General features: G+C 41.2%; 1 protein-coding gene across 2 annotated transcripts; it reads left to right on the top strand.

Moving 5' to 3' along the window:
* Window positions 1-13,035: 13,035 nt before the first annotated feature.
* olfm2a (olfactomedin 2a) lies at window positions 13,036-54,577 on the top strand (the record flags this gene model as incomplete). Of its 2 annotated transcripts, none has more annotated exons than XM_083896411.1 (6): window positions 13,036-13,173; window positions 30,360-30,509; window positions 40,613-40,768; window positions 45,485-45,704; window positions 46,599-46,705; window positions 53,903-54,577. In XM_083896411.1, the coding sequence occupies 6 exons, from the start codon at window positions 13,036-13,038 to the stop codon at window positions 54,575-54,577; spliced, it is 1,446 nt and encodes a 481-aa protein (XP_083752537.1). The 2 variants fall into 2 exon arrangements, with proteins under 2 accessions (XP_083752537.1, XP_083752536.1); XM_083896410.1 differs by having other exon boundaries at window positions 13,036-13,179.
* Between the last annotated feature and the right edge of the window lie 17,512 nt (window positions 54,578-72,089).

The raw sequence follows: 72,089 nt of genomic DNA, 5'->3' as shown, positions 1-72,089 counted from the left end.
GGAGTTGGGCGTGTGGGTAATTCTGCTGGGCACATTTACCAGAGGAAGTGCTGTGCTGAGACATATTCAGTGCTGTTGGCAGGAGTCAGTGCTGAACAGTGGATGGAGCCATGCTGGGCTGCAGAATGCATGGCAGCTGATTGCTGCATGTAGTTCTTGTGTATTGCATTGATAAAGGCTTTTTTTCCCCTCAGCAATCCTCAAAGATAAGTGGACGCCCTGCCTGTCCCAGATTGAGCGCTCTGATATTCTACTATTCATGTCTCATTCATAAAAAGAAAAAGGATAAAAAATACAAATAATAATGGACTTTTGATATTGATATCAAGGGAGCAATCAGAAGCAATCAATTCTTCTAGGAATACAATTTTCATGAAGCTTCTGAGAATAAGAAATGGACTGAACTTGGAAGTATTCGGTGCATATGGGTGCACCTTTAAAATGGCAGTTTAAGTGAAATTACTGTAAAGACCTCTGCAATTTTTAATGAAGAAGTGTTTGCTGGCTGGTACAAATCAACACACCAACACACAGTTTGACAGCATGTGGTTGTGTTATGAATAAAAAGTTATGTTATGTTGTGAATGTTTGACTGTCTTGCTAATGTTTGGTTTTATTGCTAGCGCTTGGTTTTGTAAACAAGTATTTGGTTTTATTGGTTATATTTGGTTTTGTAGCTAGTATTTGGTTTTGTAGCTAGTACTTGGTTTTCTTGCTAGTACTTGGTTCTGTTGCTAGTACTTGGTTTTCTTGCTAGTATTGGTTCTGTTGCTAGTACTTTGTTTTGTAGCTAGTATTTGGTTTTATTGCTAATACTTGGTTTTGTAACTACTATTTGTTTGTTTTTTGCTAGTATTTGGTGTTGTGGCTAGTACTTGGTTTTGTTGCTTGTATTTGGTGTCGTAACTAGTACTTGGTCTTGTTGCTAGTATTTGGTTGTGTAGCTAGTATTTGGTTTTATTGCTAGTACTTGGTTTTGTAGCTACTATTTGTTTGTTTTTGCTTGTATTTGGTGTTGTAGCTAGTACTTGGTTTTGTTGCTTGTATTTGCTGTTGTAGCTAGTACTTGGTCTTGTTGCTAGTATTTGGTTGTGTATCTAGTATTTGGTTTTATTGCTAGTACTTGGTTTTGTAGCTACTATCTGTTTGTTTTTTGCTAGTATTTGGTGTTGTGGTTAGTACTTGGTTTTGTTGCTTGTATTTGGTGTTGTAGCTAGTACTTGGTCTTGTTGCTAGTATTTGGTTTTGTAGCTAGTATTTGGTTTTATTTTAGTACTTGGTTTTGTAGCAGGCCTATTTGGTTTTATTGCTAGTATTTGGTTTTGTTGCTAGTATTTCATGTAGTAGCTATTACTTGGTGTTGTTACTAGTATTTGGTTTTGTTGCTGGTATGTTTTTGTTACTAGTATTATGTATTTTTGTCTGTACTTGCTAGTATATTGTGTAGTGAGTACTTGGTTTTGTTGCTAGTATTTGGTTGTATTGTGAGTACTTGTTTGTTGTGAGTATTTGGTTGTGTTACTAGTATTATGCATTTTGTGAGTACTTGGCTTTGTTGCTAGTATTTTTTGTGTTTTAAATATTTGGTTGTGTTGTTACTATATGTCACTTTGTATTTGTGTGTTGAGCTCTTTGGGCCAACATAGAATGTTGTATTCTATTTTCTAAAACTATTTCACTTCACAGGTGTGAATGACACAGATGACGATGCCTGGTGCTGCCATTTTACTCGGTGATACATTATGAATGCGTTTTGTTGTGTCCAGTGTGGTTTGATTAGAGGAGGTTATACAATGTATGGACTCACCACAGGGCTTTGTAGGCGTTACAGTCAATAACGCCAGGTCGACAGACTTACTGTATTGATTTCCTTCCCACTGCAGGGACGGATCCTCACCTGTTAAACGCCATTATTGTAGTTAAGCATCATTGCTCAATGAGCCTCGGGCGGTGTCACTGCTTTGATCCTCTCCTCTGCATCGTATGGTCAGCAACTGCAGACAGTACTGTATGTTCCATGCATGTCACAGCTGAACCGGGTGTGTCACACACCAGTGTCTGCAGCCACCATTAGAGAGTGTTGTGGACATTTCACGGCTTAGTGGAGAGAAAGCATTGCTCATGCAAGTGGACACAAATGCGGAGAAGCACTGAAACACACAAACAAAACTATGTAAACACAGAAATGGACGCGTGACATTAGAGAGAGACATTATCACATTGTCTTTGGGAGGAGGTTTTAGTTTAATCTTGTATAGAGGAGGGACAAAATATCAATACTGTGATATATTGTCATCCTAACAATATGGTTATCAATACATCCATCCATCTATCCATTATCTACCGCTCTATCCTCCACCAGAGGGTCGCGGGGGGTGCTGTGCCTATCTCAGCATTGACAGACATTGGGCGATAGGCAGGGTACACCCTGGACAGTTGGTTATCAATACACTGGTGCTAAATATCAATAGTTTCATTTAAAAGGCGAGTCAATCATCAGTGTCACTACTGCATTTCATCCTGTGTTTGAGCACTTTAAAGGGACTATATGTGAAACTGTGGCCATTTGTGTCCAAATCAAAATAATGGAGAGCGTTGCAATGCATTGTCTGCAAGAGCAAGACATTTTTGAAATGGTAGAGAGGCCTTTTAAGTTACATCACATGAGGCATGAGGCTGCTCAACAGCCCAAAACAAAGTGGCTGTACCGTTTTTATTTAAAACGTTTCCTAAATCAATAATAACATAATAGTTATTTTATGACTTCATACAATACATATTTGTGTACAAAGCTGTTGCTAGTGACGCCTTATGATGTGATACTGGAAAAGGTTTTCCTACATTTACTGTCAGAGCCTCAGACTGTGAGACACACGTCAATGAGCAAACATTCCAGATTAGTGAAACCTGCTGGAATAAAGTGATATTTAAAACTAATTTAACTGAAGTATTGCATTTTTATGGTCCAAAGTAGATCGGACAGTGGAATTACTGGTGAATGAGGTTGCCTTTTTACGGTCTTTTGACATCCTTCAGTTCACATGATTGTCTTGCAATATAATGATTAGAACCTCAATCTGCACCATGATGTTATCGTATATTGAGGAACCAGTCAGCCCGCCATTTCCCACCCATCCTGTCACGTTACCGACTCCCGTGTGAGGATTTCATCCGAGGTTCACTCTATAAATTGTGTCAAAGCACGAATCATATACTGCCAATCATCTCTTTGGTCTGAGCTCAACGGAGGTGCTACTTCATTTGCGGTCAACGCTCACCGCTTGAATTATTGATCATTTTCAACTTGAGAGAAGGTGCTCACTGTATTTTATGCAAGCACAGGTCGATGTGTGTGTGTGTGTATGTGTGTGTGTGTGTGTGTGTGTGTCTTGTGGTCTCAGTCACTACAATAACATGCATAGGCCTGATGGATTTCCTTAATCAAAGGCCCAGAGGAGCTGTTAATAGATTAAATTATCCATGTTTGAGAGCATACCATTGTCTCTGTGTGTGTGTGTGTGTGTGTGTGTGTGTGTGTGTGTGTGTGTGTGTGTGTGTGTGTGTGTGTGTTTGTGTGTGTGTGTGTGTGTGTGTGTGTGTGCACCACTTACTTTAGTACTGAATCTCGAATAACCAGAGAAATATTTACTTTAGTAAAAGTAGAAGTACCAAAATGACAACTCTACTTAAGTAAAAAGTACCTGATTTTAAATGCACTTTAAAGGGACACTGTGTAGTATTTATGGGTTTATATAACCCAAAATCCACTTTTTTATACACATTATGTGCTCCTGCATTGTCTAGTCGTTATAATAGTTATTGTTTCATTTTCGTAATGTTTCAAAAAGTCATGTAAAATAACATTGTTGCGGGCCGCTACTGCATTGCCACGGCGCCATGTTTCTACGGGTGCCTGTATAGACAAACGCGAGAGAACAAATCAAACGTCTCTTTACTTGTAGCGGAAGTCCCGCCTCCACTCTCTCCGACGACATTTGACCAGCTGAGGATACCGTAGCGCTCAGGGAAGGGAGGGGGTGAGCAGAGGAGCAATTCTTTGTTGTAAATTTCAGCCTCTCCTCTAGATGGCACTATAAACTACTTACTTCACCTTTAAGTATTAAAAGTAAAAGTACTTGCATAATGATTAATTCCCTTAATGTCTGTATTCTAAAAAAAAACAGGCTGAGGCATTTTAATGAAGTTTTAGGTTCATGTAATGTGCTTACCATCTATGGCCCAGTTTTCATTCTGACTTACAATTCTGGTCATCTGTCTTTAGAGTTAAATATCAATAGCAAAACCAACAAAGAAGTCTGGTTATACATCTTTAAAAGATTTATTTAACTGCAACACAAGTATTTAATGTCAATTGCAGTACATTAACCATTTTAACATTGTAACAACAACACTGTTAATTACCATATGTCCACTCGTGTTGTTTTTCACGTGATGTGGAGATGTGGTGTATCCTGGTGTTGTTGTTGCCTGAAATTCAATACAAATATTAACGGGTCTGGGGTCCAGAACTTATCAGAAAATGTAATGAAACTTATTGTAGAAATGTAGCGGAGTAGAAAGTAAAGATAATTGCTGTAATGCAAATGTGCTTAAATGTATTTAAGTACAGTATTTGTACTTTGTTACATTCCGTCACTGGTGTGCACGTGTGTGCGAGGTTCGGCCTATTTATTCTATTTAAATAGTTGCTATGGAAATAAGGTAATGCTTTAAGGTGATGTTGATCTTGATATATTTAGAAGGCAGTTGGCCTCCATGTTCATCATCTAATAATCAGTTATGACTCAGAAAAGATTGCAGCATGTTCCTGAGCTCAAATTGTGTGTGCATGTGCGTGTGTGTGTGTGCGTGCGTGTGTGCGTGCATGTGTGTGTGTGTGTGTGTGGGTGCGTGCGTGTGCGGCTTTGATGCCTCAGTCCTAACAGCTCTGCATCATCATGAAGGAGGTCTGTGTAATTAGCTGAGGTGTAATTTGCCCCTGTGTTTCAGCTGTGAATTTGTAGCCAGCTGTGTGTTGTGTGTGCACACTGAGAACGTGTGTACTATGGTGACACACGTTCTCCCCCCCCCCCCCCCCCCCCCCCACACACACACACACGCAGACACAAGTATTGTTATCTCACTTAGAGCCTGTCTCTGTGGTCTTGGGGCTTTGCGGCACTCTACTGCCATCCATGGGTGTGCAGGAATGCTGCCATTCCTGCAGGTTGTTGGACATTTGCATCATTAGAATTGATTAAAAAATGCCATTATTTTACAGTGTAGCTCTATAGTGTAAATGCACACGTCAGCAGCATCGTTTGCCATAAGATCAGTGTGTATGTGCTTGTAACTGCAGGGTTTGCACAGGTGCTTGAATACTTTAAAATGCACTAATGTTAAGGTTTGAAAAGTTCTTAAAGTTCAGATAAAGTGCAATATAGAACCTGAAATAATTCTGTCACAACAAAAAGCATTCTAAGTCTAGATGAAAACTACTGCCTGCCTGAATCTCACTTGCGTGTGCGACTGGCTATGGTTGTTTACAGCACAGAACCATCTCTTTTATGCAATAACAAGAGTGAAATTATCTTATTTTTGAGGCTGCACAGTATATATTCATATTGATTTAGCTCTGCTGTAAGGCGATGTGTGAAAATTGACCTCAGAAGTTCTTCAATTTGACTTTGGGGACGATACGAACCCTGCAACTGAACGACAGACCTGGAGAGACAACACAGAGAAGAGCGAGGACGGTTAGAAGCTGAATAATATTCACCCCAGAAGGAGAACAAAAGCGAGGGACGGAGAAGTGGCGATAATGACACAGCAGAGTGGCAGAGAAAATGGAGCTGGCCAATTATTAGAGGTGAAATGATGAGGAATGGCTTTGAAAATTAATCAGAAAGGATTAAACTAATACAGGTTAAACGGCCGACTTTCCTCTCTTGCTAATATTTAATGAACGCTTGTTCTGCCGACAAACTCTGTGATTAGACAGTTGATTGGCACGGCCCGGGTTTCTTTGAGGTGTGGCAGATTGTCCTCGTCACACTCATTATTCCCAATCCTTTATTTGGTCTATCACTTTTCAGAAGACGCCATCTGACCCTGCACTCCGTGAGAGGAATGCTAAGTTCTAGAAGAATAGTTCACGAGTGAGCCACGCTATTCATCTCAAGCAAACACCCGATGTTATGAATAATGGATAAATGATACGACCTAATGGAGGATAATGATACAGAGGTGAGGAACCCTTTGAGGGGAAAATGTAATGTGATGTTTCTGGATGGAGGTTCTGTGGCCTCAGCTGCATGGAGCAGATTTAGGTCGAGGCTTAATGGAAAAATAATATTATCATGACAGAATATAGATTTCTTCCCACTTTTTGTTACCTATAAATACATAAAGGATTTTCTTTTAGAGTTTGCTGCATGACTTATCTTAAGTAACTATTTAAAACTATCTGTGAGGTCCCTTCAGTAGAAATAGGGGGAAATTAAAGTTTCATGTCTCTAATTTGCTCAAAGAGATTGCTATATTAACTCCTAAAAACTACATGAGATATTGCTGGAAATGGAAAACGGACTTGAAGATTAATTTTAGCAGAGCCTGCTTTAGATCTGCTGACTAATGGTTACAACAAGGAACGTCAGATCATTTATGTAACGTGAGAACTCAAAACTTTAGATTTCAAGATGGAATAGACTTTTTCGATGCCTGGGAAATGAAAATTCTAAGATCTCTGTCTCACCAAAGAAAATGTACAAAGACTGACCTCGAACCAAGATCCCAAGGACAATTATTCAGATGCAGAGCGTGCTGCAAATCAATACAAGTGGATGCCATGGACAAATTCGTTTTTACAAGTTGCCCTTGTAAGAACCCTTTGAGGGAATTGGTTCTGGAAAGTTATTGTAAAGTGCTTGAATTTGAAGTCCATCAAGGTGCGGGAAGCCTGGAGAGATAGCAGGTGTTGATATGACAGTTGGTTTAAGCAAAACGCTTTAATGGAACAGGAATGTTTTGACCGTGAGCCACAAATAAGATGTGTATGTTAGGGAATACTTGATGAACTAATGTCTCTGTAACAGCTGAGCTGTTTAAGAAAAGTAAATAAACGTCTGTAAACTGATATTGGTGTCTGTAGGAATTCAAGGTCATACTATATGTCATTGTATCAGACACAGAGAAGTGCAATCCAAATAAAGTTTTCACAAATTCATTGTTGAACGCTTGAAACTATGCAAACCAGAGCCACGAATGGAAACTTTGTAAAATGTGTAGTGAGACTACTGTCTTTAATGAGAGAAATATCAGTTTTTCTGAACTCAACGCAGAGTTTTAGAATAGAGTGGACAATAGCTGATCGATTATTGCCCATATATTTTCTTTAATAATTGTTTTCCTTCATCTTACAAAATATCACAGTTAAATGATAACACAACACGAAACATCTATTAATCTACATTTTTAGTATTGTATACGAAACAGAACCAAAAGAAATTGACAACATTTATCAAGTTTCTTAAAAGAAAATGTGTAATTGGTAATAATTGGCCTATTAATAAATAATAATTGACCAGTAACAATTATTAAAATGGCAAACATCAGCCACCTGGTCTACGTCTATATTTAATTACAGTATTGAAGCTGGATCATCAGTGAGCATCACAGAGGGATTTTTAATGTTTTACCAGACCTGTAACTCCAGTTTTCTTCCTTATATAAACAGGAGAACAGAGAGAGAATACATAAAATCTTAATTGTGGTTTTAAAAGTAGCCAGACTATTATCTGAGACACATCTAAGGTCTTACAGAACCTCAGTGGAAGATGTTGTAGAATCATATGTAAAAGCAGCTTTTGCTCCATTTTCTTTTAATTCGGATAAAAAGCTTAGACAAGACACTGATGTCCTCAGAGGATTAGAGGAGCTTCATTGTGTGGAATAAGAGAATTACAGATGTACTGAGGCTGTAAATCAGCACGTATTTACTTGTCTGTAAGTAATGTGATGAAATCACTTTTAGGAGGCACTAATGGCCAAAGCAGACACATGAGAGAACACGTTTCGTCTTCCTGTGTTTTTGTTCAAACGCTCTAAAGTTGTGAATGAGGCTTGAGAAAAGACTATTAGAGTGTAATCTGCTGGAAATGGAAGTGCAAATTATTTTTTTTAGTCCCGTGCAAACGTGCATCCACTAATTCTTGCTCTAGTTCATGTGGTGATTTTGATTCTCTCATGTGTAAGTGCAAAATAGAAATCAGAATTTTACAGTATATCCCTGTTTGAACCTCTGCTGCCCCCCTGTGAGCGAGACCGCAACTGCATCACTGTGCATCACAGTGGGCCACATCGCATCATAAACACTATAGCGTCTCTTACTTATGTGACATTTAAGCGAAAACGCCACCTAAAAGTCAACACAACATTGAGATTTATCAATATAATTTCAGTATAAACATCAGCTGTATGTCAACAGGCCTTGGCTCCGGTCCCTCTGTGACCCTGAGAATAAAACTAATGGACTGATCAATTTATTTACATGCACATTATATTGATTAACCACTCAGCAGCTATTGAGATAGATGCCACATTGCAGTAATTAGATGATATGGATGATGTATTAACTTGGTACCAGCCCCATGTTAGACACTGTGCCACATGGTTTTATTAAAGCGGACCTAGACCGGAAGTTCCAATTAATGCTGTTTTTTAGTGTGTATCTGCGTCATTACCTTGTTTAAGAAGCCCTGAAGGTTCTAAACAAACATTTCAGCCACTTCTGAGAACGCTGTGTTTTATTGTAATCCTGCTCCGGGCACTAGTCCGGGCACATCCGGTTGCGTACATTGAACCGCTGAAGAAGAATAATGTCCGTTGTGGAGGTGTTTCACGAGCGACAGTGTCTTCTGACTCTGGGTCTGACTCTGGGTCAAAGTCATAAAAGGGACTGCGGCGGGGAGTCGTGAAGAAGCTATTTTTAAACATTGTTTAAAAAAATGTTTTGATAATGAGTAGCAGTGCATCCACCGTTCCAGAGGGGGGCGCTGCGCTTCTGAGAGCTGGTGTGCTGAATATACTGGCCAATCACAAGACTCTGTCTTCTGGGTGAGAGAGTTGAGTCTCAAGTGTTGCGTCTGGGAAACAGCTTCAGAAAAGAGGATTTCTATCGGCTCGTTTACAGCAACTAGGAGGTTTTTGACCATAAAAACAAGTTAATGTATGTAAGTAGACCTCCATAACTAACATGTGCAACAGGACCACTCTATGTGACCTTTAATAGTTGAATTACTACCCCTGCTATTTTGATCATTTATTTTGTTAATGTATTTATAAGTCTCCATAGACTAAAGTAATCATTAAAATTGAATCATTTTCATTTGTGGACAAAGCAAAACATTTGAGAACATCACCATTCATTCCGGTTTGGTTGTGGTGCGCCCTCCATCTGACCTTCCAATGTTGTTGTTTATAGTACGCATAATGACAAAAATAAAGGCTATTCTATATTCTATACTTTTGAGATACATACATATACATTTTTTTCAACATGTAATGGATCAAGCAACTCATTTATAATTGAAAAAAACAATGGAAAAAATACTCCTCATTCCTTGTATCGCTGTGATGTATGTTGATTGATTTTATTGTAATATGTCTTTTTAACATCACATTTTAAATGTCTTTACATGTTTATGTTGTTTTTTAACCCATATCTTCTATTTCTTATATAAGAGGTTCTGAGTGCCTGAAGCAGTGCTGCTGTAACACAATAATTCCCCAGTTTTGGGATAAAAAGTTACTTTTACAATAGATTTACTGCTTGGTAAAGCAGTCCCACTGTTGGCCACATGGGGCCAGTGTTGCTGCAGCAATAGAGGAGGCAGAGAGACTGAGGGAGGTGAGCTGAGGAGGGCTGGCACTTTTTGGATGAGGCTCAAGAAGCCGTCTCCTCCCATATCACTTCACATCGCCCACACACACACACACACACACACATAGACTCAGTGTGTGTGTGTGTGGGGGGGGGGCAAAATGAATAAGTCAGCAGAGCAGGAAGCGAGCAAGAGAGGGAGATGACCTGGCCGTTTTGTGTGAGCAGGTCATTCTATCATCATTAAGCACATTCGGGCTGTTTAGGGCATAAAATGACACTGCAGCTGGACAGAGTCTCCGTGGAAGCTGCTGCGGGAAAAAAAGAAAGAAAGAAAATATAATAATAAAATAAAAAAATAAAAAAATAAGTAAAATATTGAAACACCCTTCTTCTTTCGATTCATATCTCATTCAACCCAACCCATTTCTGTTGAGTGACACATTCAGACTGCTATGATTTGGGATGGAAGGGGGAGAAATAAAAACCAAGCTGTCGTCCAAATCTCAACTTCAGAGCATGTCTGATGTCGGCCGTGAAATCAGCTCAAATCAGGGGCTTCGGGATTGTCTGTGAAGTGAGATGACACTGATAGGCATCACAATGATTGGTATATCTGACACTGGTGGATCATTTGTGGTTGTGCTGACAGCTGGAGCAATACAAGAATTGTATAAGAAAACAGCTTGTAAACACGATTTTCTATATAGGACATGCTTTAAAGGGATGGGGGGGATTGTAAGTAGGGTTGTTTGAGGTATTCTAAAACAGAAGAATACCTCAAACAAGGTTCTAAACAAACAGTTCAGCCACTGCTGAGAACGCTGTGTTTTATTATCTCGGGCTCAGCGAGATCTCTGAAAAAAACCGGTCCGGTTACATAAACACCGGTTCTCCGGAGCAGCAGATCGTCCTGGTCCGGGCACTAGTCCGGGCACATCCGGTTGCGTACATTGAACGGCAGAAGAATAACGTCCGTTGTAGAGGTGTTTCACGAGCAACAGTGTCTTCTGACTCTGGGTCTGACTCCGGGTCAAAGTCATAAAAGGGACTGTGGCGGGGAGTCGTGAAGAAGCTATTTTTAAACACTGTTAAAACAATGTTTTGATAATGAGTAGCAGTGCATCCACCGTTCCAGAGGGGGGAGCTGTGGGGGAGACTGTCTCAAGTCTTGCGGTTGGGAAACACCGTCAGAAAAGAGGATTTCTATCGGCTCATTTACAGCAACTAGGAGGTTTTTGACCATAAAAACAGCTAATGTATGTAAGTAGACCTCCATAACTAACATATATGTGCAACAGGACCACTCTAGGTCCGCTTTAAAATCCCTGCTTAAGTCTACAATGTCTAATATTTATATATATATATATATATATATATATATATATATATATATTTTCTGAAGGTTTTAAACTGCTCGCTCTCAAAGCCCATACAGAAAATCAGTGATGTTTACATTTCAGTTTACATGACTTGTTGGTCTTTTGCTACCTCCATCTCTAAGTTCAAATGTGTTATGCTTTGACTTCAGTGGTTGAAATCATGTGTTCATGTTTGGTGAAGTGAAACAAACAAACCAAATGAATCATCAGTTGAACAGTAGCTCCTGTGTTCCCACAAGATTAAAATGTTGTTTTTCACCATGGAGTTTGGTGTGGGAGAGTGAGCTGTTCACAAAACGTCCAGCCTGAAAACTGATATTTAACAGTTAAATATTCATTTTGCTTCTGTCTTTTAAGGTGACCCAGACGTTTGTGCTATATTCGATGTCATGTACCAATAGTCATGTCACAACCTCAAGTATTTACCCATATAGATATCTCTAGAGGCGTGCATAACACGGCAGCTTTTGTACACATACAACATGGCGGTCTTTCGTTTTGGCTCTTGTTTCCATTTCACGCGACTTGTTCCACAGAGCTCCCCCTGAGCAAAAGTCATTTGCTGCCATTACTTGATAGCCATCGCTCCTGGAAAAAAAAATCAACAAGCAAGTTTGTTGACATTGTTTTCCATCGCTTCGCAAATGTCATCCAGATCATTTATCCGATTGGTTGTCATTTCGATCCACTTACATAAGGACGGAACATTTTCATCTGGAGGTGGGAGGTGACTACGACCTCTCCAAACTCAAAATCAATCTCAAATAAGGTACAAACGATACGTATCTGCAGCTGAAGTCCCTCTCCTAATGAGTCACAAAGCCGTGGTGAGAGAGAATGCTGATAAAATGCCTCAGGCAGAATGGAGTGAGTGAGATTCTCTTTGATCGCATGCAACAGGTTGTTTTTAGATAAGAGGGATTGGAAGTTGGTTGAGTAATCAAAGGCAGCAATGTGGAGGAACCCCCCCCCCCCCCCCCACCCTCTCACTCTCACTCTTTCTCTGTCTTCCATTAAAACCATCCCGCCTTCCGTGGATCCTTTAATCCACATCCTTTTACCTCCGACCACCTCAGACTGCAGGACAGTCTGTTGTGTCCTGCTATAACACGCTCTGGACAGCACACGTCACAGACAGTCACACACAGATCACAGGCTCTCGGATCTCATCACACACACACTGATATATGAGTCATAAAAGAATAACCAAATGTCAGAAAAAAGAGTGTGGGGGGGGGGGGTACGGATGGATACATGCAAAACAAGGCTGGAAGGAACAGAGCAGAGGCTGAAGGAGGGAGGTGATGAGAAGCAGAGGCAGCCAATGCGCAGCGCTGCATCTTGAGGAAGAGGGGGAGCGAGAGAGAAAGAGGAAGATAAGGGTAGAGAGCGAGGGAGGGAGAGCGGTGGAATGAGTGTGTGTGAGAGAGGGAGTGAGGAAGAGGGTGAGGCTGAGGAAGTCAGTCTCTCTGAGAAGGAAGATCCGAGCGTGATGCTGTTGGATGGGAGCTGCTCTCCTTTAACCAGTCTCAGGCTGCCCCTTTGATTGAGCCACTGGCGTGTGTGTGCGTGTATGTGTGTGTGTGTGTATGAGTGAGTGAGTGAGTGAGTGTGCTCGACCAGCTCCAGGCAATCTGCTGCTAATCAGGCAGAGGCTGACTGGAGCAGAGTGGGGGTTTAAGTGGAGCCGAGGTCCAGGTCCAGGGCAGGACAGGGCAGAGCAGGGCTGGCTGTGTAGGAGCCATTCTCATCGGCGCCCCACTGGAAGCAAACATGAGCGTTCCTATGCTTAAGATTGGGGCGGTGCTCAGCACCATGGCCATGGTGACCAACTGGATGTCCCAGACGCTGCCCTCTCTGGTGGGACTCAACGGGACCACCATCTCCAGAGGGGGCACCTCGGAGAGGATTGTCAGCGTGCGTATGACTTCCTCTGCTTTTTCATTTTTGTCCTTGCATGCTTTTGTTGTGGCTGTTTGGAAGAAAAAAAGATAAAGGAATAAAAAGTGAAAGTGAAGGGAACAGGAGAGACAGTGACATGTGACAGAAAGGGCAAGGGGGTGGGGGACGTTCGGCGAGAGTCTGTCTCTGGAGATATGTTGCATTAACGAGAGGAACATGATGGAGATCGACACGCATGTGAGAGCAATGTTCAAACCAAGCATGAATGATGCACACGTTGGTGTGAGAGTCACATTAAGTGTAAGGATCGCCGTATGACTGTAAATGACGTCGAGAGGCAGAGGCTGCATCAGTGCATGGACAGCCACCATAAATCACATGTTTGGTTTTTTTTGTTGGTTTTTTTTGCCTGTCTAACGCAAGGAACAGTGAATATTCTGAGCGTTGTTCAAGTCAAGGGAGAGATGGCGCTCAGATTCAGAGGTGATGAGGAAGTCAGGGAGGTTCAGACACTGTTTGGTCTGTTTTGCCCCTAAATCAACCCCTCATATCCTGTTTAGGGAGGTCACACAGTATAGGGCTGCAACTATGAATCCATTATTAATCAAATACTAAATGAATAGTCAGCTGCTTTAAGTGGGTTTTTAATAAGTAAAGCAAGCACTTTTTTTCATTAAAAGTGAATCATTTTTCGTTTGTGGACAAAATATGATATTTAAAGGTGCCATATGTAAGAATGTGGCCAAAAACGGTTACTACATTCAAATTCAAAATACCAAGGTCTTTTAGATTTTGTTTTTTGACGTAACTGGCAACCCATGGTTACTCGGCAGCTGAGACTCTACTGACTGCAATGGTTGGTAGACGGCGGTAGGTGGCGCCACATGCCAAAACATGATTTCAAAACATAAACATGATTTGCAGTCTGCAAAAAAAAAAAATGTATGCAAATATTTTGTCTGTACTGTTGTTGTTGGTGAGTTCAGTTTGTTATATGAACATTATTCCTGAGTCTCTGTGACATATTAGGAGGATTTTATGGCCAGTTGATTTAGATTTATTACATAATGCACCTTTAAGTTCTGGGGAACAGTGATCAAACAACCACTCCATTCATTCAAAAATAATCCACATATTATGAATAGATTGAAGTCCAAGCTGAATGATTTCAGGAAAAATATTGATTTGTGAAGACACTTTGATTTGCAATGCAATCTCTTTCAGTCAGTCAGAGGCCAGCTTTTTCTGAGCAGCACAATTCACTTCTGAAAGGTTTTTACGGGTGCTTCTTTTATGTTTTCAATCATACGCTAACATGTTGGAATGAAAGGCAACAGACTTTGCTCGTTAATATAATATATTATGACTTAATCATTATGGTTGTTCATCAACATATCTCTAGTATATGTGGTGAAAGTTCTGTTTGTCTCCTGATGGGAGACAAATATCATAAATATCAAAAATGTGTTTGACATTTTCAGGTTCAGGGGGTTAATGATTCATCTTTGGTCTGTTTTATGACATTGTGGCTATTAAGCAAAGGCCCTGGTCTGTTTAGATGATTTAATGAAATTGACTGTCCCGAGAGATCAGCGAACATCTGCTTATGTTTGTGTGTGTGTGTTTTTAAATATGTACTCTTGAGTGTGTTTACATGTTTGTTTCACTGGCAAAGGTCCAGAAGACATGTATTATTTATAATAGTTCAAGTGCTTGTCTCAATTCATCGATTATGAAAATAGTTAATTATAATAATAATTATAATAATTAATTTAGTAATCAATTAATCGAGTAATTGTTTCAGAAACAAATTTTCTTCAGTTAGACAGCTATTGTGATGTTTCACTCCATGATCGTCTTGCAATATATTGATTTTAACAGAAACCTTGTATCGTGATATTATTGGTATCCTGGACCATGTATTGTGTATCATATCATGAGATACCGGGTAATTCCCATGCCTGAATGGCATTGTTTTGATTCCCAGTGTTGAGTGCATGATGAGATTGCATGACATAAGATATACCAGAGCTCTATAAAATATGATACATAAAATATAAGTGGTATTTTCATTGACCCAAACGTAATTTACAAACAGTGAAGTGAGAAGATGCTGTCATTGAAGTTCATTACATCAAGGTGTCATCTAAACTGATGAGCCAGTTTGAAGGTGCCAAGAATTATCAGCATGAAAAACAGTGTTGTGATGGGAATTGTCTTTGCTTCCAGACAAGAATCAACTCCCCTTATAAACAATGGCAGCGGATAAAACTTTAATGTAAAACCTCGCCTCAGAGTCACATCACTATTAATGAGAAAATTTGCCTGTGATGATCTAAGAAGCAGCCGTGACTCACACGATGTTTAGCACTATAATCAAAGACAATCCTTGGATGGTGTGACACTTTGGTGCTGATGTGCCCGTGGCTATCGTGTGGCTGCTCCCCAGACTGGCGCCCAATGCATGCTGCTGCCGTGGTTGCTGCTGCTGTTCTATATTCTTCCAGCTCAGAGCTATTTTCAAAGTCTGTTTCAACTGCTTTCCATGCCTGTACTTCTGTACCAGCTGATCCAGGAGTCTTTCTGTGGTCTTTAGCTGCGGCTGCACCGAGCACAGCAATGCCCGAATGCGCAAACACATCTGGATTGTGCAAAATCATGTTCCTTAATGAGCAGAAGAAGCCCTGAAACGCTATACAGAACAGTCAAGACACGAGCTGGACCTGCCAGATGCAACACACATGGAAAACACTAATTTGTGTTGAAATATATTGTATTAATTATTCATCTGTTAGAGGTAGGTTGTTTTACTGCTGATGCCGTGTGTTCTCCATCTGTTAAACTATGACTGTTTAATGATAGAAAATAATACAAACAATTGCTTAAGTTGTGAAATATATTCTGTGTAAAGACCACATTATGATACAAAGTTATTTAAACCAAATTTTGCTCCTGTTACTTAATAACGTTTGAAGCTGAGTTTTGAAATAATTTCAGTTAAACACAGTTCCCCTGAGCTGGGGTTAGGGTTAGTCTTTTTAACAAACACACTTTCATTGGCATCTGTGAACAAGTAATATAAAGGGCAGTGTGGTCCGGCTAAACACTCAGGTGAGCTACTTTCATAAGCACGGAATGAAAATGTTGTGCAGTTGTAAACATCGTGAGATATTTAATAAAGACTGGGGAATTGAGTCCTGCCATGCTCAGTGGGTTTAACTGAAGATTGAGTTAGAAAATGTCTGCTTTACAGCAATAACAAGACATAAATCACTTTTAGTGCAGTAATGGCGTGATTCCTCATGTCTGAACACAGTAGGATTGCCATAAATCATTAACCTTAACACTGAGTATATACAGTATATACACACACCAACATACAGTATATAAAGACGTGTGTGTGTGTGTTGTATGTGTGTTTGTACAGATTATTTGTGAGGACCAACTGTGAAGTCTAAGTTTTGGGTCAGGGTTAGAGAGGCCAGGGCCGCTGCTAAGCTTTTGGAGGCCCTAGGCATAATTGCCCCCCACACGTGCACACAAAACCTTGAGAGTTCCACTCAAACCCTTACTATTTATTTTTAAAATTTACATTAAATATACATGTGAAAATGTATATATTAAGTTATAGAACAACAACAACAACAACAGCACCATCAGTAATAAAGTAATATATAAACCTTTCTTGACAACAGCAGCACAATATAATAATATAATAACAACTGCAGACTCCAAAGAGTTTGTGTACCTGAACTTAAGGATGGTTCATCACAGTGCTGCACCAAACTGGAGCCTTCAGACACAGTGGACTGTTGCTGGAGTTGTTCAGGATGCTGGGGGTGTTGGCTAGTTGCTTCACTGCTTATGGATGGTTGCTCATCATCTGAATCTTCCTCCTCCTGAATATTTTTGAAGTACAAAAAATGTGATTAGCAAAAGCTAAATAAAAATTCCAAAACATTAGGATTTTCTGATGAGAAAAATATCATGTCGCACTAGTGTTCATAATAGGATTAAAAGTGACTGAAAAACTTCAAATATGCATTAAATTGCCTTTCTTATCGATGGTCGCTGATGCCGATCATGTTGTCGGACCATTCAGAAAAGCTTTGGACTGCTAACTAGAATTTAGCTGACTTCATAGTGGTGCCCACTCATAATAAGGCACCCAATATGACAACTATCAACTATTTGTAAACATATCACAAGCATTGTGAAATCTAGATTATATAATTTTGAGGTTAGAGCTACATCAAATCCAATTGCTAGGTAACCTAGCCTAGGTTGCTGGGGTTTGCTATGAGCAATATAACTAAATGATAACAAAACAATTAGACATAACTCACATATTTACCAGCAAGGTGTGCATGCGAGTCATCTCACAGTTTTCTCTTCTTAATTTTTTTTTATCGCCAGAGTCGTATCTCATTATGCCAGCTTGACCATTCAAAAACAGCTTGACATATTGCAAACTTCACCATCTACCAGAGAACCGGAGATAAGGCCGTTGAAAAAAGACGATAACTTGACTGTAGCATTTTGGGGAAGGGGTATCACAACCTTTTTTTTATCAACCTTAATTTTGGGGGGGCCCACCAGGTACTTGGGACCCCCCTACAGGGAGCGGCGGCTGTGGGAGAATCTTAAATTTAAGATTGGATTTGTTCTAGTTGTGGTTATCAAGCCAAGGTTAGGGTCAGGACAAGAAAAAAATGGGTCAATCAAGGTATTTGTCATATTATGGGGACTAAAGTCTGTTGAGGGTCCAGTATGCAACAATTTGGTAGGGTTTATTCTACACATCCCATGAAACCAAAAACTGTGTGGGTATCATAGCCTAGGAACTTTACTGGGGCCAGCATCTTGCACTGCCATGAACACATGAGTTTCACATTTTGAGGTTCAGTCGAATGGTTTGCAATGCATAAGAGTTCTACATTTGTTATAATCAAACCCTAACCCTACAATCTTCCATTTCACCATTAGATCACATCACAATTTCTTACACTCTAGACCTAAAACACAGTCCTATTATAAGGACTTGTCTTCCTTATGGGAACAAGTCCTCATGAAATCATTCCATTTTAAGGCCTGACTGAGGATTAGGGTTTTGAAAGTTATTAAGTTTAGAGGAAAACTCCAATGCAAGTAAACGTCATGGTCTTTTGATGCCATTGAAACAAGACTGTGTGTGACTGTGCTTGTCGACTGTGTCTCTGATATCTGAAATAAGAAAGATGAGTGGCAGAGGAGTAAAGAATATTTCTCACCATCACACTGAAGCCTGGGACAACAAAAGACAGCCTACAAAGCGGGAATCTAATTGTGGTCACCCAGGGTCAGTCCCTCAGAGTACGGGACTGTAAACCTACATCCACTGCACCGCCCAATAAAGCAGATTGTAAAGATAAATTCTTGGCTACAGATTAAAGATTAAACACCTGCTGCTGTTTTTTTTGTTTTTTTAATTTGAGCACTTTGCTTTTATATCCATCATGCCACCTTAAACTGAAATTTATTTGAATATAGACCATGACAGGTGTCCTGTACTGACTCGGCAATGTGAAGCAGTTTGCATACTCAGAAGAATCCAGGAGAAAGCCAATCTGTTAATGTAATTTTAAAGAGTTTCTATACACGGAGGCACAGTCAAGTAATGGTTAGCACAAGTGCCTCACAGGCAGAAAAGGTTGTTTGTTCAAATTCTGGTAAGATCGAGACTTTCCTGTTGGGTGTTTCCACAGGTAGCTTTTGGCAATTGGGGGTTGATTAATAAACCAGGTTAATTGACCATAGATGTAAATGGTTGTTTGTCTCTCTGTATGCAGTGTGAGAATCCAAAGTCAGCTGGGATTGGCTCCCATTCCATGCAGTTGAGAGTTTAATGTGAACATGAATGTTCTCTGAAGTGGCACACACGTGCAAACGTTCCTCCATTGTTATTTGGCTTTGTTGTGCTGCTGGTCCAGGTCGATGACGTTCAGTGTCTGTGTATCAGCAAAAATAAAGGCAGAGATTCTGGTTCGATTGTTACATGTCACATAATGATGTGTCCGATGTTGGAGCTCATTGTCACACAATTCTGATCCGAATATCAACATTGATGATTGGATTTCTGTCCACCTTGCCCAGAAAATAAATCAGAGCACAAGTCACATCAACAGAAAAATATTGAATAAGAGTCACGTTGCCTGTTATTGTGAATGTAATCTTAAAATGACACTGACGTACCTTGCCTTATTGACAAAGGAAGATTGCTCTGGTTGTGAAGCCCTGATAATAAAAGCCTTATGGATAAAATGGGAAAAAAAATGGATGGATGTTTCCATACATAAAGTAATTATGTGAGACGTAGGGATGCAGCAGTATTGATCTCAGAATGTTTTGTTGGACCATAAATAGAATTGTAATGCGGTTCATTTGCCAGTTTGATGAAATCACAAGTCACACACTCGTGCAGTCCATGTGTTCCCGCACCGACTGTTCTAACAGCTTATACAGTGTTTTCGCACACTCACCGCCCTGACACTCTTCCCTCCTCTAATTAACACCAGCCATGATAGATCTGTTGTTCCTGTCTGACAGCAGATGTGAATCAACGGGGCACCTGGCACGGCCATAACTGTATAGGAGTATAACACAATTTTTACTCTCATACTTGATTATTGTCACAATGCTAAAAAAAAGTCATTCAATGCTCTGGTGAAAGGTTTCAGTCATCTCCATGGTAACCGCAGTCTATGGCGGGCCCTTTTGTCATTGTGATGTGTATATCCTTCTGTCAGTTTGTCATTGCCTTAAGGGCTCATCTCCACCAAGCATTTTACAGTACCTTACACAATTATCAGTCCGAGTGCACAAAGTAAGGAATTTTCCCATTCCATTCCGATATCTTCTGCTTATCCTGGTCTGGGTCGTGGGCCGCCCTCTCCCCAGCCACTTCTGCCAGCTCCTCCCAGAAGGACATGTCCGAAACACCTTCCCATGGAGAGTTAGTCCAAGAGATATCCTAACCAGATGTCCAAACCATGTGAACTGGCTCCCCTTGACATGGAGGAGCAGCGGTTGATCTGATGTCCAAGCGCCTCACACATTTTAGTTGTCATAGAAGCCTACAAAAATAATTTACCTTCCAACTTTTTGTCACCCATCTATTGGGGTAACTAGCACAGGGGTTCCTGCATCATAAGACAGTGAGCGGTGCAGTCCAGTTCAGCCTGCCATGGTGCTCTTTGGAATGGTAAAACCGCACCAAAGGGTCTGTGGGTCTGATGGTCATAGCTGCATCAGCTACATAAATAGCATGACATCATACAAGCACAACAGTTTAACCTGCCAACAAAGAATAAACAAACCCTCTGACAGCCAATTGTTGTCTGGTTTATAGGGAATCATTACTTCTTGGCATTTATGGGAAACAACATTTTTAAATCAACCATGCAACACAATAGAGCCAGTGTACAAGGCTGCTGGTTTCTTTTTTTAACCAATAATAATCTCCACACCTCCGTATATTATTCTTCATTGAATCGTTTGTTGGGCTACACTGTTTTGGTATGATGTCATGCTATTTACATAGCTGACATAGCTCTCACCAGACAACCTGCACTCCACACTGGAAACATCAAGCCATAACGTGGCAATCTAAAGAGGTGTGTGCTATGTGGTGGAGGTGCAGCTTAAGTTGAATTTAAGGATCATTTATTTTATTCAAAGGGACATTTTGAGTGCACGACAAACATTTATTGAAACAATACCAGGAAAAAACAGAAAAGATGGTATTGAGAAAGTTCTGTTTCCACGTGGGACAAGTCCTAAAAGTGCACCACAAAAGTACCAGTGCCACTTCACAATGCACTTGACACAACTGACCACCCCCACTGACATTCAAGTGTGATCCGAATTGGAATGGAGTGAGCAGCAGATTGAAAGTGAGCGGGACACCAACGCGGGAAGAGGGCGGCAGTCATGGAAGTGATGGAGTAGCACAGAGTGAGCGGCAGCAGGGAGGTGAAGAAGAGGCAGCAGGGAGAAGGACATGATGAGTTTATGAGTCATATTATTGACTGGCGACCATGCTGTGCTGACTGTGGTAATCGGTTTTCCTCGGGAGCAGGAGAGACCGGGGACTTCACTCTGAGTCTTCATTGAGTTTTATTTTGAAGGCCAACAGCTGGCCTGTGCACTGAGAATTGACTGATTGCTCTTTTCAAGAGTGTGAGTGTGTATTTGCATGTTCGACCGTGGAAGACCCTGTGTGTTGTCAATTACAGCAATACTGAACAAACTTGACAAATGGGATCTGATTGTTTGGCTGTAGTACAGAGAGAGCTGAAACCCACGTAGCAGGGACAGGTGTTTCTTCTTTCCTGGGAACAAGTGTCTGGCATAAAAAAGCAATTTTCAGAAAAGAGAGTAGGAGAAAGTAAAGCGAGGTAAACCATGTTGGCACTGTAGGAGAGAGATAGATTGCATTGGTAACACCTCTTGCTTTCTTATCATGACTCTATCTAATCTCGGTACTTTCTAAAAACGTTTCTAGCTACATCTTTATCTCCATCCTTCTGTTCCTTCACTGTTCTTCCTCTGCAGCAATGCAGGTTTCTTCGATGTGATCGAGCGTTCGCCTCACAGACTTGTGGTCCGATCTCTTACATCTCAAGTAGGCCCCCTTCTGCCTGATGCTTATGAAAGTTATAATATACTTCCGTCATGCTCGTAAAGTAAGGAGCTGTAGATTTATGATCTCATTTAGCTCAGGCTTTACAGCAGCCTTCTTCGAGGTCGGGCTAATGAAACGCGAGAGGAAGTCCATCCTGCCTCACTCTACGACTACAACCGCCAGCTCAAATGTCTCATTGGATTATCCCTCTGAACTGTCAGTCGCAAACAACACAAGTGATCTGAGCTGCAGGGCTGCAACTAACAATTATTTCCATTAGTGTTCATTATCTGACTATTATTTCCTCGACTAATCAATCGATTGATAAGATGTCAGAAAGGTTGATCTGTGTTTCCTAAACTTTAAAGTGACAACATTCTTGATTGATATTCAGTTTACCGTCACATTTGAGCAAACAAACTAATAAATATTCACATTAAAATTGGCGAAGTCTTGTGTTTTAGGAATGAGCCAATAAGATGCTCATCGGACACTGGCTAAAACAACTGCATCAGATATGGAAACAAATATTCAATTCAATATGTGTGTAATGGTTTACACACATATTGAACAAACTAATTAACAAGCATAGCTTGATTGCTTTCCGGGTTACCACTTATTAATATTGTTGTCAAGCTGATACTCTCCAGGGATCGCAAAACAAAGCATTTCAAGTTTAAACCATTTCAACAAAGTGAGCAAAATGAATATTCAGTGTGTAAACGTTTTTACTGGCGTGTTTTTCCAAATTGAGTTGAAGTTCATATGAATTTTCCCAGCCTGGAACTAAATTCTCCAATTATTCTGACATCACATGGTTGCACTTTTCTCTGAAATAGGATTAGGTTGCTACTTTGTACCTCAGATATGACCACGCCTTCTCGCCTCATCTCTTCTTTCCCTCTCTCAGCAGGGATCTAACTGACGTAGTCATTCTTCATTATCACTGGGCAACATTTCATCTAGACTAGAGGAAATTAGAGCTAACGCTGTCCTCACTGTCAGCCTCTCTCAAACCACAACTCTTCCTTTCCAGTATATCAGTAACTCTTGCTGTAGTGGGGGAGTTTAGGAGGTATGTGGATATTAAAGACAAGCCAGCAGATAATGGTGGGGCTTTAGCTTCACAGACTTGACAGATTCAAGGCTGTCAGATGTGATGTTATGGAAACAGAGGGAACCAAGAGGTTGCACCAATGGGCCAACACAGAAACCTTAAAGAGTACATTTTCAATTCAGTGTTCAGGCCAAATTGATTTTTCATCTTTTTTTTGCACTCTGTGGTTTCGTCTTGTTTTCATTCAGTCTTCTTTCTTAATGGAGTTTTTGCATACAGCAACCATGACGGCACCAATCTGGCGTTAACTCATTCTTTTTTGTCTCCCACATCTCGTGCATGATTTTCTGGGACAGTGAACTGAGACACCTCCTCTCTCTTGAAACCACCATTTGTTTCAGAGAAAAGAGGATTATCCCCAGTAACTGAAGTGCTACCAGCCAACAGCCCATGATTACAGGATGATGAAGACAGGATGTGTTATAATTACTCAGATGCAAAACATTTGACATTCTCTATGTCGGCCTAGGGCTGCAGCTGACGTTTATGTCCGTGATCAATTAACCTGTCACTTATTTTTAGAACTTGATACAATTTGGTCCAAAAAATTGGTTGGAAAATTTTAGATTTCCTAAATCTTTAAATCATGATGTCCTTGAATGTGTAACTCTGGGTGGGGACAAATGAAGAACCAGAATTTTTGAGCAGTGGAATTAACTCTTGAAACTTTATGGTGGGTCCTTCTTCATTGTGGGAGTGTGGGAATTTAGTGGCATCTGCTGGTGAAGTGTCACATTGCAATCAAGTGAATACACAGTTGGAGAATTATGTCTTTGAAATGACTCAGCACAAATGTGTTCATTGTTCATAAATGGTCTAAAATGACTGTTCTGGACCAATATCGCTATCGGTCAGTTACTCAAGTTTGTATCAGACACAAAAAAGTGGTATTGTCCCATCCCTACTGAACACATTTTTTCTCACTCTCTACATCTGAGCGCTACTGAGAAACTAGACCTTCAGGAAGCATAAAATCATGACAATCGCTCCCTCGAGCCAAGTGCAGTATGTGATGTGTCCCTACTGTACAGAACATGGTGGAAGAACATGGGGGACACTGTGGAAGAGGACCTACTCCTGTATTTGTGACCAGCTACGAGAAAACTAGTGGGCCGAGGGGCATTTTCAGATATTTACAGATTCTGTAAATGTGATTAAGCTTCCCAACACATGAAAATCTGAAAATATTTGAAAAAGATGTGGCCATTTGAATGTAGGCACTCCTCAAACTGGTTATGGGAGGATTTTAAGTGATAGTATCATCACACAGTCCAACCCTCTCCTGGTCTAGCTGTCAGTGACATCTGATATCTGTTAGCCCACAGGACAGAAACTATTGTAGTATAGTATTGTAGTTGTTTGAACAATGGTTATCAATTGCAGGTCTAGGGACCCCGAGGGTTCTATGAAGAGGTCCCATGGGGTTCCCAAAGAAAAAAATTCAATTAAATTATAGATATAAAGATAGCTTCTAGCATGATTTATTTATTTTTTCCTGTATGTGACTTCAAAAGAACACTAACATAACGTAGTTTAACAACATTAAAACTTACCTCAGAAGAAAGTAGGAGGTTAATAAGATGTTTGGTGTGCTTTCTTTTCAACGTGGGTGTCATGTTGTCATCTCAGACGTGACTACTATACATCTGTTCACCTCAATGTGTCCAATTATTCTCATGTCCTGCCAATCTATTTCAGCTGCTAAAGAATCCATCCATTTGTTGTTCATAAGCTCTAAAGAGAAAGTTTGCGGCTACATGTTGCAGCTTCTTCTTCCGTAATATTTCTGTAGTAGAAGTGAGATCAGTGTTGGTGTGACCAGAAGCATCTGTCTTTGTTAAGAAATACAGCCAAAGATTTGCGCTGTTACAGCCACGATGTAGTTCTTCTGCAATGCGTTTTTTTCTTGTCCATCTTCATTCAACAGTGAAAACTTGCACAGCTTCTCAAAGTAGCATTAACAGGAACAAGCCTCTGCAGCAGTGGCTGCATATTAAGTAGCCATTTGTTTTCTCTGTGAGCAGCTGATTGGCCAATAAAACAACAAAAGCACTGGAATGAGATATCACCACACACCAACTTGTAAATGATTCACAGCGATCAAACAACCCAAATTCAAATAAAAAGTTTATGGTTTTAAGTTTGTAGTGGCTTCTTCGAAACTTAAACTTGCATATTGTGTAAAAAAAAAGATAATCTCTTTTCGTTCTTTTTCTTTGTTACTCGATTTGGGCCAACTTGTTGCTGGTTTTCTCGTGGCTGGTCACATATGTCAAGGGTTCATTCTCAGTTTAGTAATATTAAGATTAGCTCACAATTGTTTGTTGATCTTTCACTGAGCCTTTGTCTTCAGTCAGGTTCTCCAATGGCTTTGCTTACTTGTTGCAGACTTTGGATGTGATACCTTTACCCAGCCGAGTTTTGTAGTGTTTTTCATTTTTGCTTATTTTGTTGAAGTCGTTGCTCTCAGAACCTGTTGGTGGCTGCATTAGTCACTGTTTGTTTCTCCCGTGTTGCTGCAAAGTAGCATCTAAGCCAATCTCGCAAAGCTGCAGCAAATTCCTACACAGCTCCTTTGCAGAAAACAACACAACTGTGTGTACAGTATCATATAATATATATGTCCTCTTGACTATTCTGAATATTCAAAGGAAAATGCCCATCTACGTATGTTCTGTTACTGCACCCTGAGTGTGATTCTGGATCACATTAAATATTGAGGAAGTTGTTTTTCCCCACACTAATGAGATGTGTGATAGGCTGCATGGTACCAAGACCATGTTAAATGAGCCACTGTCAAGACCCTCTCCTCACTACAGAGAGAAGACTTAATCATATTTACATAAATAAGCCAGTGTTGCAAAACATATCTGAGTTTACCACTCTCATCCTGAGAGATTAGTTATATATGTGGCCCGGTGTTCAGATCTCTCTCTGCAGCCAGCTCAGGCACACAGTATATAGGGACAAAGCACATTTGCATTTAAGAATTACCGCTTCCCTCCTGCTCTCTAAACTGCCACTGCGATGAGAATGAGGGAAGTTAGCACAGAATGGATAGGTGGGTGGTAATGAAATTGGACCGGATTCAAATTTGCTCTTAATTTTCTGCGCAACCATTTTATGAAACATTAATGAAGGAATGGAGACGTGTTGCTGCCTTGACAAACACAGGCAGGGATCACAGCATGAGAAAAAAATGAAAGTCCTCTGATAATGAAGCTGACATGGATCCAATATTACTTACTGCTTATTACTGCTCACTATGTAATACATCATAGAAGAAGTCGCTGTGACACCAACTGTGGCTCCCTCACAGGCTGATAGCTGTATGAAAAACTGATGCGCTCTTCAGCTTCCATTTGCAATAATCTTTATTGAGGGAAAATCTGGTGTGTGTAGGCACACAAGCCTCATGTGTGGATATGAGGTAACTTTTTATCGAAAGCCGCACGTACACTCTCAGAGTGAGGATGTTAAGTGGTTTGTGCAAACTTACCTCCACCTGTTAACACAGCAGGATATCAAGTGTAATGAGAAGTAAGCGAGGGCTGCCCCGCTCTTCCGTCTTACACCCACAGGTTTGCAGCACGCGCTGGTTCGCTCAGAGGATCTGTGGTAATAAAGCATTACAGCTGCGAGGATCTTTAAACAAACCCTCCGGAGGAAAGCAGACGGGAAATAGCATGCATTATTTAGGAATTCATGAAAGTAATGTATGTACAAGCATGCACACGTGTGCTGTTTATCTCCTGGATGCACTTGCATGTATGGAGAGACAGCTTACATTCACACTCTAGCATACATATGCTACAGTGAAAAATACATCCTGGCAGTGAGTGAAGAGGCAGACAGAGGAGAGAGGGAGAAAAGATGGATATCTCACCCGTAGGCACTGGCAGAATGAAACAGACAAGTCAGATGCAGTTGAAAGAAATCGGTGGAGGTTGTCGTGTGTGAGGCTGCATCTTTTTGTCTCATCTCAACGCCAGCTCTGGCCTTCATGCGTGTGTGCGTGCGTGTGTGTGTTTTTGTGTGTGTGTGTGTGTGGACCTCCTCAGACCTCTGTCACCACTCCAGCTAACAGCCCTCTGATGCTGGACTGCATCTCAGAGGGAGCAGTATAACGACGTGAAGAAGGTGCCGAACGACAGAAATAAATAATGAAAGGAAAAGAGAACTGTGTACGACTTTAGAGTCACTACGGGGACTGAGAGCAGCACACAGCTGCATTACTATTAAGAATAATGGAATAATAATTTAGCCAGAGTGACAGGAAAGTGCACAGTGAGTCATTCATGAGCACAGTATAGCGACACTTTCAGTCAATTGTTTTTTGCGTCCTGGAGGTGGGAAGAAATATGGATATGGCCAAATCTGACTCACTCAGTCATCGGTAATGTTGATGGACACCAGTTTCCCCCCCATAAATGGACTCACGGGGGTCACGTCTTTATGGATGCTCACAATGGTGCTTATTACGGGAATGAGGATATTAGGAGTCAAAGGGGGAGTCGCACATCACCTTTAAGCCAGACAGTGGGCTACGAGCTGGGGAGCAGTGCAGGGGGGCATGGTCTGATAGGGAAATCTGACACAGAGTTGCGAGAAAGGTGAAGAAGCGACAGCTCCGGCGTTTATAAAAGTGTGAGGAGTCTGGGACAATGAGCCTCTCGCTGATCGGACAAGACTTAAGAGTGAACTAAAAAAAAGACAATGGGACAATTTGAATGCTACAGAGAGACCAGAAAGGGCAGTAGATACTAGGGATGGGAAGATACCGATATCACAAACTCGATTATCTACCGATATATTATTCAGATACAGTCGTCTTAGACCATTTATGAAGCTGTTAACAACACGAGCTAAAGTTCTTATGCTGATTTTATCATTTACATGTTTACGGTCTGTGCATAGTGAAGCATATAGGATTTTTGGATTGTATCGTGATTTTACATTGTTACTGCCTGATATCTGAATCTGATCCACTGATTTTGACCAGTATTGGGCCGATATTGATACTTGCTGATATTGATTTTTATCACACACACATGTATAAACTGTGAAGAATTGCATCTGGATCAGCAGATAACATGAACTAGTTACCCATATATACACCTGAAAAAAGGTTGTTAAAGCTATACTTATCTTTCTTGCATTTTTACACTTTTATTTTGTAATCTTGCAAATCTTGTAAATTGTTCCTAATAAGCGTATGGCACTCTAAAACGTGAGATAAACCCACCAGGTTTTTGAAACTCATCATTATTTAATTCTCCTATTACTATTATAAAATATGACCAATTATTATATGATAAAATAATCGGCCGCGCTTCCTGTCTGTCATCTGTTGCGCACCTCGCCGACCGCTGTCACAGTTCGCGAGATAAGATATAAAATAATCCCATCCCATAACTTACTTCATCCACCAATTTCTTCTCAAAGAAGTGGGTGAGCTGTAAACGGGCCTCTCTTGTAACATTAGGCTGTTGTGATGTGATGTTGTTTAGGTGGAGTTTTAGTTCTGGACACGTAAGCATTTATCAAATTAAAGTGCCCATTTGAGGAAAATAAATATGTTATAATGATAAACAATTTTAATTCCATTCCACTTATGTTGTGATGTATTGTAAATAAATAATGTATAGTATTGGACCTTGGACTCCCACCCCTTATAATAACACATATGTTTAATACTTTTTTAATGGTTATTTCTTTAGTTTTAAGGGAAAACAATAAGATTTAAAAACAGAAATATGGAGATACTGATGTTATCCTCACTGTGAGCTGTGTGTCGCATATTGCGTCATGATTTACCCTGCGCTTCCCACCTCGTGTGTAATTATGTATGAGTACATTAATATCACATTACTTCTCGCAAAAATTTTAATTAAATTTAGATGTATTGATTTTAAACTTTTATGAGTCTATCTACCGTGACTGTAATTAAACATATAAAACATAACAACGTGATTTGTTTAATATGGCCACGCTCGGCGTTATTTAAGTTGCTCGTGTAGCTTAAGTGTGCCACAATTCACTCGCACTGATCCGGATTTAATATTCACCCGCTCTGAGAGGGTGAGTGAGAAAACCAGTGAGTGCAGAAGAGGAAAAAAGAGAGAGGGGCAGTGGCATGAGTGACAAGATGTGACAGTGAGCACATTGGTTCGCAGGGTGGTTGCTACTTTACACTCCAATCACACAGTCCCTGTGTCCCCCAAGACAATTTTAATCTGATCTGCCTCAGCCTGAGGAGATGAGAGCAGACCACAGCAGTTCAGAGGAAGGAAGGAAGGCATGAGAGTGGCAGCGTCAGAGAGCCGAGCCGAGCCGAGCCAAGGCGAGTCGCACAATTCTTCTTTTGGGCCCTTAATTTCATCACTAAAATGGCCGCTCTGTCTCTCATTACATGTTTTGCTTTATATGCCGCCGTGTTTGCAGATGCAGTGTGAATGAACGGATCATCCAGGCCTGGCCTTTGCACAACCTGTGTGTGTGTGTGTGTGTGTGTGTGTGTGTGTGCACAGCACTACTATGATTGGATTAGAGAGAGAGAGAGAGAGAGAGAGAGAGAGAGAGAGAGAGAGAGAGAGAGAGAGAGAGAGAGAGAGAGAGAGAGAGAGAGAGGGAGAGAGACATCCATCGTGTGAGCCTCACCCCTCCTCCACTGGTAACCGGCTGCTTTATTGATCTCAAACAGCTCCATTTCCTCCCCACGTCCAAACTTATTAGATGCTCCGCTTTCACAACCTGACCCTATATCCCTCCTTCTTCCTCTTTTCTTTGAAATCCACATTCTTCTTCATTCTGTCCTGCCTGTGTCTGTGTGTGTGTGTGTGTGTGTGTTTTAAAAACCCACTAATATTCTTGCTCCCACTTTTCTCCTTTTTTTCATCGCTGTTGTCCAGGATCTGTCCTGGCATGGACACATCTGTCAATCCCTCTCTCTTGCTTTGTTGCTAAAATTGGACTGAGAGTGATTTTTACTAGTCCTGGGGATCGATTGCCATTAATTGGCTTTTGGGTAAGAGTCATTTTTGGCATGGTTGCAGGAGAGAAAGGAAATGCCAGGGAGAAATTACGAGTCTGCTGCTAAATTGTGGTGACAACCAATCACAATATGGAATGGATTAAAGGGTCTTTTTTTCTTCTTCTTTTTTTTTATCTCCCAACACTTTCCGCAACACTTTCAAGTATTAGATACATTTATTAGTTTAGAAATGTTTTATAAGGGTGGAACACTTTTCAGAATACTGATGATACATGTAGGCAGAATAAAAAATCTCATCTGGCCTCATGCATTTTTGAAAAAGGCTGCTAAGGAAGCAGCACAGATAAACCACCACAGACAGACACAAGCATTTTTTTCCTCATGTCTAACATGGATATGTGTGTCTCTCTGTGTTTATGCAGGCTCTGTACCCGAGTCCAGAGGAAGGCTGGCAGATCTACAGCTCGGCGCAGGACGCAGATGGAAAGTGTATCTGCACGGTTGTCGCGCCGGCCCAGAACATGTGTAACCGCGACCCACGCAGCAGACAGCTCCGTCAGCTCATGGAGAAGGTGACAGCTGCCAATAACACACTCACTTTTTTTGAGACACGACTGACGGAGACACGACTGACGGAGACTGTCACGCCACACAGTTGGGCACTACACACACGTTGGGCACTACACATTCTTTCAAGTATAGACTGCTGAGGTCCACATGCTAAAGGCTCGATCAATCGTGACGATACATAAGGCAATCAAGAGACTTGAGAGAGTTTGATAAACTTGGGTAAAGTGGAAACTTTACCTAACATTTCGAAATACAGTGAAGATATCAGATAAAATGTTTTGTTTGTAAAGTTACACAGTAATATAGACAAATATTGATAGTCACCTTTTGTGTGTGCACATTCAGTATTGGTCCGATCGTGGTCAAAATCACTGAGATACAGTTCCTCAGTTAGATGTCAGATAAAGGAAAACATCAAATTCAAGACAATCTACAGAAACACATCAATACTTCACTAAGCACATGACAACTTTTCACTTTATCTATAACATCAAAATGTCACTGCGTAGAAGTCTGTCACGCTGCTGTGACCATGTGACTCAGCTTTTTCAGTCAGTATCAGAAAAAAGTGGTCTCAGCGGTCTCAAACTCGTGGCTCGAGGGCCATATGTGGCCCTCCAATCAATTTCATGGTTTTGTTTGTGATATATTAATGTTGCATCATATAAACATTATTATTGTGTACTTTATATTGGTCCATATCAACACAGACACTTTTATTTTGAAATTCTGCAAAACCGCCGGTCCTGAACAGTTGCTTTTTCCGAAAAAAAAAAAAAAATTTCACATGGCCGACCCCCTACTGACCCCTGCTGTATTTAAATGATAGACTTAGTCCATGGCTCCAGAAATTGAAGCCAATGTAGAAGAGTCTGAAACCTGTATTCACTTAAGTGACCATCAGGGTGAGACTCCACTGTTGTGAATGTAACTTTTTTATGGTCTCAATCACTAGATTCAGGTCAGCATGACGTCCATTTTTTAAAATAATTCCTGCCCTGTCTATATTTGTGAATTGGACAAAGCAACAAGCGTTGTATATACTGTACACATTTGTTATATTCCAAAGATGGTATTTTACATTTTCTTGACGTACTGATTTGTTGTTGAGTAGTTTCATGATACAAAACCATGTTCAATCTAAAAGTGACAGCTGAGACTGACTCACGATGATATAGGTTGTTTTTATTGGTGGACTTTTATCGCTGCCACGCTGTTACACCATTTACACGTTCACTACAGCACAGGCGGCCGTAAGCAGTTTTTATGTTGTGAGCAGTGTGCGTGTGTGCGTGCGCGCGTGCCAATTTCATTTCCTGCTGGTGGTCAATAGTGCATTGTAGAAACACGCATGGCTCAGGAGTGAAGCAGCACTGAGAAGAAGACCTTTACTGATGTGGTGTATGTGGTGAAATCTGAGCAGTGGTGTTCATTTGTGGTTTATAGACATTACATCACAATGTATTTACCAACTTTAAGGTCCAGTATCTGATATTTCAGAGGTTTTACTAGCAGAAATTGAATATAAGAAGTCAAATTATGTATATGAGTGTATATTGATCCATTTTTGTTTTTAAAAAAAAGAAAAAATAGAACAAGAAGTCTAGTTTTGGGTATTTTTAATTGAATAATGTTGGATTGTGTTTTTAGTAGTTATTCTTGCAAAAATAAATCAGTAGTGATTCTAATAAAATGTACCTTTTTATGTTATTTTTCATCTTAGTGATGTAACCGAGAGGTCATGTGCACCAATACTGCTTACAGCTTACACACACAACTCACTTTCACACAGGTTTTTCAAAATAAGAGCCACCGACTTCGGTTGTTTACTACTTCTTGTAAAATACAACACATGGTACTAGAAATAGCTTACAACAGTTATTTTTTATTAAAATATAATGCACCTTTTTTATGTTATCACTGGTTTTAGAAATCCACAACATGAACAACATGAACAGTAACAGGAAGTAGGGTTTCTGGTACAGATTGGGTCGTGACAAGCTTACTTCGCAAAGAAAGGAGGAAGGCTGTATCCTTGTAAAAAAAAAGGATACATAAACTATAAGAACTGCTCCACACTAGAGTATTTTCAAATCTGACTTGCTTTTTAAACAGTGAGAGATCACGGACTAAATGCATTTTGTAACTGAATTTCAATGTTTTAAAGCACAGGTTAGACCAGCCATTCTCAACCTTGGGGTCCCGATCCCAATTGGGGTCGCGAGATGAATTCTGGGGGTCGCCAAATCATTTTGGAAAAATATTAAAAAAATAAATAAAATCAATTTAAATCAAAATTAATGTAGCGTCCGATCAGACGTTAGAATGACGATGAGTGGTTGGGCCGAAAAAGTACACTGGATACACCAGCTTTTCACCACCTGACCGCCATTCCCTTTTTTTGCCCCATTTTTACTCGCGCTGCTTTGATGGTCAATATTGGACAGTACAGCCATGTTTTTGAGCTTAAAATTAATTAGTACAGTGAAGAATAGTTTCTAAAAACTAGACAAAATTTGACACTAAACCTCGACAGTCAACTCTCAAAATGCCGTGTAATTCCCATCCCTATTTAGCGTTTCATTTCATTAAAAAAAAAAAAAGAACGTTTTCGTTATTTGTTTACATTTTAACTGGCTCAACTACCAGCAATACAATGGGATGTAGCGACAATTGTCGGTCTATTACTCGCGTGAAAAGTTACCCTCTTGATGCTGCTGTATGTTTTTCAAAAAATCCAAAAGTGTTTCTAAATAAAAACGAATGCTCTGAAGTGTGATCGTAAGTGCTTGTCTGATATGTAAATGCGGCGTAGCCAACAGTGTATTGATCCGGTGTTGTTTCAGCACCGCGGACAGTGCTGAAGATAATCTGTTCTAACCAGCCCTAAAATCGGAAGCACATATGATTGTTAGAAGGACCAGATTTGGAACTAAATCTTGCCAATAATGTGGGGCAGGGCTTAATGTGGAAGAAAGTGGAGATGGCAGAATATGCAAAGGCTAATGCAAATGAGTGAAGGAGTTCACTGTTTGTTCCACCACTCAATGTCACTAACTCTTACACAGTGGACCTCTAAAAACTTTGATAATAATAATTGTTGTTTCTGGCTTTCTCTAACCTGGTGGACAATGTTTCACTGGCAAATGTCCCCTGTCTTTGTGGACACTCATAGATGGAAAACGGTTGAACAAGAGGGAGAGAAAGCCTGGGAGCATCGAGGGGAGAGGAAAGTGTGTGAGATAAGAGGAGCTGACATTGATGTGATGTTGTGAGGAAAGCTGGTGGTAAATTGAGATGCTGAATAGGCTCTGAGGCCCTGATGGATCAATGAAGCACCTGAATTCACATATTGCATTCATTCTCAGTGAAGTTTGTCTTTTCCCCTGACAGGCTCTGTCTGCTGCTGTTTCCAAGTGTGTGTTCATTCCAACTAAACCCACACTCATTCATACTTCAGAGCACATGTGTCAAACTCTAGGCCCGGGGGCCAGATGTGGCCCGTTACGTCATTTTATGTGGCCCGCGAGTGATTAATTGGTCTTAAAAATCTGTGTTAAAATAGGTCTATGCTGCTTTAAAGCGTGCATTGACCATAAACTACATTTCCCACAATGCATGGCGATTGCGTTACCCGCAAAGCGACGGCATCCTGCCACTAGATCGTAGTGTATCATTGTATATGCATCGAGTGAAATTAAGATTGAGACTGCGATCGCAGCAGAATGTGTTCACAAAAGCCACAACCAAAAACGATGCTGCAGTGAAAGCAAGCTTTATTGTGGCTGAAGAAATCACCCGTGATTCAAAGTCTTTTTCTGAGGGTGTGTTTTTGAAGCAGTGCATGTTGAAGGTGTGTGAGCAGGTCTGACCTGACCAGATACAGACTTTTAAAACTGTTAGTTTGTCAAGAAACACCATCGTGGTGTTATTACTTGAATAAGTAATAAATACAGAAAGTTATTTAGCAACATGTTACAGAGTAGTTACCTTTAGTTTACATTATATTTGGTTACATTTAGTTACATTTATTCTGTATGACAGTTACATCTGGCCCTTTGAGGGTAACCATTATGCTGATGTGGCCCTCAGTGAAAATGAGTTTGACACCCCTGATCTAGAGCAGTAAGAAGCAGCATATTCTAGCAGACAAGCCATATTGGGAATACTGTACCTGCATTAATATACATAGATTATTAATATTATTATTTATCTTTATAGGATTTATTTTTCAATGCAAAGATTAAAGAAATATGTATTTATAGAATAGAAGCTTCATTGTGAAACACATTACACTTAACCAGTAAGTTCAAAGTTCAGGGATTCAAAGTTGGCAGAATGAATAAAGAATGACCAGTTTGTGGTAGTATATTCATACATCTCATGGCAAGTGCATTTGTAGATTAAATTCAGTTTGTTTGGAGCCATCAGAGAATACAGCTCAGTCAGTAACACTTTCATCATAATAAGACCTTTTATTGCAAATAATTGGACTTTGAGATAATGGCTCTGCTCTTAGATGCTCTCGATGGATCAGTCTAGCAGCAGACTAAGCCCAAACCCTGCGTACAAGAGTGATTCCAAGCAAACATTGAAAAACATTTTAAACTTTTGAACCTGCTAGACTCTGAGGGAGAGAGAGAGAGAGAGAGAGAGAGAGAGAGAGAGAGAGAGAGAGAGAGAGAGAGAGAGAGAGAGAGAGAGTGAGAGAGAGTCTTATTTACCGCCTTGGTGAGATTGGAGTGCGACTAAAAGCTGAATAGAGCTGTGGCGTATAACTACGGTGTCCTGCATGAACAAAGCTTCATTGATAGAAACTAACAACTCAAACTACATAAATCACCTATTATTCTTGTTTTTTTATGGGCTTGGGGTATAATTTTCTTCCCAACTTTTTCTTCTTTTGAGTGGGTAAATTGCAATGGAATATCATGTTAGACTATAAACTATAAAATAATCTGGGACACAGGGATACATTAGGGCAGATGTCCATTCCAGACATCATCGACTTTAATGTGAACTATAAAAATAGTTCTATGTCAACACAGACACTAAATGCTCTTTGACCCTAACGTCATGTATTAGTAAACTACTATTTATTTTTAAAAAATATTATTAGGTTACGGTTGGGTGAACAAAAATAAATTTCAAAACCCAGTCTATTTTGCCTGAAAAGCATGATATACCTTGTATAACAACCTCTCACGCATGTTTACCCAGCTATTACTCTTAGGACAATGCATTGACTTCCATTCATTTGGACAGTTCGAGACCTCTGCATTAGTGCATTTGAGTTTGTTATAAACATGTTATAAACATCAGCATACATATTGAAAAATATGTTTTATGTATAGTAAATTCATCCGTATGGGCACAAATCGCAGACAGCTGGTGAGAACTTAGGTATCCCATTTTTTGGAAATGATCATTTCAAGTGATTGTTCTGTGTGTTTAACTTTTAAATAAGATTTCACAAAGCTTATAAAGCTGGCTGTTGGTGGATTCAGCTGCACAACAGAAACTAAAGCTTTTTTTTATTATTATTGTGAGTGACGGTGCACGGCAGGCTCGGTCACAGGACAGGTCCAGATTTGACTTGGAGACCTGTGAATTGTGGGTTACCAGCAGAGATGCACCAAAAATTCGGCCACTGAAACACAGAGTGCATCCAATGCACTGCTCCCTGCTCTGTGTGCAGAAAAAAAGGCCCGTCTGTCTGCACCACATGAGGGCCGTGCACCCGCGTTGTCGGATATGTTTCGATGAGATCCTCCTAAATATTTTAATAGATTCTTAATTGATATATTCTTTGATGCATGAACTGGAATCTATACTCTATAATATACTATACAGTAACGCCTTGACTTGAGTGAGGTAAGTACACACATTCCCAGCCTTAACAACAAAATTAGATAAAAAAAACAAAAAAAAAAAACAATTGGCATTATCATTTCTTTCTGTGTTTTGGTTTTCGACTTTGTGGGTGTGAGTTTGCAACATTGGACCCATGAGGGACTACAATGGATGGATATTTTGTTTATTGTCCTTCTTGGAGTAAAACTGTTTTCACAGTTGTGGACAAATTCAAAACACACAGTGACTCACACTGTCACAGAGACGTCAACACATAAAAGAAATGAAAATAGAAAGAATGAAACATAAAGTGATAATAGCACAAGGACAAAAAAGGACAGGGACACTGACAGACTGTGTCGTCCCAGCAGAGCATGAACACCTCAACTGAACTCACTCTGCTGTGAATATGGGCGGGTATTTGAGGGCGCGGCTTGTGTCACTCTGTCGTATTACATGTCAACAACACTTAACGATACAGTCCGGTAAATAAAAATTAAGCTTGTGAATTTATGACAGAGTGAAATATCGCCTCTATAATACAGTCAGCTTTAAGCCCTGAGTTTTATAAGCTCTGCAAATGTATGATTTATTGTTGAATGGGCTTCAGTAAACAGTTTATGTTACAGCGTCTACCCTCGGTGAATGCACATGAACATCGCCTGTAAGACAGCCTACCGGTAATCAGCCCTGTCTATTATAGCCCACAGCCCAGCCTAATGAGGACACCTGGGGTCAGCCTTGTTTGAGTCACACACAAATAAATGGCACACGTTAAAAGACTCTGTGTGAGCCTGCATGTGTGAGCACACAAAGACGTCCTCATTTGAACCCAGAGTGTGTGAGGGCATTAGTTAAGCAGACCAGAGAAACAAAGACTCCCTGTGACACAGAAAAGCCAAGGATACACAAGCTAACAATGTCAAAAACAAGCCTCTGCTCAAAGAATGTAAAATGGTCACGCTTGCTGTGTAAATGACACACAAAGCAGCGTCGACCCTGAAGGATGAGCAGCATGAGAATGCTCTCAGTGCAGGCGTTTGAATGTCTCTGTTTGTGTGTGAGCTAAGTGTGAGGGAACATGCTACATATCCAGTGTGTGCTGGTGTGAGTGGTTTGATTATAGCTGCGTCACTGGTGCCACTGCATGTGTTTCTCCAGTGTTTCTGGAACCCTCCCTTATTTCAGTGTCCATGGTCTCGTGCAGTGGTTCTAAAACTGTTTTTAGAGCACCTGAGGAAAATATTGAGCTCTTTGTTGAGTAACACCATTTAGTTAAAATACAGCGGTGTAAATAGGTGAAGCAAAGTCTGCTACAGACTTTTCCCAAGATGCAGATTTATTCCCAATAAGATCATTTGCTCTCTCATCATCCTCCTCTTCCTATGTGAGATAACATGACTCTAATTAATATTGTTTTTGTATATTTGCTTCACTTTCTACACACTCCGGTCAAAAATCCTCAGCTCCACTCCACTTACAAAAAATAACATTAATAATCTGTATTTGTATTATGTTTTTCTTGATGGCTCTAAGGTGCTTTTTCCATTCACCCATTCAGTCACAGCACATTAACAGTATGTGCAGGACTTTTTATTCTAGGCCGGTTCAGAGCCAGGGATCAAACCCAGAACCTTCTGTGTTTTGTTTTGTAGGTAGGTAGGTAGGTAGGTATTATATTGATTCCAAAAGTGGGAAACGTTTATGTTACAGCAGCATAATTTAAGTGAAATGCAAAAATAGATGTGCAAACAGAATTAAAAAAAATAAAATAATAATAATAATCATAATAATGATCATAATAAGTAATAAGATACAAACAACTGTGAAAAGAAAAATATTAGAAAAAAATATAAAAATACTTGGATGAAGCATAAAACATTTAAGAACATACACGACATCTGTACAGAGAATAAGGAATATGTTATTCTTATTCAGAATGCATAACTGAATAAAGCAAAGAACAATGATGAATATGTACACAGTGCAGCTGTGCAGGTGGAGGGAAATTTATTGCCAAGGGGCTACATTATTATTTATGTTGGAATAACACAATGTTTCATAGCATTCATTATCTAGGTCGGTCATTTTTGACCAGGAACACCAATGATGAAGAAACTACTTAGATTCAACATACAGATGTTGATGATAGTGGACGATACCATGAAGTCTTGAGGCAAAAAGACCTAAATACAAAATATAATATTTATGTTTTTATAGAGTAGCAAAAACCGGTCAGATTAGACGGAATACTAAAGGAAGGTTAAATCCTGCTTGCAGTTGCTCCATCTGAACAACTCTTAGAGAACTTTTAATTGGTGAGGAAAATATTTACAGACCAAAATACTTCCAAATATACCCCCGCTGGATCACGAAGCACGTGGGAGATAAGTTTGATCTTGGAAACAGTCTGTAAAGTAACTGAGTGGGCTGTCAAAGAGTGTAAAGACAGGCAAAACATAGACTCGAAGCCAAAATGTGACCTTTGTGAGTCGGGATGGTTTGTTGTTGTTGCAGTTATAGGAGTTGAGCCGTGCGCCTTTGTTTGTGTGGGCTGTTGGACATACGCACGCACATGTGAGCCTCCTCCTCCTACGCAAGTGTTCGCGTGTGTGTGTGTCATTTGTCAGCGATCCGATGATTTCTGGCCAGTTCAGTTCACTTCAGTTCAGCGTGCAGGAGGACGAGGGGGCGTAAGCAACAGTAGGCTGGTTATGCAGCAGCAGAGTGGGCCGTCAAAGAGTGAGCAGAAACTGAGAAGTGAGACTCGGTAAACACCTACATGACACGATGCTTGCTCCTCCACATTATTCTATTCTCCTCGCCTCACATTTTATATATCTCTGTTAACTTGTGTGCATTATGGTTACTGGAAGGCCTGCTATCATTCTGATCACGATTTGCAGACGGATATTTATACCCCAACTTAAGTGGAACTGGATTTTTACTGCATAATATATGAATGTGTTGTACTTTCTATATAAAATACTGATACATTCTGGCAGCCGTGCTGCCTTATCATCCTCCTCACTTTTTTATCTGGGTTATTCTTGCCCTTTTTCTTTTTGTTCCTTTCTTGGTGCCTATTTATCTTCTTTTTGTTTATATAATGTTTCATAAATGACTCAGTATAAATACTCTGCTTTGTGTGGTGCTCAAACCTTTACCTATTCATTACAGTTCAACGGAAATGAGTGCAAAATTTTTTACAAATATGTTAATTTAAATTTGAGCAAAAACAATGAGGAACTGAAAGGGAAGAAAAGCCTCAAGGGGATTGATTTTCTCTTTATCCATTTATCCCTGTGGAGCTCAAAGAGCTCCCAGCATGCACTGGGTGAAAGTCAAGGGATCATAGATGTGAACAGTTTTGATTAAGTGTCATAATAATGTTAATATCAAGATCAGCTCATTGCAGTGCTAATTCCTCCATTTTTACAACATTTTTCTTTTTTTGTTGTAATGAAAATATTTTATGGTCATGATTAATTTTGTAGCTGGTCAGGCATGAAAAGTCAAAAGGAAAAACTGAATGATTGGAAATTGACTTTCCAAACAGGACCTGTGTGCAGTCACTATTATGCTCTATTTGAATGTTGAGTTTATTGAAGGACAAAACCTGCAACTGAGGACACTTCAGTGAATTGTCCCATTCATTTGACCTGCACACTGATGTCTGGGAATTGAATCCAAAACCTCCTCATGAGGTCAAAGTATGAAAGTGTATTTCATCATCTTCTTAATCTACAGTATAGCCTGTTGAAAAATAGCAAAGTTGCCAACCTTGGTTTTGAGATAAACCAAGAATCTAACTATTTATTCACTGATTCTAACCTCACAAGCAAAAAGCACCGTCTCTTTTTTGGAGCTCTGCCTCCTGATTGGATAAAGTCATGAAATACTGGAAAAATGTCTCTCAGTATTACAATCAGAGACCTGAGACTGTGAGACACAGTCAATGAGCAAAATCTCTGAAAATATGGAGCTATACATTTAATATGTATATTTAACCAAATTTGGAGTTGGAGTTTGGCAGAAGATATCGACAAGAAGTGCCCACAAAAACTTATAGACATAGAATATACTGCTACAAACACAAATGTTTTTGTCAAGGAGAATTAAAATAACTTTCCAAATGATCAGTGCATGATCAAATTAAACGTTGGGTTCTGCTGTGATGTCACGACAGATCTACATGTCTGGTAAAGGAATGGATTAAGACAACCGATTTCTGTGTTTATGGCTTTTGCAGGTTCAGAACATAAGTCAGTCAATGGAGGTGCTGGACCTGCGGACGTACAGAGACCTACAGTACGTGAGGAACACAGAGAGTCTAATGAAAGTGGTGGACGGGAAGCTGAAAGTGGCCTCTGAAAATCCCCGCAGTCTCAATCCAAAGGGTTTTCAGGTAATTGACTATCTGTCACCTCCTCCACTGTGTGTGTGTGTGTTTGAAGTAAATGCATATACTATTCGATGTGTGCACACAAACTTTGCCAGATGCACTGTAATCTCTTTCGCTCTTCACAGACAATAAAATTTTGTAGCTTGATAGAGTGTCGCATAAGCATCGGTACACAAATTCAATCCCTGCGTTGTTGAGTCATGCGCAGAGGAAATTTGAGAAAATCCACATGCTCCTGAATTATTAAACCTCCAGATCTGGGAGTGCTCTTCTCTACGCTCCTCTCTATACATCCTCTCCACTCTCTCTCCTCACTCAGCCTCCCCATATACTTAACATTCTGCAGTCTGCTTTTAGATAGCAGGCACATATATTCACGTTTATCGCTACCTTATCTCACTACAAGCTAAGACTCAGCTGCCATTATCAGTGGGCCTTTTTGTCTTCCTGTCAGCGGCCTGTCCTGCCCAGGCTTCCTCTATATATCTCACACTTTTACTGATATTAGATGGACCATAAAATAGTTTGATTAAAAGATGCTTTGATGAATGCAAAGTGTGCTTTTCCTCTGAGAAGCCAAAGAGACAGGCATGAATTGCCGTGTGTTGCTTCCACCATGTTTTATGGACGCCATTCCGATGGAGGTAATGAAGAGGTGTATGAAATTAGCCAATTCATCAGTAAAGCCTGCGACAACTAAAATATGCAGAATGGTAAGCATTCTATCTCCGGACTTGTCTGAATGCAAATCCACAATCCAATAAAAAAAACGCAGGATTTGACCAGAGCAGGTTGGCTGATGAATGTGCGCAGCTCAAAGTTGCCAATGGCAGAGCGTGGGAGATTAACGAGACCGAATTTTCACTGCTTGAAAAGGGGGAAAATGAGATTTATGATGTGGCGCCATGGGGCTGAGAGCTGCTCCATCACCAGATTTACGATAAACCTTAACAAGGAGGAAACAGACCCTCCTGTGGTGGCCACACTTTATGGATACACCTTCTTCCCTCGCTCTCTCAAGCCCTCTATACCTTCCATGCAGGCAGCCTGGCTCTCCTGCTGCTCCGTGCTCTCCTGCCTTAGAACGCACTGTTCATTGCACCTCCAAAAACATACGATGAGTCACGCGTTAAGTGTAGCTCTATCATCTTCCTCGGTGCAATTTTGTGGCTTTTAAATCCACACAAAGGATCCTGAGTGAAAGTAAATTGCAGATCATACAAAGAAGCATGCGACTTCATCGGCAAAGCAGTTATCGTGCTGATGAACTGCTAAAGCTGGGAAAAGGCCACTTCTTTTGCTTAAACCTATCAATATGATGTTAAAAAAACAGTGTGATCCCACATGTCCCATCCAAGAGGCTTCTTCAGTTCTGGACAAAAACAGTTGCTCCTGATTCACTTCGTTTGGAGAACTATGATCTGGATGAAGGAAAATCTACACAGACATGTAATGGTGGTAGAAATAAAATTTGTCTCCCAGAATCCACCGCTTTCACTGGGCTTTCACTTGGCCAACAGGATGTAGTTTTGTAACTGACAAATGACTCAATTTGCTACACAAGGTAACCATATCCATTCCACAGATAAAACTATGAAGAGAATAGCACTCAGTTTCTATTGCCAGTTGAAGTACAGACAAGACTGAATGAAAAAAAAAAACTTAACCTTGCAAGACAAAAGGAATACCATTGATGGAGGAGTAAAAGCTTTTGAAGGAGAGTGATAGACAGAGAGGCAAAACAGAAGTGAACCACAACAGTGGTGCTTATTATGGCACAACAGCTCTGATGAAAAGTACCTGTGTTCTTACTGGCATCTTACTCCTGCTACAGTTTTAAGACAATGACCAAACATAAATACGCCGGGAACCACTAGGGACACAAAGTCTGTGTGTTGACTTTTAAAGAACATTCATTTTCAGCATGAGTTTTCCAGGGCAATTGTGCCGTAAAGCAAATCTGCTTTTAACTTCTATCCCCTCGCTCTTATGGCCTGATTTACTAAGATTCCAAATAGAGAGCGCTAAATTGCTTGCGCGAGCAGAAAGACTGCGCCTGTTACTGGATTACATTTTGCGGGTGAACTACTAAGATTGCGGCCGCAATTGACTACAGGCGCAGAAGTGGTTAAGACCGCCCTATTTAAATGAGGATTTTGCGCGAGTCAAGAGTTGTCCACATGGAGAAAGAGCAGACTCAACGGAAGCGCAGAATGGAATTTGAAGCCACTGAACAGAAAGCACAGCTGACGTTCTGTGATGAGCAGATAACTGGGATCGAGGGATATGACATCCTTGTTCCCCGGGTCCATAGGACCTTTTATTATTATTATTATTATTATTATTATTTTAATCCTGCGTCGGTATTTTGGACAGCTCCATCATTACCTGACGTATCAAACAAAAAAAAAAAAGGTGCTGCGTTCTCCTCCTGACTCACCTGCAGCTCACGGACAGCTGCCAGGGGGCGTTCTGCTGTTTCTCTCAAAATTACACATAGGTCTAATTTCAATGGATGTGTGACTTTCTTGTCAATAAGTAAATAAATAAATAATGTGGATCATCACAATGGCTTTTTAGTCCCAGTCCGTCCCTGGTTTCATCTGTGTTCATTCAGTCAGGCTGAGTTTCCATTACGCGTGCCAACAGCCTTTGATCTGACGTCAGAGGCGACGGGACAATCGATATAGATGATATATCTATAGCTGATTCAGATAGTTACATTAAATAGTGATTGTTGTGATTATTTATTGCATTTAAATGTGCCTGGAACTGGAAGGGTTAGGGTTAGGGTAACCTGCCTGTGAGGTTTTGGTGACGTTTGCGCACTGTGCCGCCTGCGCTTCACCGTGCACCGAGAGCAGACCAAGTTAGAGCTGGACCCGTAAAGGTAAAGCGGGGTTCCCCGTTCCTCCTCAGCATCAACGCAAATCTGCGTGTGGAATCAAGTTTGCACATGTTTTTGCACGCGCAAAGCTTTAGTAAATCAGGCCCTATGTGTGCAAAAACTGGAGTGAGCCAAGTACTTTTATTTGTATTACACTTTGTATTCAATGCTCATCAGTCATGGATTACTTAAAAAATGGATACATGTGTTTTTCCTTGTAAAGATCTATAAATTAATCCCCCGGTGGTAATGGTAATCACAGGTAAATTGCAATAATAACACGTGCCATGTAATACATGGCTCAGTAGTCAATTATTGTCATGCCTTGAAGATATTTTTATTGGTATTTTACCTTTAACATTTAGCTTGACAATCAGCTTTTACTGTCAAGTTATCGTCATACTTTTTGTGTACGTGTGTCTGCAGAGGTCTGCTAATTCAATATGACATCTTTGCGACTCCTCTGAAAATGGCATTGTTTTAAAAGTATTACTAGTTTTATTTTGGATGCTTCCTTTGCTTGACTTTGCACACAGAAATCTAATTATTCCACAAAAAAACAAAAAAAAACAGAAAACGATTAGCCCCCCAATGCTAATAGTCAATTGTGGATAATTTTTCAGCTGGATAACAGCCTGCAGTAGTTGGTTATTTTATTATATTTTAGGTCGTTGTTGTGTTGATGACAAACCCAGACCCAGTTTTGTTGTGGACTGCGTCAGGTTTTCTTAAATAACCATCTTTCTTCATGATTCCTTCCTAATAATTTAGTCCTCAATTGTATATTTAGAGCTGTGTAGTCGAATACCATCACCTCCACATTTGATACTGCACACAATAAACTGTGCCTGTTTAGTTTAGTCAGCAATTCCCAGTCCAGCACATTATTTTGGTCAAAAGAAACGATGGTAACCATGGATATCGCACATTTACACCATTGGGAGGTCTGATGCTAGCTATACATGTACAACCCATCACTCAAAGGACATACAAATAACTTGAGTACGTACTGGGTAATGCTTCTCAAGTGCAGATCTTCGCTTTAGTATCAATAGAACTACACTCTTAGAAATAAGGGTTCCAAATAGGTCCTTCTACAAGGGCTGAGGTTCTACCTGTAGCCATTTGCTTCTGAAAAACCCTTTCCCGAAGAAAGGGTTTTTCAAGGGTTCTTGGTAAGACTAATGGTTCCAGTAAGAACCATTTTGATTTTATTTCTAAGAGTGTACAGTCATGTATGCAAATGCAGAAACACGTACACGTAGTAGCAGCGATCTGCCAATAAGTAACACAGAAAGCATGACCCAGCCCATAGAAATAGTAGTTTGTATTTTGTATTTTAAAAAATTAAGGGAAAAAGTTTGGATTTCGAGGAGGTATATTCTTTTCACTTTGGTCCTCAACTATCCTGCTGTGTCAACTTCTTCTTTCGTATTACCCTCTTTCATATGTTTTTGTTTTTTCTTTCAACCACTATGTGTCACATTGAATGAAAATACTGTATATTTTGAGCAGTGCATTTTTCAAATTAAAATAATGATATGGTGCCAGGGTATCAGCAATCATACCTCATGGGTCAGGATGAGGATATATTGCTGTATTGATATTTGGGGGAAACAGATGAACCAGCACACAGCCATAAAACAACCTCCCAGGTGGGAGATGAGCTATGAAACTGAAACAACTGAAGATTGAAAGCACCCAGTCACATGGGTGACCTCATCCTCGTGTCCTCTTTATTCTCTCAGGGTTTAATTTTACTCCATTATGTGTCCATAATATGTGTCCATTTGCTCTTCCTCATCTTCCTCCTTTTCATTGACTACCCTCAGGAGTTGAAAGACAAGGTCACGCAACTGCTCCCCCTGCTGCCGGTGCTGGAGCAGTACAAAGCGGATGCAAAGATGATCCTTCGTCTGCGGGAAGAGGTAAGGAACCTGTCGGTGGTGCTGATGGCCATCCAAGAAGAGATGGGAGCCTACGACTACGAGGAGCTGCGGCAGAGAGTTCTACTCCTGGAGACCAGGCTTCACTCCTGCATGCAGAAACTAGGTATAAAAGTTATGCTAATGCTTGTAGGTGGGTGGATGTGTGCGCTTTGAATGCTAAATGAAAAATGTATTATTTCCTGGTGGCACGTTAACAATTGGATGTCTGGCAACAGCACTGACTGAGATGAATTAATTATAACACAAGGATCATATGGAGTTCTTGTGTAATGTGTTGATTTCAAATTATAATGTTTGCAAAATCTCACATACAGTACATGAACGTTTGACAGGAAAAGCCTTTGCGTAATTGATGTTTTGGCAGCGTCTTACACTGGATGTTAAGAAATGACTCCATGCAGCATGTTGGAATGCTGTTCAACTCTAATTGTAGTGGCCTACGCAGTGGAACAGTGGCTGACACTGTTGCCTCACAGCAAGAAGGTCGCTGGTTTGGATCTCAGTTCGACCGAGGACCTTTCTGTGTGGAGATTGCATATGGACCAGATAGATATCAGGGAAGCTAGCTCACTAGATATTTTTAATCTATCTTTTTACTCTAGCCTTCAACTAGCTCCTTTTTATTGCACCCCGTGTTGTGTTTTAAGTTAAAACAGGGTTTTGACTTTAGACTTTTAATTTTCATTCCACCTTGTGTTGTGTTTTATTGTTGTATTTGTATCTTTTTTCTTTTTAAATTTTAAGTGTGAAGCATTTTGATATGCAATCCTTGTATGAATGAGTGCTATACAAATATAGTGTATAATTATTATTGTTATTATTATTATAATTATCATTACAACATTACATATAGAAATGCAATATATTGTGTTCAATGAAGCATCAAGAATAGTTGGTGCATCATCATATCAACGACATGTTTGTGAGCTTGTGAATACACAGACATGCACATACTTGTCCACCATTTGACCTCCTTTTCTCTTCTTGGACGTTGCAGGCTGCGGGAAGCTCACCGGAGTCAGCAATCCCATCACAGTACGTGCGTCAGGATCAAGGTTTGGCTCATGGATGACGGACACTATGATCCCCAGTTCAGACAACAGAGTAAGTCTCTGTTTCCATTATCATCCATAACTCTCACATTTTATTCTGTAAACTGGCTGATCCATGGTTCAATAACAAGCAGCGGAGTGCCCATTAAAGGGGAGGGGCATATAAATGTTGTTTACATCATGTCCTGACAAATAATTGGTTGATGTGCCAACCAGGAAAGTCTCATTGAGATTAAAAATCCATTGAACAAGATTAGACGACGACAGGCCATTTAACAGAGTTACAGACAGACAAATTACAAACGACAGTTCTATTAACATAACGTATCATAAGCTATCAATATATCCATAAAAGGTGAAGAAGAGAGTGGAGGAAGGGTGAAGGGGGTGGAGACGAGTGTCAGGGCTGATGGGTGAGAGAAGGACATCAGCAAAATGAAAGGGAAGCTCGACAAGACAGTAGTGAGACCTGCTGTGAGGTATGGCTTGGAGACAGTGGCACTGTCCACTGTCGATGTGAACTCAGGATGCAGATATCCTGAACAATTGACTATGCATGACATCATTTCCTGACATAATATGACATAATACCATCATATCTTATTTTATATTGTATTTTTATATTCACTAGTGCAGTGCCTGTAGGAAGTATGTATTCCTATAGCGGGAGCTAAAAAAGATTTTTCAGTTATGGCCCAATGAGGCTGTGTGTGAAGGTTGGATGTACAAAGAGGTGTACTCTTGTGTAGTGTTTATATACAAAGTGTATATTTGGTAAGACATGGATGTACATTGAGATATAAAGAGACACAAAAATAGTTATTTTAAGAAAAAGAAAATGATGTGTGCAATGAGAAGATGCAGTAGGTAGTATGAAGACAGCAGTAAGCTGTTTGTGACCTGTAGAACTGCGTCCATTGTGGCCACATCCATGCATTTTAAAACACTCACTCACGGTAAAACTATGTTTTGACGCAATAAAATACTCCTTAAAGTCCTTAAAGGTGTGGCTAACAACAGCGCTAAGCAGTTTCAGTTCGTCTGATGTTCTCTGCACATTGCTGTTTTTTTATCGGCATTGTTGTCCGGTCCAACATAGTTATATTAACTGTTGGCGTGTCTTCGGCGTTATTCATTTCCATGCCCGGAAAAGAATGACGCCGTTAAACGGAACGTTAGATGGGCACATGGACGCTTTTGAGCGATAGAATTTTATAATTCTTCTTCTTTGCAGTAATTAATACAAAGAAAAAAGTGGACTTATTATTACTTTGATTGTCATTTTGCGATGAGTTTACTTGCAAAGTCACTTCGATGAAGACGCTGAAATCTGCTCATAGAAGAGAAGAAGAAAAAAAAACTCACAGCCTAACAGCAACGCTGCCATGACAGTTAAGAGGCTGATTGACTGTTATGCCTGAGCAGGAGCTTATGCTGAGCTGCAGCCGACGGAGGAGAGAGATGGGGATGGGGAAGCTGAGTCACTGATGGATAGCATCCCTCTCCTTCTTCCTCTGTCATCGCAACGCCAGCTGATTAATCACTTCATCATCAGTCGAGAGATAAATGAGTTGTGCAGGGATAAAGTTTTCAAAAATCACCTAATTACCAGGACTTTGCTGTGATCTTCTGAACCCACATGATATAGTAACTTCTTTCTGTTTATCGATGTTATGCAGTTTATGGGCAGGAAACACACTATAGGACAGTCTAGTGGGGGCTTGAAAGAGTGGAGGAAGCAGCGGTGGAGTCGATAATCAGCAATCTGTAAGGGAGAATGGAAACTGATGAGGTTCAAGAGGAGGGATGATGGAGGTTTTTTTTTTTTCCTTCTAGATCATAACAGGCTGAATAGATGCCACTGACAGCAAAGGTCAATTTCTTGAGATTGAATGCCCTGATCTTTATCCGTAATCACTTACTTTGCTCAGATAATAATAACCCGATACATCAGCAATCTCACATCAACACCTGCACCCATCATGATAATCATATTTGGGGAAAAGTCAAGAGCCAAATGGACGATCTATATTAAAACATAAATAAATAAATAAAATAATGTGTTTTAGCTTTAGCCCAGCTCAGTTCTCTGGAGTCGTTCAGCAGGCAGTGGAGGAAACAATATGTGATGCTACATAATCCTCTCTTCTCCATAATGCAGCCGCTGTGGCAGCTACTCCCTCCTCCCATGTGTTCCTCCTTTCTTCCCAGTCGAGCTCCTATTCAAGAAAAGCGAGGGTTTTACACCTGAGATGGAGCCAACAGAGAACAACACAGTCTCCTTCTCTATTATGTTTCGTCAGGAATGTATTCTCTGAAACAAAATTATTCTGTACATGTCTACAGAAAGGCATATCAATTGAAGGCCCGGGCTACACGGCGGAGTGGCAGACACATTTGTCACCAGTTCGAATCCTGGTTCGAACCAAGGGCCTTTCTGTGTGGAGTTTGCTTGTTATCCCCGTGGTTGTTATTTGCACATTAGGCCGTTTTCCCCATATCAGGCTGGGATTGGCTCCAGCCTCCCTTTGACCTTCATGTTTTGGATGAAGTGGTAGATAATGAGTGAAAACGTGTAAGGCCATCTTTGTGTATTGGGGTGCGTGTGCAATGCTGTTTGGCTGCCTCTTTTCTTCTGTTTTGCATGGGCTTTGTTAAAAAAAAAGTTGAAATTGTATAATAGGCTTTTAGCCCTTTAACACCTAAGCCTCAAAATGTCCGTTGGAATTTTGTTTTGCTTATTTTTACCATAACGTAACCATAACTGTTAGTTAATTTAGTAATTAAGTTTTTTAAATAGTACAAAAGTAATAAGTTATTAGTTAAAAAGTGAGTTTAATAAGGTAAAACATTAAAAACATTTCATTTATTTGCATTAGTTCTTATGGTGCGCTGCCCTCTACTGGTCAGAGCCAATTCTACAGATGAGCACATTCTTCAGTTGCGCACAGACAGGCAAGAGAGACAGTGCTGGATATAATATGTTGCTGCTGAAACACACTTCTTCCTTGGAGAATAATATGTGTAAACTATGACAGGACACTTACTTTTTATTAAGAAATGTCATGTTAGCAACTTTTGTATTGTTTTAGTAGACCATGTGCTCTGCTAGCTAGCATACAACAGTGTCTAGCTCTGTTCAGTGATTGACTTTGTTATTAGCTGTTATAGTGAGCTATATTTTCTACACAGTACAGTGCTACTTTAAGCTTGTGTGATCATTTGAACTTACATCATCATGTATGATTGTTCTTTATGTATGATTGTTCTTTTTTTCTCTGTAATTTTCTCTTTAATTTTGTTTCAGTTTTACAAAATATCAAATGCAAATCCAGGAGTGGAAACAACACTTCAGTAAAATACAAGAAAAGACAAGCGTTGTGTGTTTAATTGGAGGACTTATGACTATTAACTGGCTGTCTAGCTTTGCACAAGAATATGCGCTGCAAGGGCAGTACATAACCATAAAAATTAAACCATATCCTGTGCAGGGTTTCCCCCAGTGTATTAAACATACATACATTTACTTGCCAGGCTTAGCGTTGGTTGTTTATTTATTTAAAATATATTTTTTTATACACCACAGCTTTTTCTATACCGGGGAACAAGAGCGAATGCGCCCCCAAGTAATCAGTGCAGCGCACGCTTGTCCAGGTGCCGATTGAAACCCAAGTCACACTATAAAGTCCGTCATTATGACAGTTACATTGTTCTCGTCAATAAAGATGTTATATTTAGGGATAATTCGGCGGTCAAAACACAGCTACAACACGGTGGAACAGCACCTGTTAAACGCTGGAAAGTCTCTGCGCAAAAGCGAAACTTGGCTGCGTGCGGCGCAGATTATGAACTCCCCGCGACATTCACTTCACAGCAGAGAACATTCTCTCTCTTTGAGCAGTTAACTCAAGACATCAGCTCATCTGATGCATCCGTTATTCCCTGAATTGCAGCGTTAAAGCGTCTTCTTTCACAAAGATTAAGACCACGGAGTGAAAACGATGAAAAGTGCGCTCTGCTCTTCAGAGTCTGTCACCGGCGTTTTACTCAGATCTACTCAGATCACCTGCTTTTATCGCGACTGTACTCCATCATCGTCATAAAGATCATTATTTTTATGTGGGGATAAAACACGTAGAGAAATGATCCAGTCTGCTTTAGATATGAAATGACCGATTGGAGACGCAGAAGCGCAGAGCGACGAATGACGCAGGAGAGGGAGAAGAGAACATAGCAGAGAACATGGCTTGTTTTAAGATTCACTGGCCGATTACTTAATTAATATTTAACTTAAGTGAAAAAAATTTATATTATTTATTTAATTTCAAGAGTGTCTTTTTGTAAGACTCTATAGTTGGTGTTTAAGTATTGTTAATAAATGTCTTACAATAACACATAATAGTCATAATTAAAAATGTCCAGTGAACTTTTAATAATTATCTTTTTTACAAAAATGCCGTGGGCTGCCGGTGGGCCCGAGAAATACCACCGGGCTTAGCCGGTTTTCTGGGGGAAACCCTGCTGTGAATAAGTGCTTTTGACCCATTTTTCCAGACTAACTTTGAATATCTGGCAGAAAATGTGTATGTAAATGTATTAGTAATTTAAAATGAAGATAAACACAATTTTAACAGTATAAAACATATTTAAAGTAACATTTGTTTTAGTCTCAATGTCCAAGAACAGGCCAAAAAATGGAAATTATGATCAGATGTTTTTCCAACCCTCTCCTCTCTTGTAACAAAAATGCTGATTCCCTGCACATTGACTTTGACCGGCAACTTCTCAGCTTTCAGAAACCGTTGGAATTTTTCCGATAGCACTAACCATCGTGTAATTACGGTAATGCAAATGGCGCGCCTGCGATACGCTCTGAGTTTGGGACTCTCGATACTTCTGTGCTCAACTAAATATCAGTACTTTTCAATATGACTATTGTTGAAGAAGAAAAAAAGAATGGAATCAGGGAACTGGAAAGTGCTTTTACTCTCACACAGAAACAGGACGTGTTTTGTTTGTGACATATAAACTGAAATGGAGGTGAAAAATCATTTGCACCGTCTACCTCCCCGTGAGACGTGCAGCGCGTGTGTAAAATAGGCAAGAGGTCTATTTCCAGAAAGAACCAAGCGGCTCACTCGTGTGAGACGCACTTTAGACGTTTCATGCAGGCACTGTGGAATGTGATGTTTGGCAGTTGTCTGGTGTCACTCACACGCCAAACCCTTCTCCTTGTAGGTTAAGAATATTTTCTCAAATAGGTGAAGTCACTTTTGTGATATTTTTACAAAAAAAACTTTCATCTTCTTTTGGCTTTGACTCCATTTTGTCTTCTTCCTCCTTCTGTCCTCTTCAGTTACACCAACTGTCCTCATATCCTCCTCCACAATATCATGAACCTTCTCTGTTTCCTGCCCGGCAGTTCCATCTTCAACATCCTTTGTCCAGTATTATCACTAACCCTCCTCTGCACTTGACCAAACCATCTCAACGTTGATTCTCTTACTTTATTTCCAAATCGTTCAACCTGAGCTGTCCCAGGAAAATGCTCATTTCTAATCCTGTCCATCCTGGATCTCAGTATCTTCAGTTCTGCCACCTCCAGCTCCAGCACCTCCAGTCTTTTAGAAGGTGCCACTATCTCCAAGCCATACATCATAGCAGGTCTCACTACCGTCTTGACCTCCCTTCCTTCTGTCACACATCAGCCCTGACACTTGTCTCCACTGTCTCCAAACAACAGACATAATCTAGGAAAAAACTATGCCGTTTTTAATTCGGCGTGCTAGATCTTGTTGTCTTCTTTTAACCTTTTTGGCTCAGCTGCAGATTGATATTCCTGTTGGGATAGTCATTATAAAGTTGATGTTGATGTGTTATCTGAGAATAGAGTTTACATTGTGTGCGAAAATATTCTTTGTCAGACAAGGTTTTAGACAAAGAGGACGGACAAAAAAAGTCCTTCAACGGACAACCGCTTAAAAATTCTCCTTGATATGTTCTGGACAAAATAAATAGTGCAATTTAATTGGATCAATTAAAAGCTGAACTGTGCTTCGACAGAACCATTGAGGGAATGAGACGGCGCACGCAGCCAGAGAGGGGCCATGTCAGTGGACAGATCCGCTGAGAGTGCTTGAGGAAAAAGATTGAGCTGCTAAATGGATTGATTTTCTGTAAATGTGGACTGGAAGGGGCAGGGAGCACAGGCGATGGTCGACTGCAAAGTACTGCAAATGCCTCCACTGTTTCACAAACAAACACATACAACTACTGTACACAGAGGAGAAGTCAATAGTTGAAGACATGCATTCAAATATGCACAACTGTATGAAGACACAAAGAGATTCAACACAATACGCTGTTGTTGCTCAGAGCTTTGCCACCAGCTTCAGGGAAACCTAGTTGTTGTTCTAGTTGTGCCATTTATAGCTCCTGTAACATCTCAAGCTTCTCATTAACTACTTCAGGGATTGTTCACATGCAGCGTCCTCTGCACGCACAATGCATTGTTTGCAATGGAGACAAACAAACGCTTTCATTAGAATTTGTCTATTTCAGGGGCCTCAAATGCTAGTTTATGGTTTTGTCCAATAGCTTGAGATGTTTATGTATTCCCATTTAGACAAACATAGATGAGAAAGCACATTGATTGACAGTTGGCATCTAATATGTGCCTGGTTGCAGGTGATGTCTGAGTTTCTCTGATTCACAATTGAATTTGTTTTGCAACCAGAAGACAGAAAAGGATAAAAAGCACATCTTTTGATACTTGGGCCAAAGAAGTTGGTCCTTGTCGACTATAAAAAACAAAGCTTGAACCTTCCATAATTTAAACACAGCTGTTCAATCATATTCAATGATATGCAGTGACACATACGCAATGTTTGATTTTGAGGTGCTGTTGAAAATCTTTTTCTTCATTTTATTTTTTTTGTCGATTGATGTGCAGCAAGTTCAGGTACCTCAGCAGCACCTAGATTTTAGTTGCCGAGTAACAACCCAACAATAGTCTTGGAATAAAAAACCCCTCTGGCTTCTTTGACTAATTTCTTCATGCATTTTTAAAGCTGCATATGAACAACCCCTCACTCAGGGCATTGCCACTAGCTACAGCAAAATACTGATCTTATAGAGAGTTGTGCCATTTTTAGCAAGACATTCTTCCTGTAACCTTTCAAGCGTCTCATTACTTAATTTGGCTTGTTCCTTTTCTTGATCCCTGATTAATTTTTTTCTGTTTTCACAGGTGTGGTCCATGGATGGTTACTTCAAGGGACGCCGTGTTCTGGAATACCGCACGATGAACGATTTCATGAAGGGCCAGAACTTTGTGCAGCACCTGCTCCCTCATCCGTGGGCAGGCACCGGTCACGTGGTTTACAATGGCTCACTGTACTACAATAAGTACCAGAGCAACATCATCATCAAGTACCACTTCCGTTCTCGGAGCGTGCTGGTGCAGCGCAGCCTGAGCGGCGCCGGCTACAACAACACCTTTCCCTATTCGTGGGGTGGCTCCTCTGACATCGATCTCATGGCGGATGAAAATGGCTTGTGGGCCGTATACACCACCATCCCGAACGCTGGGAACATTGTCATCAGCCGCCTGGAGCCCCAGACCCTGGAAGTTCTGCAGAGTTGGGACACAGGTTTTCCAAAGCGCAGTGCTGGAGAGTCTTTCATGATCTGCGGCACGCTTTACGTCACCAACTCCCACCTGGCAGGTGCCAAAATCTACTTTGCCTACTACACCAACACATCGAGCTATGAGTACACAGACATCCCCTTTCACAATCAATACTCCCACATCTCCATGATGGACTACAACCCCAGGGAGCGGGTCCTTTACACCTGGAACAACGGACACCAGGTGCTCTACAATGTCACATTGTTCCAGGTTATTAAGACTTCTGGTGACTGAGAACACTCAGACTGATCCACTCAACTAATGCTGTGATCATTGTTCGGGGAGAGGGTGTTGGGTGTGTACTGTGGGAGGTGTTTGGGTCAGGGGGGCGGGGTTGGTGTGGGTGGTCGGGGGCTTCAGTGTACGGGCATAGAAATTGATTTTTTTTTAAAGAATTTCAATCTTCATAGAGTGCTAATATTCACATTGTCAAAATAGCAAAGATACAAAGACTGAGCGCTTCTCTGATTTCTTTTTCTTTCATTCTGTGGTGAGTAAGCATGGTTCTTTTTCTTTGTGATGAGAAATAAATATCAACCTTCACCATTTATGACTTGGTTTGTCACTTTCATTTTCATAACTGTCTGTTATTTAAAACATGACCTCAACATTTAACAAAAGTGGACAAAAGTATTTTGTGCGTGGGGGGGGGGGGGTCTCACAGGTGCCTGTGTCCCAATGGGGTGTGTCGACTATCGGTCTGTCGGAGGGCATGCCATAACTCCTAGGAGGGGGGCTGGAGGGCGGCAACACTGTTTTCACCACGGATTCCTGACCACGCCAAGTGACAACCTCCACACACATATATACATGGATGTGCGCACACACAGACATACATATACACATTTCAGTTCATGATAGATCCAATATAAACTGATAGAGCCTTTGTAAACTGGATCACCTTTTCTATATGTGGTTGTTAACAAATACTAATGGTACTGCCCTTATTCATACGCATGTCAGTGATGTTAATTTTATACTGTTATCATTATTGCCTCATTGTGTTATGCTGCTAACTTCTATCTAGTGTCTCTCTCTCTCTCTCTCTCTCTCTCTCTCTCTCCCCATCTCTCGCACACCTGCCTTGTCTGTCTATCCACCCTCACCCCCACCCCCCTGTCCAGCCTGGTCCTCCCACACCACCTTATAAGTAAATATATAAATATATATATATACGTGTATATATATATTTCTTTAAAAGCTTCAGTCTGAAAGTGTGGAAAAGTTTGCAATGACTGACTAAACTTTGCCTAAAGTTTTAATGGCACGGACTGAATAACATCCGTCCTACTGAGTACCAAATCAATCAGTGCCAGATTTCAGTGTGTGAAGGTGCATCTAGGCGAAAAGAGTAACGTGAACTTCAAGCGGGAGAAAGCGGTGAAGCTTCTCCAGCTTCGAGTACCTCCGAGAATCACACAAACTGCTCTGCCTCTAACTGAGCTGGAGCATAAAATTGAGACGTTGGGTCATATTTTTCACAAATTAAACTTCATTTTTGCTATATAATAAAGAGAGTGATGCACTGAGAAAAGGAGGTGTTCGGTACGGGGAAGCAAAATTCAAGAAACTGCTAACTTTCAAAAGGTGCCTCCAGCACCAAGTGCCAATGTAGTGTAGTGTCATAACCTGGTAAAGCAGCCAGTCACTCCTCACAGGCGGAATTATATTTCGTCTGTTTTGTGAGATGTGACACTGGCTTCTTTTCTCTTTTTTTGCAGACTTTATTTATCGATTGCTATGAAGACACAGTGGAGAGGACTGTGGGGAGGATTCTAACAAATTAAAATGGTTTCAGAAATGAATAACAGTCTCTAGCTTTGGCAAAGGCACAGAATTTCTATTTATTTTGTGATGTAGGAAAACATCGCCGGGGTATTAACAAATATACGGAATCTGGTTACAATAAATTTGAAGCTGTATTTTCAGCATTAAAGATGACATTTTGAAAAATTGGCACAATTTTAAAACAATGAACATCCAGAAATACCTTCCTGATAAGAGCTGGCTTTTACCACCACCGGCAAAAAATAATAAAGTGCTGTGACAGCATGTGAATACTGACAAGACAATCTGTGAACCCCGTGTTAAACTTTACTTCATCCAATTTGTCTCCAGCTAAAAATGCCAGGGCGAAACAGCATGTATAAAGAAACAGCAGCGTGCCTCTGTGCATATACTCAAACACATTTGAATTTAACTGAAGCAGCCACATCTCATATTCTGTTCTGCCAAGGTGAAGTGAAAGTGAAATGTAAAGGAGGGCAAGAGAGGCACAAACAGGGAGGGAGAGATTAAACGTATACAAGGAAATCTAAAGGAATTAACATCGGAGTCGAGAGAAATGAGCCGTCACAGTTATTGTTGCTCGTCAAACTCCAATCTGCTTTAATCCTGTTAGTCGTGCAGGTTTTTCCCAGGTGCCTTCTGCAGAGAAATGGCACAGAGTGAGACGACTGCTCAGTACATTTTGCTTTTGAAAATAACCCCTACATTCAATGCTGTCTTGTGGACAATTTCGCGAAAAAAGTCGTCATGTTAGTCGTTTGCATTTCAGAGGCTTCTTTTGTAGACGCCGCGATGGACACAGGAGACGAAATTAAAATGGAGGCCCACATTTCATTTCCCAGGGAACCGTGGTGAGCCTCCTCATCCTGGATGACCTTTCTGTCAATAAAGCGCTGTGCTGCTGAGGGGAACCCTGATGAGTTCACACACAGTCGAAGCTGACATTTAAAGCACAGCCGCAATATACAACAATGTGTCCAACAGTCTCGTCTTAAGATAGAATAGCAGGAGGCAAAATAAATGTTGTAGGAGAAAAAAATCAAAGATATCTTTTATTCACCAATTTAGTGTGTACCAACAAATTAAAGATTGCACTCATAAAAACAGGATGAAGCCTATAAAGACAAAATAAGTTGAATTAACTTATTGAAATCAAGAGAACACAACCAGACAAATAAAAGTCAACAAGTTAAATAAGGATTTAAAGGATTTAAACTAGTTCCCTGATGTCCTAATGTCAAAATACCATAAGGATGAAGCACAACAAAACAGCCCTGTTCAGAATGCTCTGTTTAGTAGTATCTCTATAAAAAAAAAAAGAAAGAAAGTAACACAAAATTTAAGGGACAGAAAATGACATCAGCCACAGAGCATACTGGGAGCTAACAGCAGTTAGCATTTGGAAAAGTGATCATTTGCAGGCTTGAGCGGGCACATTGCAGTTATATATAACATGTAGCCACTGAACAGATAAATCCTCTGAGGCTGGAAGTTTGTGTAGAACTCTGTGCTGCACTGTGGAGCCAAAAATATAACTTTTCGCAGACACTGATATACTGTTGCCCTCGCCTGCACTCTTATGTGTTTTATGGACAAAGCGAGGCTCCGCGAGACAACAATTCCAGGAATTTAGCGCATTGTGACGTCCCAATGAGTGAAGAAGTCAACATCACATGTTTCATCTCCTGTACTTAGACTGAGGAGAACCACATAAATATGAGAGAGTTATCTTTTTTTCACATAGTCCCAAATATAAGGATTTAAATGATTAAAAAGTTGATTTTGCATAATATGTCCTCTTTAAAGCAGCCATAGAGTGATTCTATCGCACATATATGTGAGTTATGGCTACTTACATACATTAACTTTATGGTCAAAAACCTCCTAGTTGCTGGAAACGAGCCGATGTCTCCTCACTGAAGCTCTCGTCAGCCACACTGTTTCATACTGAAATCTCACCCACAGAAGACAGACTGTGTTGTGATTGGCCCAGTAATTAGAACACCAGCTCTCAGAAGCGCAGCGCCCCCTCTTGAACGGTGGCTGCACTGCTCCTCATTATCAAAACATTGTTTTAACAATGTTTAAAAAGGGCTTTGTCACTCCCCGTCGCTGTCCCTTTTATGACTTTGACCCGTAGTCAGACCCAGAGTCAGAAGACACTGTCGCTCGTGAAACACCTCCACAACGGACTTTCTTCTTCTGTGGTTCAATGTACGCAACCGGCCCGGACTAGTGCCCGGAGCAGAAGCACATAGCTGCCAACTCTCACGCATTGGCTGTGAGACTCACGCATTTGATTGACTTCTCACTCTCTCATACCACACCTCTGATTTCTTACGCTGAAGTACACATCAAGATTAAAAACCGCTCTGAATTAGAGTTTAGATTCTCTGCCCTTGATCAAGCATTTGTGTTTTTTCTCCCTTGTCATGTTCGCGTGGTATATTATAGCATGTTGTATTGTGTGAAGGTGTAAAAACCTGCGGACATGAACGCATCATTTAAAAACCAGGAAGCGTATCGTGATTAGCAGCGGATCTCAGCGGCTCTGTTATTGTTATCAATTAGACTGTGGCAGCAGATACAACAAGCATTTGTATTTTACAATACAACACAGAGTTCTTACCAGTGGCTGAACTGTTTGTTTTCAAACGTCAGGGCTTGATAAGCGAGGTAAGGGCAGATACACACCAAAAAAACGTTAATTCGAACTTCTGTCCTATGGCCGCTTTAAGTTTGTTTTTCTTCTCCCGTTATTTGTTCACATTAATTTAAGTTTTATCAGTGTTACAAGTAACGCATTACAAAAGTAATGCAATTACTGTAATGCAATACTTTTCGCTGTAACGCAGTATTGTAAGGCATTACAAAAAAATTGTAAAAAAAAAAAAAATTTTACTCTTAGTATTGTAATGCATTTTAAAACCAAAATTAATTGATGTGTTTTATACAAATTAGCCAACACTGCAAGATCAGCAGAGGAGAAAAAAGTCTATGTTTACTTTGCTTTAGTGCTATAGAACTATTGATTGAGGAGAAGTTGATTACAGCAGCAGAGTTGGACTCTACATTCGTGAGATGGACATACGCTTATTATTTTTACTTCATCAGTGTCAAGGATACGAAGAACATTATAGTGAAGTGCACTTTGTGTGCAAAACCAAAAGATCTGTCTGCCTCGCAAAATAACAAAGTAATAAATTAAAGTAATTTAACGAGACATCCAGCATTGTGCCATGCTAGCATTAATGAAAGTCATGTCTCCCGTTCTGCGACTTTCAACAGTGGATTCTCCATCTTTTAGAAAACTTCTTTAATTAAAATTTTAATCTTTAATTGAAATGATCATTAATATATTACCTTGATTGCCAATCATTGCCTCAACAGGTTAACACTACTGGGCTATTGACTATAATATAAATAGCCACCGGAAAACAGCGACATAACGTCAATCTGTATCACGTCAGTCTGTATCCAGATAAAAAATAAAAACAATATACAGTATAAAATAAAATATACACTGGTAGGCTCAAGTTACAGTATCTCTATCCCAATGTATTGTGCCATGAGCCATAACTGTAGCCATTATATTGTACTGTTGTTAGCCTTAAGCTTAGCTCAGTTATTAGGCCATACCACATCACCTCCTACTGGATGTGTCATGAGCTGCATTGAACGCAATAAGAGCTATTGAAAACGCAAAATCCATATTTCCAGTTCCAGAATTACAGTAACGAGTAATAAATAATGCATTCCATTTTTTGAAGTAATTTGCCCAACACTTAATTTAATTTACATCCATCTACATTTTTGTTGAGTAGTGATGTCGAAATGGACATGGATCTGCAAATACACATCAGCATATGCAGCTCTGATTAGTGGCAGAGTGTGATTTTGTTCTGCCCAGATCAGCTTCACATCAGTTCTCCCACTTCTCCCAAATAATCAATAAGAAATGGTGACTCCACTGTGCAGTCAGCTGCTAACAATGAAACTGTAGCCCATTCTGAATGGGCAGATGATTTTTAAAAACAGAGTGGAAGGGTTTCATTGTAAAAAAAAAAAGAAGCGTTTCACAGATCATCTTTTGGGAAACGTGGAACCGACTCTTTTATCAGCGCACAACAGATATTTAATGTGAGGCATGAGCAGCTAAAACAGTCCGGCACTTATATCTGCAGATAGTCAACAGACTAGAAAGCTGTAGTCATTTAAATGTGCAGTAGGTAGGCCTAGAAAAATAGATAATTGTTGAGTCCATGTCGGATGTCCCGAGACATGGTCTCTTATCTACGAAACGCTTCACCCATATTGTGTTTTCTAGCATTGATTCTCTGACCATAGTAAGAACTCCGATTTCCAACTTGCAAACCACATGAGATTCCAAGCTGCTTTTAAAGAAACATAGCTAATTTTACCATTATTGTCATAATTTTTAACCATAGACACGGTTAATGTCTGTAGGACATTTTTATCGTCCTACAGATGATACATGGTTACAGCGAAAATTGACTTTCACTACAGTTGGTATGATGTATGTCTTCCGAGTAGGCTAGAAATCCAAGAGTAACGCACATGGAAGTGTGGAGGTAGGTGAAGTCTAGTTCTCTCTCAGATTACATAAATTATCTATCCATCCATCCATCCATCCATCTTCTAACACTTTATCCTTCCCTCCATGAAGGTCACTGAGGGAGCCCAGCTGACATCGGATGAAAGGCGGGTTTACACCCTGGACATGTAACCATACAGAGGCAGACCATTCACTGTGATCAAATTGCAATCAGATAGTACCTGACCACAGGTGTAAATACACCCAAGGATGGATTTTTATCAAATCTTTTATCACATGGCTCAAGGCCATGACAAAAAAATGGAGGGAAACGCAACTTTGGTTCAAATACGCAGAAATGTTGAATGTGATGAAAATATGTGAAATGCTATCTGTAACATCAGTGGTGAATGTGGGTGTGTGGATGAGTGACATGGGTGAGGTGTTGGTCATACCAAACCAAAAATGACCTGAGAGAGAGAGAGACAAGAGAAGGTCACTTCTTATAGGTTGGACAACACTGGGTCCAGGTGTTTCCAAGCACCTAAAACGTCTTGGCTGCACAGAAGGAAATCGAGTTGTATAAATGCAAACGCTAAATGGAGGCGGTCAGAATCACTTTGTGGCCACATTAACTAGGTGAGTAGAAATATGTCGGTGGCTCCGAGCACAGCTAACTTGAAAATTTACACGTTTCTGCTTGTTGAAGACGACTGTGAGAGAAAATGTGAGTCTTCAGCCAACTTTAAGTTACTAACAAACAGCCATTAATTAGGATTCTAGGCATCGGATACACCAGGGACATGTCCCCAGCACTATTTATGATCAACAATTTTGTCCCCACACTTTTAAAAATGTAATCAATTTATCATTAATGAAGAAAACACTTGGTGGCAAGTAGACTAGTGCTATGAGCGCGTCAGACTCCTTGTCCATGTTTGACATGGTGCCCAAATGGGCCACTCCCCACCCTGTGGAAAGCGACACAGTTGTGGCGTTGTTTAGGAAAGATTTTTTTTAAAAAGCTAAGCATGAAAGTGAAAACAACTGAGAAAATTAAGTTAAAGTTATACATGACAAGTGAAAACAACTAAGGGAAGAAAACTGTTTGATTGCAGACCTAACTATGAGAGTAAGAAGTGTGTGTGAACTTGTGGAAGGAAAAAATGGAAAAAAAAGGATTCTAATAGGTGGAAAGGTTGTGGAGATGGACACAGGAAAAAGAGGGGCTCTACCCCCCATTAAAGTGATAAAAAGGGATGCACACTGTATGAAATCTCAGTTTGTACGCGGTACAGCTCACTTGGTATATTCTTTTTGGATATACAAATAAATGCCTTTGGATTGAAGACAACGAAAACAACTGTCTCTTTTTTGGAGTGAGACTCTTTTTTTTCCGGAAGCTGATTTGAGAAAAAGGTTGTTCCACAACAGCACACTGAGGACAGTCCACTCCGATAAGATAATAAGTAATAAGCCACTGGTGAGGGGGGCGGCCGTCGGGCGGTTGAAGGCGCAGTGAGTACACATGTTCCCCCGAGACTGTATATGTGTTATTTTTCCTTTTCCCAAATAGGAGTGTCAGAGCCATTCAATACACTGTAATCGGTGCATATTGTAATGAAATGTCAAACGGATGAATACTTGTACCCGGCACGACGATGCTGTCGTCTGCTGCTGGAAATCTTTGCAGAAGAGGAGGGGGAATGTGATGTAAAGGGGCGGATGGTGGTGATCTGATAGCGATCAGATCTTGATGTGGACACCGGAGACACATACTAAAACCAGGTGTAAATGCATGTGGTGAAACACACAGAAAACACATTCTGATGCCACGTGTAAAAGGGGGCCATTACATTCACACCAACGGCCAATTTAGAGTGTCCAAATCTAATCCCTAATCTGCATAATCTCATAATCTGCATAGTAAGTTGATCTATAATACCAAAACATGTAGCCTACCCCGACTTTAAGAAATGTGAAGAGAACATCCACTTATTCATGTTCATATTCTGCTCACGACAGACCAGCATCTAAATGGGCTCCATAGAAACAAATAAAATGAAAATAACTAGCCCCGCGAGCGGATCTGAACGGGTTCGAGCCGATGCGCGCTCGTCGGCGTGTGCCACGCCTCCTCGCTCGCCTCGCCCACGAACCCGTTCATTCACCGCTCGCGGGGCTAGTTATTTTCAGCGGCGTCCCCACGCATGTCGGTCTGAGGAGCCATCGCGACGTGTGCATGTAATACTATCTGCTGCCACCAGGGGGTGCTGAAAGTTGAATATTTTTATATAGACATGTTCAGGACAGGTCCCTGGTCTCACATATTAAGTTCTGTGCTTATTGGTAAATGTACAGCAAAGTTAGAGGGCACTTCCTGTTTAAAATGGCCGACTTCCTGTGGGTGAAAGTCGTGTCCGTAAAAGTGTTCAGGGAAGTTCACTTGCCTCACATTTCAATTTTCTTGCAGATCGGACAATGTTGGCCTTTAGCCACCAGGGGGCGCTGAAAGTTGAATATTTTCATATAAATGTCTTCAGGCCTGGCCTGTTATCACTCACAGCAAGTTTGATTCAGATCGGACCTTTCGTTGTAAAGTTATAAGAGTTTCGTTCTTCACTCACTTTAGCGCCCCCTATCTCGTGCGCCATACGATATTTAAAAAATCCTTCCAATTGTTTCTGTTCCTCAACTGGTCCACAGTGACCTCCCCAAGTTTGAAGGTGATCGCTCAAAAACTGTAGGAGGAGATAGATTTTGTAGCGCTGGTGTAATTTTCGTATGTTTTCTGCCACCACCAGGAGGCGCTGTTTTCAAAATGGACCATTTCTTCATAGTCTTCTTCAGACACCACCCATCATCACTCACATCAAGTTTGGTTCCGATCGGACCTTTCGTTGTAAAGTTATAAGAGTTTCGTTCTTCACTCACTTTAGCGCCCCCTATCTCGTGCGCCATACGATATTTAAAAAATCCTTCCAATTGTTTCTGTTCCTCAACTGGTCCACAGTGACCTCCCCAAGTTTGAAGGTGATCGCTCAAAAACTGTAGGAGGAGATAGATTTTGTAGCGCTGGTGTAAATTCGCCAAAAACGCCACCCTTTTCGCGGTCAATCCAAAATGGCCACCACCAGGAGGCGCTGTTTTCAAAATGGACCATTTCTTCATAGACTTCTTCAGAAACCACCCATCATCACTCACAGCAAGTTTGGTTCCGATCGGACCTTTCGTTGTAAAGTTATAAGAGTTTCGTTCTCTGCGGGGAAAAACCTGAATTTTCGCCAACTTTAGCGCCCCCTATCTCGTGCGCCATACGATATTTAAAAAATCCTTCCAATTGTTTCTGTTCCTCAACTTGTCCACAGTGATCTCCCCAAGTTTGAAGTTGATCGCTCAAAAACTGTAGGAGGAGATAGATTTTGTAGCGATGGTGTATATTCGCCAAAAACGCCGCCGTTTTCGCCTTCAATCCAAGATGGCGGCCTTCCCGTAGGATTCCCAGGACGCTTGTCATCGACTTTTATTTAAAGCTCAACCTAATGAACATGTGTACCGAGTTTCGTTCATTTACGTTAAACCCGACAGGAGATGACCTACTAGCACTTTTTTGCGTCACACTGAAGCCCCTCCCACTTCCAATTTTCCACGCTTTTTCACCGAACCTTTGAAATACGTAAATTTTCACCAGGCCTGACGTGGTCGCAAAAATCTGTGAGTTTTTGAGCATGGGAAAGGCCTCAAAAAGGCGATTCATTTGGCGGAAGAATAATAATAACTAGCCCCGCGAGCGGATCTGAACGGGTTCGAGCCGATGCGCGCTCGTCGGCGTGTGCCACGCCTCCTCGCTCGCCTCGCCCACGAACCCGTTCATTCACCGCTCGCGGGGCTAGTTATTTTCAGCGGCGTCCCCACGCATGTCGGTCTGAGGAGCCATCGCGACGTGTGCATGTAATACTATCTGCTGCCACCAGGGGGTGCTGAAAGTTGAATATTTTTATATAGACATGTTCAGGACAGGTCCCTGGTCTCACATATTAAGTTCTGTGCTTATCGGTAAATGTACAGCAAAGTTAGAGGGCACTTCCTGTTTAAAATGGCCGACTTCCTGTGGGTGAAAGTCGTGTCCGTAAAAGTGTTCAGGGAAGTTCACTTGCCTCACATTTCAATTTTCTTGCAGATCGGACAATGTTGGCCTTTAGCCACCAGGGGGCGCTGAAAGTTGAATATTTTCATATAAATGTCTTCAGGCCTGGCCTGTTATCACTCACAGCAAGTTTGATTCAGATCGGACCTTTCGTTGTAAAGTTATAAGAGTTTCGTTCTTCACTCACTTTAGCGCCCCCTATCTCGTGCGCCATACGATATTTAAAAAATCCTTCCAATTGTTTCTGTTCCTCAACTGGTCCACAGTGACCTCCCCAAGTTTGAAGGTGATCGCTCAAAAACTGTAGGAGGAGATAGATTTTGTAGCGCTGGTGTAATTTTCGTATGTTTTCTGCCACCACCAGGAGGCGCTGTTTTCAAAATGGACCATTTCTTCATAGTCTTCTTCAGACACCACCCATCATCACTCACATCAAGTTTGGTTCCGATCGGACCTTTCGTTGTAAAGTTATAAGAGTTTCGTTCTCTGCGGCGAAAAACCTGAATTTTCGCCAACTTTAGCGCCCCCTATCTCGTGCGCCATACTATATTTAAAAAATCCTTCCAATTGTTTCTGTTCCTCAACTTGTCCACAGTGACCTCCCCAAGTTTGAAGGTGATCGCTCAAAAACTGTAGGAGGAGATAGATTTTGTAGCGATGGTGTAAATTCGCCAAAAACGCCGCCGTTTTCGCCTTCAATCCAAGATGGCGGCCTTCACGTAGGATTCCCAGGACGCTTGTCATCGACTTTTATTTAAAGCTCAACCTAATGAACATGTGTACCGAGTTTCGTTCATTTTCGTTAAACCCGACAGGAGATGACCTACTAGCACTTTTTTGCGTCACTCTGAAGCCCCTCCCACTTCCAATTTTCCACGCTTTTTCACCGAACCTTTTAAATACGTAAATTTTCACCAGGCCTGACGTGGTCGCAAAAATCTGTGAGTTTTTGGGCATGGGAAAGGCCTCAAAAAGGCGATTCATTTGGCGGAAGAATAAGAATAAGAATGAAAATAACTAGCCCCGCGAGCGGATCTGAACGGGTTCGAGCCGATGCGCGCTCGTCGGCGTGTGCCACGCCTCCTCGCTCGCCTCGCCCACGAACCCGTTCATTCACCGCTCGCGGGGCTAGTTATTTTCAGCGGCGTCCCCACGCATGTCGGTCTGAGGAGCCATCGCGACGTGTGCATGTAATACTATCTGCTGCCACCAGGGGGTGCTGAAAGTTGAATATTTTTATATAGACATGTTCAGGACAGGTCCCTGGTCTCACATATTAAGTTCTGTGCTTATCGGTAAATGTACAGCAAAGTTAGAGGGCACTTCCTGTTTAAAATGGCCGACTTCCTGTGGGTGAAAGTCGTGTCCGTAAACGTGTTCAGGGAAGTTCACTTGCCTCACATTTCAATTTTCTTGCAGATCGGACAATGTTGGCCTTTAGCCACCAGGGGGCGCTGAAAGTTGAATATTTTCATATAAATGTCTTCAGGCCTGGCCTGTTATCACTCACAGCAAGTTTGATTCAGATCGGACCTTTCGTTGTAAAGTTATAAGAGTTTCGTTCTTCACTCACTTTAGCGCCCCCTATCTCGTGCGCCATACGATATTTAAAAAATCCTTCCAATTGTTTCTGTTCCTCAACTGGTCCACAGTGACCTCCCCAAGTTTGAAGGTGATCGCTCAAAAACTGTAGGAGGAGATAGATTTTGTAGCGCTGGTGTAATTTTCGTATGTTTTCTGCCACCACCAGGAGGCGCTGTTTTCAAAATGGACCATTTCTTCATAGTCTTCTTCAGACACCGCCCATCATCACTCACATCAAGTTTGGTTCCGATCGGACCTTTCGTTGTAAAGTTATAAGAGTTTCGTTCTCTGCGGCGAAAAACCTGAATTTTCGCCAACTTTAGCGCCCCCTATCTCGTGCGCCATACGATATTTAAAAAATCCTTCCAATTGTTTCTGTTCCTCAACTTGTCCACAGTGATCTCCCCAAGTTTGAAGGTGATCGCTCAAAAACTGTAGGAGGAGATAGATTTTGTAGCGATGGTGTAAATTCGCCAAAAACGCCGCCGTTTTCGCCTTCAATCCAAAATGGCGGACTTCACGTAGGATACCCAGGACGCTTGTCATCGACTTTTATTTAAAGCTCAACCTAATGAACAAGTGTACCGAGTTTCGTTCATTTTCGTTAAACCCGACAGGAGATGACCTACTAGCACTTTTTTGCGTCACTCTGAAGCCCCTCCCACTTCCAATTTTCCACGCTTTTTCACCGAACCTTTTAAATACGTAAATTTTCACCAGGCCTGACGTGGTCGCAAAAATCTGTGAGTTTTTGGGCATGGGAAAGGCCTCAAAAAGGCGATTCATTTGGCGGAAGAATAAGAATAATAATAATAATAACTCTTACAGTTTCAATAGGGTTCTTGCACAGTCGTGCTCGAACCCTAATAATAATAATAACTCTTTCAGTTTCAATAGGGTTCTTGCACAGTCGTGCTCGAACCCTAATAACTCTTACAGTTTCAATAGGGTTCTTGCACAGTCGTGCTCGAACCCTAAAAAAAAGAATTCTCAATCCATTTGAACCCAAAGTGTGTAAAAAAGAAATGTTATTGTCATCTTTCTTAATCAATATGGTCTCTTCACTATGCATTTTTTTTCTCCCCTCACAAATTCAACAGTTGCTGTGAATTGAATGAAAAAAAAGAAAAGCTGTTGGAAACTTTTCATCCAAAAATCAATTAGTATGTGAGTGGTTTTTTGCAACCCCGGCCAGCAAGCACGAGTGAGCTGTTGTGCTAACTAAAGCTCAAAGCCGAGGGCCAGTTAAGTGCTGTGATGATAACCAGGGGCACGACGTACAACAACTAATTACTAAGGCTTGGCCCTTGTTTCACCGTTGTTTCATGTTGTTTCACTGTTGTTTCACCGTATCTGTGTCAGTATGGATCATATCCAGTTAACACGGAATCAACACTTAACTGTGGAGCTGCAGCTTTTTTTTTTCCCCACAGGATTATATTTATAAAAGGAAAATAAATGAATTATGGCAATTGTGATTCAGTGTGAACATCAGTCAGTGAGATCACGATGTACAGTAATGAAGTGCAACAGAATTAAGGGCAAACACGATTTTTGTATTTCATATTAATTACATTAATTATTACATGCTAATAATTAGTATAAAAGTTATGAATATATCTGGGATATCAGCAGATACTATACTGGGGTAAGATACCTGTCAAAAAGACATACTCGTTTGTGATTTATCCAACATGAATTAAAAAAAATATGAATCCACAGTTATGAGTACGAATCCACAGTTGTGAATTTACGAATCTGCAGCTATCACATATATTTCAAAAATATGTCGCACTGTACATGCCTTCAGAGCAAGCACTGAACTAGCACTGAGATGACGAGGAAGAATTATTAAATTAGTAAAAAACGTGTAAAATAAAATAATTGTTTCAGGTTTGATATTCAACGGACATCTGCTCCAGATGTAGCAGCACCCTCCTCCGTTTAGCTGCACGATTGCGGCTAGTTCATGTGACCTAATTGTCATGATCCACACTCATTCACATTCCACAAGCTATTCTGTTGTTTCTCTGCTGCTCCGTGTTTTTCTCCTCTCTCTGCAGGAGGTGTGGTTGACCTACTACCAGAGGACGCTGGTGATTGACTCCACCTGCGCGGCTCCACCCTCACCTGCTCCTGATCAGCGATCAGGAGGACTCTTAAGGCGGAGTCACCCCTCTCACCAGCATCAGTACGTTGTTTCACCTCAGCCGGTAAAGACGTAACTTACCTCGCTACTAGAAACTCTTTGACTCCTGCAATATACTTACCTTACGCTTCTCCAGGTCACCACGTCTCCTGCCATTCAAGAGACACGGGGCTCCAGTGGATTCCGCCGTCTCCTGGGATAACTTCCGCCTTCACATCTGGTGTCCTCTTCTCCAGCGGAGCTGCCTCTTAACTTCTCTGTCCCTCTCGTCTTCTCCTGCCGAGACGCTGTCTCCTCCTGCTCTTCAACTACTTCGCCTGAGACAGTGCCTTCGTTACACACCAACGTCGTCTCGTCTTCTCCAACCGAGACGTTGTCTCTTCCTAAAGTCTCCATCACGCTGAGTGAGTCCGTTCCTCTGGGAACCACCGCATGAACTCTTGCCACTGAGGAGCGGCTGCTCCCTCGTCGCCCAGCTGCAGTTCGAATTTCACTCGCACATTTCCCAGTTACACTCGTATTAGCTTACTGTACATTCAGGCTAATAAATACTGTTTTTCTTAACTTTCGTGTCCTGTCTGCATTCGAATACTCCTATTATACTTAGTCGTTTCTCCCGTAAGGAATAAACGTAACATTACGGACTGACCTAAAATGGACTCGGCAGACAGGCAGTTAATCAGACAGGCGTTAGCAGGGCATGGCAAAATGATCAACCGACATAGCTTGTTTTTGACCTACAGTCTACTACTTATTCTTCTGATCACGATAAGATAGCATTCATGGTGAACATACTCTCGGGTCAAGCCGCACAGTGGGCAGCTGCCTTATTTCGTAATTCTCACTCATGTCCTAATACAAACATCGAATTCTCTACCGAGTTGTGCAGAGTTTTCGACCACTCTTTTCAAAGCAATGATATTGCTAGTCGTCTCCTCAATCTCAAGCAAACTAACTCTTCAGTCGCTGACTTTGCCATCGATTTCCGTATTCTCATAGCCGAGAGCGGATGGAATGATACGGTGCTCCGAGCTATATTCATACACAATCTAAATGATGACTTAAGGGACGAGCTCGCTACTCGAGACGAATCACCTTCACTCGACTCGCTTATCAAGCTCGATATCCGCATTAACTGTCGAGTTAGAGAGAGATGGCGAGAGAGACGCCGCGTTCCACTCTCGAGCTCTGGCGGTACTCATCACTCCCCGAATAGACTTCCATCCACTACTTCACCCCCCGTCCTTCCCACCTGCGACCCTGTTCCCATGCAGCTGGGCAGGACCCGACTGACAGCCAACGAGAGACGACGCAGGATGGTTTCAGGAGCCTGCATCTACTGCGGTGAACGTGGTCACCTCATCGCCTCCTGCCCCAGCGGCCCATAAGGCCTAAGCTCACCAGCACACGAAGGAGTGCAGAGCCATATCCTGTCCTGCTCCAACTCGTGTGACATTGGCGGGTCAAGTGCGGTGGGACTCGTGGACTCTGGAGCCGATGAGAGTTTCATGGACCAACATCTCGTCGATCAAGCAGGGGTTCATGAGGTTCCTCTCCCACAGCCCAAGACCATCTGCGACCTCAACGGCAATCTTCTGGCGGAAGTGACTCATCGCACCATTCCCCTCACCATTATCCCGTCTGGTAAACATCAGGAAGAGCTCCAGCTATTCCTGATCCCGTCTTCTGCCACCGGTTAGCTCACCACAACCCGACCTTCAACTGGTCAACAGGACAACTTGCCAGTTGGAGCATAAACTGTCACTCCCGGTGCCTGAGGTCCTTTCACCCTGTGCCTGCAGCCAAACCAGCTTCTCCTCCTGAACCACCTAACCTCTCCAGCGTCCCTGAAGTCTACCATGATCTGGCCGAGGCGTTCTCTAAGGACCGTGAGCTGTCCCTACCCCCTCATTGTCCTTACGATTGGGCGGTTCTCTCCCAACGGGACCCCAACGACCAGAAGCTTCATCCCTGCACTTTCTTCAGCCGCCGTCTCTCCCCCGCCGAGAGGAACTACGACGTGGGAAACAAGGCGCTTCTGGCCGTCGTCCTCGCCCTCCAGGAATGGAGGCACTGGTTGGAGGGAACCAGCTTCACCCTGTTCATTACATCCCACTCCCCAAACTGCCCTCCGCCACGGAGACTGGTGACCTATTGGTCCAACACGTTTTTCGTCTCCATGGTTTCCCGGCAGACATCGTCTCCGACCATGGACCCCAATTTTCGTCCAAAGTGTGGAAGGCCTTCTGCTCAGCTTTGGGGGAGTCGACAAGTCTCTCCTCGGGTTACCACCTACAGTCCAATGGCCAAACTGAGAGATCAAACCAGAGCACAGAGGTCGGTCTCTGTTGCGTCACCGCCCGCCACCCATCTGCCTAGGGCTCTTTCCTCCCATGGATCGAGTATGCTCACAATTCCCTCACTTCTGCTTCCACCGGCGTTTCCCCATTTATGGCCTCCGTGGGTTACCAACCACCGCTGTTCGACTTTCAAGAGAGAGAGGTGGCTGTTCCCTCCGTCCAGGCCAACCACCAGCGCTGCCAGGCAGTTTGGCAACAGGTACGAACTTCACAATTAAAAGCTTCTCAACTATCTCAAAAACAGGCTAACCGTCATAGAATTCCAGCGCCCGATTGTCCACCAAGGACCTTCCCCTCCAGGTGGAATCACACAAGCTGGCACCTCGATTCATCGGCCCCTTCCCTATCCACAAGCTCATCAACCCCACTTCCGTTTGCCTGAAGCTGCCACGATCCCTGAACGTCCATCCAACATTCCACGTCTCCCTCCTCACATACTGCACATACTGTATATGTGAGTTATGGAGATCTACTTACATACATTAACTTGTTTTTATAGTCAAAAACGTCCTAGTTGCTGCAAACGAGCTGATCAAAAACGTACATTGATTATTAATCAAATAAGTTTGACATTAAAATCCACTCCATGCGAACTGGAAACCACTCCAGGAAATCCAGCCAGCTGAGAGTGCAGGGATCTCGCAGTGTTTCCCAAACTGGAGTGCCGAGATCTTGATGCGTTTCCCGTGTTGATGGCAGCTGGATTGCCAGTTCTCTGATGACGCGTCAAACGTGTGACGGGTGTCCATAGAGATGGAATGTTTGTAGCAGAGCAGCTTGGTTGATTGTGGAAGATTAATTTTTGACCGGACCCTCTATGGATGTAACGGGCGGCAAGGAGTTCTAACTTCGAAGATGATGGGGGTGTTAAGCCCAGGAGTGGATGCAGGGATGGAATATCTGAACGTCATGATGACCACGGAAGAATGCTGACTTTTCACCGGACAACGTTAGCACCGCAATTCAGTCCGTGCAGTGAAACGATCTCCTTGGTGAGTAGGCTACAATAGCTGTAAAAGCAATCAAACCACGGGTGGAGAAGGGGCAAACAAACAACGCCAGCGTCATCTCCACTCTCCAACCAATTTTTCCATTTGATTCCATGCTGATTGGTTATGATTTGTGTTATTAGCGCTGATCTAGTTTAATTTAATTTGTATTGT

Source organism: Microchirus variegatus, assembly GCF_963457635.1.
Source record: "Microchirus variegatus genome assembly, chromosome: 10".
Taxonomy (NCBI): domain Eukaryota; kingdom Metazoa; phylum Chordata; class Actinopteri; order Pleuronectiformes; family Soleidae; genus Microchirus; species Microchirus variegatus.
The sequence above is the reverse complement of the archived record's forward strand: the minus strand, read 5'-3'. Positions and strand labels throughout refer to the sequence as shown.